The 69,747-nt window shown below is 54.6% G+C and overlaps 1 protein-coding gene across 2 annotated transcripts; it reads right to left on the reverse strand.

Annotated features, from left to right (window-relative positions):
• Positions 1-275: 275 nt before the first annotated feature.
• ITGA11 (integrin subunit alpha 11) lies at positions 276-53,200 on the reverse strand. 2 transcript variants are annotated; one of them, XM_075432044.1, is made up of 30 exons: positions 53,082-53,200; positions 44,520-44,631; positions 31,367-31,476; positions 28,835-28,926; positions 28,181-28,295; positions 26,559-26,686; positions 24,828-24,976; positions 24,032-24,176; positions 23,100-23,265; positions 21,980-22,050; positions 21,023-21,167; positions 19,147-19,295; positions 18,778-18,918; positions 17,634-17,837; positions 17,031-17,161; positions 16,209-16,375; positions 13,679-13,821; positions 12,473-12,583; positions 12,155-12,240; positions 10,377-10,584; positions 8,576-8,674; positions 6,844-6,920; positions 5,554-5,643; positions 4,190-4,280; positions 3,961-4,074; positions 3,331-3,417; positions 3,002-3,112; positions 2,498-2,593; positions 2,130-2,243; positions 276-1,239 (listed from the first exon to the last, which is right to left on the reverse strand). In XM_075432044.1, exons 1-30 carry the CDS (start codon positions 53,131-53,133, stop codon positions 1,168-1,170), a joined length of 3,576 nt encoding a protein of 1,191 aa, XP_075288159.1. In that variant the 5' UTR covers positions 53,134-53,200; the 3' UTR covers positions 276-1,167. The 2 variants fall into 2 exon arrangements, with proteins under 2 accessions (XP_075288159.1, XP_075288160.1); XM_075432045.1 differs by lacking the exons at positions 276-1,239; positions 2,130-2,243; positions 2,498-2,593; ... (2 more) ...; positions 3,961-4,074; positions 4,190-4,280 and adding an exon at positions 5,094-5,237.
• Positions 53,201-69,747: the final 16,547 nt, after the last annotated feature.

Below are 69,747 nucleotides of genomic sequence, written 5' to 3' on the forward strand. Positions count from 1 at the left end.
CAGCCCCCCCCAGGGGCTGCACCCCCAGCCGCTCATCCCACCAGAGAGCATCCCGTTAAAAACAGGCTGCAAAAACCTCGTGTCCCACCGTAAATAAGTGGAGGAAAAAGTCCGAGCCCCGTCCTCCTCCGCTGTGCCGCAGAGGGGTGGGAGCAGCCCCCGCCCGTGCCCAGCCGAGCGGGGAAGGGGGCTCGCACAGGATGGGAGGAGAGGCTGCTCATTTTTAAAATACTGTGTCTTTAATCCTTAAAAAATACTAGGACAGTATTTAACAAACTTCATTACACATCCGGCGGACATAACGCTTTCTTTTCGTCCATAAAATTAATATTAGCATAAATAATTCTGATATGCAAAAAGAAAGATTTTTGTCAAACAGCACCGACCGCCCGGTTTCGCGTGGCGCCAGGCACGTACAGTTCTCGTACGCGGGCGGCCCCTTGCTGGGCACAAGCTCTTCGCGGCCGCTCAGTTTGTTGAAAACGCCGCAAACTGGTTCTGGAGGGTTTTTTTTTTTTTAAAAAAAAAAAAAATCTTTTGAAATTTTTCTTTTCTCCTTTGCTTAAACAGGTAAATATTTCTAAAAGAAGTATGTACAGCTGGACGCTGGAGATCTGCATTAAGGTGCTTTGATTTGCTGTCGTTTGTATTCAGTGCATTAAGAAGGCAAATTAAAATCTCCACCCAATCGCTCCGGTTAACGAATTCAACGCCGTTGGAGACCCGCGGCCAGCAAAGCCCGGGGGGTTGCTACAGCTCAGCCACAGGAACGAGCAATCCTCATTTTTTTAAGGATATTCTCTTTTAAAAGATTGTTTTTTGCAGCCCCGTAGTTTGCCCCAGGTTACGGGGCGCGTTGCTTCGGTGGCCCCTCTGTCCCCGCGCCGCTGCCGCCTCCTTGCAAACCCAGTTTGAAGCTCCTCTCGCTGTGGCACGGGGCCACAAGTAGGGGTTGGGGATTTTGGGGACATGTACAGGTATATATATATATTTTTTTTTTGGCTTTCGGACCTGTTTAGGTGATTTCACGCAAAGGGGCGGACTCTCGTCTCGATGCAAGCCCGAGCTCAGCACCCACATCCCTCGGCGTCGAGGTGAACCTCTGCTCCGTGACCGGCGAGGGGCTGGCAGAGGGCACGAGGAGGGGGACCGCTGGCCCCGGCAGCATCACTCCAGCCCCGGGGTGCTCCCTTCCCGCTCCGCCGCTCGCCTGCGGCTCCCGCTTTTAAAAAATCCGAGCTGTGGGAATTAAAGAGAAGGAAAACCACGCCGTTACTTCAGCTGGTTGTTGGGAAGAGTCTTTCTTTTAACGGGATATTTCCAGGAGGTTTAGACCCCGAATATAAATAATATGGAAGTGGAAGGAGGGTAGAGGAGCTTTCTGTGCCGAGGGGTTTGTGGGGCTGCAGATGTGGAGCTGAGGGGCCAGGGGGTCTCTCCATGCATGGGGTTCACACAGACTCACAGAATGTTCGGGGTTGGCAGGGCCCTCTGTGGGTCACCCAGCCCAACCCCCTGCCCAAGCAGGGGCACCCACAGCAGGCTGCACAGCACCGCGGCCAGGCGGGGCTGGAATATCTCCAGAGAAGGAGACTCCACAGCCTCCCTGGGCAGCCTGGGCCAGGGCTCCGTCACCCTCAGAGGGAAGAAGTTCTTCCTCGGGTTCAGCTGGAGCTTCCTCTGCTTCAGTTTGTGCCCATTGCCCCTTGTCCTGTCGCTGGGCACCACTGAGAAGAGTCTGGCCCCGTCCTCCTGACCCCCACCCTGCAGATATTTAGAGGCATTTCTAAGGTCCCCTTGCAGCCTTCTCTTCTCCAGGCTGAACAAGCCCAGCTCCCTCAGCCTCTCCTCGTAGGAGAGATTTTCCAGTCCCCTCACCATCCTCGTAGCCCTCTGCTGGACTCTCTCCAGTAGCTCCTCATCTTTCTGGAACTGGGAAGCCCAGCACTGGACACAGCACTGCAGATGGGGCCTCCCCAGGGCAGAGCAGAGGGGGAGGAGAACCTCCCTCGCCCTGCTGGCCACGCTCCTCCTCATGCACCCCAGGATCCCATTTGCCTTCTTGGCACCCAGGGCACACTGCTGTTCTCCACCGAGCCCCCGACACGTACGCCTGAAGGGCTTCTCACCTTCCAGAGAGCGAGGACGAGCAGGGCCAGGAGCAGGAGACCTCCCAGCGTGCTCCCCAGGATGATCCAGATGGGGATCTGTGACTCCTCCGGCTTGGAGATTTCAAACGTTATCTGCGAGGAAAAAAAACATCAAAGTACCCTGCTGGGTGCCAGAGCTGGGTGGGGAGGGGATGGAGGGGATGGGGTGATGGTGGGGGTGCTGAGCATCCCCTCCCTTGGGACGATGGTGGTGATTTGGTGCAGGTTTTCCCTGGAAAATCCTGCGATGCCGGGACTGGAGCAGCCTGGCTCCGGCCATAGCGGGATGTTGAGCATCCCGGACGCTGCGGGGTCCGTGGGTGACCGCCCTGCCCGGGGGGACTCACCTGACGGCTGGGGTCCTCCTCGCGGAAGACAAAGGGGCTCCCGAAGCGTCGCTGGAGAGCGGCGTTCGTGGTGAGCTTCAGTGACTTGAACTTCAGCTGCGCAAAGAGATGCTGGGCGTGAGCACCGGCCACGGGAGAGGACCCATCGCCCCGGCTGGGTGCCCCCCACCGGCTTTGCTCCCCGACCCGACTCTGCATCCGCGCTGGGGATGCTGTGGGCTGCATCTGGGGGGGGGATGATGCAGGTCGAGTAGGGAGTGGGGCTAAATTGCACTGGTCAGGACTGAATTCCCCATGACACGGTGCTGGGTGGGGTGTTGGATGCAGATGCTGGCAGAACAAGTAGCATTCAAAAACAAAAATCACCCCACGCACGCCTGGGCTCCCTGGGAGGGAAGGAAGTTGCAGGAAGGGGGGCGTAAAATCCCCCACGTTTTAGTGGTGCGAGGGCTCCTTCGGGGGATTTCTCCTGAAAAGCCAAGTGCCTGCTTTGGGAGCGCTTACTGCTTTCAGAGACTTCATCCACAGATGGCCACGCAAGTGCAAGTTCATCTCCTCGTTGGGGGCTAATTTCACATCGCAGTCGATGGAAACGACGTCGGAGTTGCTGTGGTTCTGCAAGGGGAGAAGTTTGTGGCGTGGGAGCGTCGCTGCTGAGAAGGGGATAAATCCCCTCGTGGGCTTCTCCCCCGGCACAGACCGAGGTCCAAACCCCGGCAGAGGGGCCATGCAGCCGTCCTCCCCCCGTGGCCATGGGGCACCCCCATCCCGGGGGCTTGCTCCCTGGTTCGGTGGCTGCCCGGGGCCAGGATTGGGCCCAGGGAGGCTCGTACCAGGTGGGGGGTGCGGGAGAGGTCCTCCTCGGCCGGTGTCCTCCGGTAGTCGGTGGTGTTCCCCCAGATGCTGCAGGTCGTGTTCTCCTGCGGGAGAAGCCGATGGGCTCCGAGCATCAGGACCACACGTCCCCGCGTCCTGCCCCATGCTCAGCACCCATCCTGGTGGAAGCAGCAGACCCCAGAACCCCCCACCCCAGGGCCAAACCCAGCCCTTGACATGCCGACTCTCGCGCTGGGCTCTTCCCGTCGTGCATCCCGCACGGCTGCAGGGGCAGCGGGAGGTTCGGGATGCCCCGTGTCCGCTCCCAGCCCTCTCCTCACTTCACGGTCACTCACGCCTCCGGTTCGCCCCAGGCACAGCGAATGCGTTCAAGACCCTCAAGAATTCATTGCTTACTGGAGGGAGGTCCAGCTCGGAGAAATATTTGGATTAAATCCTTTGGCCGCTACCGTTTTCCATGTTTCCAGCCAAGAGAATGCAAAAAGGAGAAGCCAAGACCATCCGTGCAGGTGTGAGCATGGAGGGCTTCGTGAAACGCTGGGGTGACCCGCTGTGGGGTGTCTCCATCCCCACCCCGGCGCAGAAGGGACCCACGTGTGCTTGATGGGGATGAAACCCCCTCCTACCTGGTCCATCACGAACTCGGTCAGGAGCAGGAGGCGGTTGCCCGCCCGGGTGGCCACGGGGATGGTGAGCTTGATGGTCACCCCCTCCACGGGGAAGAAGCCCAGGTTCTGCAGCTGCGAGGGCAGAGGACGGGGATGGGGACGGGGGCGAGCAGGGTGACCGTGGCACATCCCACCTCCGGGATGGCACCTGAGGGGTCCCCAGCCTGTTTAGAACCCCCCTCCTTACCCTGAAGGTGCAATGGAAGGGGGGGCCGATGCTGTCATATCTCTCCAGGGAGCTGTTTGACCTGATTTCGTAGTAGTCCAGGCTCGATGCCCTGTCGTGAAGAAGGACAAGTCATGAGAGGAGCTCTGCAACGCGCTGCAGCCCCCAGCACCGGGCTGGGCAGCCCCAGCCCCTCCGCGGGCAGATTCCCCACGGAGAGGACTTTCGGTCTTCCTGGCCCCGTTTTGGATGGAAACCATCACCTGGCTCCAACCCATGCGGAAAAAGACGGGAGTTTTTCACGCTATTCTGCTCCTGCAGTGTTTTCCCTTTCTTTGTCGAATTTTTCTCGCCTTTTTAACACGACAGGGACATCCGAGGCCCTGATCGGCGGCTGCAGTGTCAGGTACAAGTCCGAGGAGGTGAAATCACAGCTCTGTTTCTCAGCTGGGGAGGAGGGGAAGGAGCCAGGAGCACGCGACGGGTGCTCGTGGGGGCCCGGCCGGGAGCGCCGGTGACGGGCTGCACGCTCGCCGGTGACACGACACAGGGGACGTGGCCCAAAGCCCCCTCAACTCTTTGAAATTGGTTTCCTCCTTTTTTCCCCCCTACCATACCCAAATCTGACTTTTTTTGTGCTTTTACTTTCCCTCCGAGTTCTCCCTTGTCCTGTAAGGGCGACTCTGACATTTGTTCTATTGAGAATCCTCCCTCTCCCCATAAATCATAAGTGTTAAAATGGTTTTATTTTCAGTGCTCCACTGCCTCTAGTGTAAAAAAAAAATGACTGAAGGTCTCAAAAATCTGCTAAGAATTACAGCAAGCAGCGCCAGGGAATGTGCTTCTGGGGTCCAAGTGTTTTATTTTCTTGTAATCAGGTTAATAAATTATCATCTGTGCCTTAGCTCCCCGCTCTCCTTGGACCAAGGATGCTCTCTGCTTTAGTTACCGTCGATGCCCAAACCCTTCCACGCACATCCCTCAGCTGAGCTGCTGGTGAGACGGTTTTTAGTGGGGATGGCTGCCGGCCCAGACGCTGGCTCGTAACACATGTTATGAACATTATTACCTACGAGAAGTATTTTTTCCCCTTCAAAAAAAAGTTTCCCTCGCACCTCTTTAATAACACTTTTTCATTTAAGCGTCATGAAAGCACAGCACCTCGTTGCTCCTTGATGTTGATTTTTATAAGGACCAGCTGAGCGGGATGCCCCTGATTTTATGGTTTCTTCAGCCCCTTTTCTAAACTAATTCCCCAAATTAAAGCTCAATTTGCACCGGGCTCTGCTTGAATGCAGCTCCCATGGGGCCAACATGAGTTTTCCCAAAGGACGCCCAGCAAGCCATGCCCCCCCAAAAGCTGTGTCTCCTTCCAGACCCCTCACCTGGTGAAGAGCAGGTCGGCTTCGTACTTCAGCTGAAAATTCAGGTGGGCAAAGTTGTCCTCCTTGGTGCTCTCCTTCTCCTCGCTGTCGCTGAAAGAGCAGCGGGGCAAGCGGGGGGTGAGGGGGGAGCCGGCTTCCCGCTGGTCTTTTTTTTTGGGGGGGGGGTCGTAGGAAGCAGGTGGGGGCAGGGCTGAACTTTTGCTTTTTGGCCAAAGTGTAAGAAGAAGCAATTTTATTCTGTCGCTTTTATTAGCCCAGTAGATCACGTGCAGAGAGGTTGCCCACCCAGCAGCCTTAAAGCGGCACAGCAGCCCCAGCAGCGCGGATCCTCGGCTGCTCTGATGGAGGAACCCTACCCAGATTTCACTCAGCTGCCTGAAAACTTCACCTGTGCAGGGGAAGGGAACGAGGAGAGCTCTGCAAAGCTGTTAGGAGATGTTTTTTGCTGGGAGTATTTGCGGTTGTGAAGATGGGTAAGGAAGCAGCAGAGGCTGAGACCCTCTCTGCTCAGCGCGGAGCCTGGCAGCGACTGCTCAGCCTCCGTATATACAGAAAAATGATGGATATAAAAATACAGGTCACAGAATCACAGAATCACAGAATAGTAGCGGTTGGAAGGGACCTCTGTGGGTCACCCAGCCCAACCCCCTGCCCAAGCAGGGTCACCCAGAGCAGGCTGCACAGCACCGCGGCCAGGCGGGGCTGGAATATCTCCAGAGAAGGAGACTCCATAGCCTCCCTGGGCAGCCTGGGCCAGGGCTCCGTCACCCTCAGAGGGAAGAAGTTCTTCCTCGGGTTCAGCTGGAGCTTCCTCTGCTTCAGTTTGTGCCCATTGCCCCTTGTCCTGTCGCTGGGCACCACTGAAAAGAGCTTGGCCCCATCCTCCTGACCCCCACCCTTCAGATATTTGTAGGCATTGATAAGGTCCCCTCGCAGCCTTCTCTTCTCCAGGCTGAACAAGCCCAGTTCCCTCAACCTCTCCTCGTAGGAGAGATGCTCCAGTCCCCTCACCATCCTTGTAGCCCTCCGCTGGACTCTCTCCAGTAGCTCTTCATCTTTCTTGAACTGGGGAGCCCAGAACAAGACACAGTAGATAAATAAAAATAGCCTAGTTTGTGAATACAGGGCTGCGCACTCTGTAATAAACCCTGGCAATCAGGTTTCATTGTGGTTATTCCCCGAGTAAGGCCTCCAGCATCACCTACGGCCATGGAAGAAGGAAGCCCAAGGCAAGCAGGCACCGTCCCATCGACCTCGCGAACGCGCGCCAGGGAGAAAGCGACCACTCACCTGCTGGTGACCAAGTAGATCTCCATGCTTTCGAGGAAAATCGACTTGCTGAATTCAAAATCCAGGCGAAAAGCTACCTGTGGAGGTTGGAAACAGGTTGGAGAAAACATCAGAGGGGGACAAAACCCCCCTGGGTGCTGGCCAGGAGCGATGCGGGGGCTCTGCGGGTGAGAGCATCCCCCTGATCCCACCAGGAGATGCTGCCGGGCTTTGGGCAGAGAAGAGGCCACGCCGGGGATTGGCAGGATTTGCCCTCAGCCCCGCACGCTGCATTTATTTTTTTTGCTCTGAGGTTGGAGAAGCAAGCAGCCCCCCTTCGGAAGAGAAACCCCCAGGGGGATCTGCAGCGAGAGGCCGCTCGCTCCCATCTGCGGCACGGGGTCGGCTGGCGGGGGAAGGCAGCCGGAGGGAGGCCAACAACAATAAAATGTGATAAATGTCACATCTGCAGGAGCTGTGGCAATGACCTCAAACTGTCTGGGACTGCACAGCTGAGTATAATATTAAAGCTCCCGCTGCTCTTGGGCCAAATTTCCATTTCCAGCTTGTCTTTGTTTTGGCAGGACCCGGACTACCTGATGCCACGCAGATGCATTCTCAGCCCCCATAGGTCATGGGGAGTCGGGGCTGCCGCGCTCTCGTGTGCGGCCACAGGCATCTGAGAGGGCTTTTTTGGGAGTTTTAAAGCCTAGCGAGGTGCCTGGAGCTCGTCTGTCATTATCAGGCTCCTGACAAGGAAAGGCTTCAGACGGATGTGGCAGCTGGAAAGGTTTTTCCCTTTGGATCCCGCTCGTCTTGGGCTGTTTTCCCACGGGGTGCAGGATGGGCAGGTGGGACTTCACGAGGTGGCTGCAGAGAGCGGCCTCGACGAGCGATGCCCATGGCACCTCCTCACTTTTCCTTCCCTACCTTAATGCTGCACGTAAAGGGTTTTAAGGCATTTAAAAAGTGGTGCTCGCTGGACCTGGGCTTATGCCCAGTGCTGGGAACTGCTGCAAGTGGCAGTCTGGAGGATGCCACCAGCCCAAAGGGGGCTTGGGTGGGCTTGAGGAGGGTCCAGAGAGACCCTGCGGGTTCAGAGTGAGGAAAACCTCTGAGGCAAGGAAGGGTGCCTCGTCTGTGAGGAAGGAGCTTGGTGAAGTTACCGTCAGTGGGTTGAAGACAACATTAAATTATTCCAAAGGACTGGAGTCAAATTCTTTGACTCAAAGGAGCTGGGTTTGATATTGGTGCTCTCCTAGCATCAAGGCAGGGTCCTAACCATCCCGGCTCCCCTAAGGCACCTTTCAAACACCAGCAACGGTCAGAGAAAGGGAATAGAATCACAGAACCATGAAGGTTGGAAAAGACCTCTAAGATCATCAAGTCCAGCCGTCACCCCAACACCCCCACGCCTGCTAAACCATGTCCTCAAGTGCCACATCCACACGGTGTTTGAACCCCTCCAAGGATGGGGACTCCCCCACTGCCCTGGGCAGCCTGGGCCAAGGCCTGACCACTCTTGCAGGAAAGATCAAGTCCAACCATCAACCCAACACCACTGTGCCTGCTAAACCATGTCCCGAAGTGAAATATCTACACGTTTTTTTGAACACCTTGGAAGAAACCAAGGGTTTGTCTTTAGAAATCCCATTCAAAGCTGCCCAGCCCGAAGATGGATGAAAGCGGCTCCGTGGCTGTGCTGGGGGCAGAGGGCTCCTGTCCTTGCTTGCGTGGGAGGGAATAGCTTTACCTTGGCCTTGGCTCGGAAGAACGGGTAGCTGACGTTGCACACTTTCTTGTTGGGGTGCTTGTCTTCGGTCATGCAGTCGATGTTGATGTCCGTGTCATCCTAAAACGGGACGCAGCATGTCCATTACAGCAGGCACGAGTCCCATGGCCTGGCTCTTTGTGACAGCACCAAACACATCCATGGGGCTCAAAAGGGGCTTTAGATTTTGGAAAAAGCACCCAACCAAACCAGCCAACCCACCCCGCTCGCTGCAGGCTGGGAATCCATCCCATGAGGCTGAACTTCTAGGGCCACTCCGGGAGGGGGCATTTCTAGCAACTCACTTCCAGCTTTCTGATTCAAACCCTCTTTAGAAATTTAATAACAAGCGGTGAATGAATGAACCCAATTATTCTTGGCACTATAGATGGGAAGAAGAATATTTTTCTGTCATGCAGAGTCACAGGGAAGCATCAAGAGATAACATGAGCTATTATTCTGCATGGCCTCCAGCAAAGGAGTAATATTTAATTTTCTTGTCTGAACAATTACATTCCTGCTGCTTGAACACCTTCCAGCTCACCAGCTGGGCTGCGGAAGCTCCTGCCCATCGCAAAGCCCAAGCACAGGCTGCGGAGGGATGGGACACCAACCCTGCTCTGCCTCCTCTGCTGCCAAGCTGTAGCAACTCTACGAGAGGTTGTAGCCTGGTTGTACGTAGGTGTCCAGCCCCACCATGAGACGATGAGCTATTCCAGTTTTTGGCCCTGTGTTAGACCCCACAAGGGTTTTGGTTCGAGGTACTGCCACTGGACAAGTCCTACCCAGGAGCTGAAACATCCTAGCACCGGCCATAGGCATAACACCTTGACAGCCATCAGCTACAGCCTGATGCTTTCTCCCACTCATCTGCTGAGAATATGGACTCTCTGAGGCCACAGCTACTTTTTATCCGGGTCTCTGTACAGCCTCTGACACAAATATCCACCCCCTTCGGTTGGCAATTTGCTGATTTCTAAGGAGCGGCAGCCAGGAACTCCTTAGCAGTGCTACTTCTATAACCAGCTACAAACATTTCCCACAACCACTGCTGCATGGTGCTTTCTGTTACCGAGCATGGTAGGGTTTTTCCCCTCACTTAATTTGGAGTAATCTCTCAGAAAATGCATTTTTTCTTATTTTGTGGGCAACGTGCCCCACAATTTTCACTTGGCATGGCTTACAGAAAAACAAACGCGGGCCATGGGATCTGCGGGTGGGTATGAAGTCATTGGGGGGATGAGGGAGGGCTCAGCAGCATCAGCATATTTCCCAAACCTCGCTGGGAAAAGGGAAGAGTCGTGCTGAGACCAAGCGAGGGGTGGGGGTTGAGGTGCTGGGGAGGGTGGGAGTGGATGGGGCATGACGGGCTCATCCAGGGCACAGTCATAGAGAAGTGGCATCACCCGGCTGGATGCTGAGCTGGGGCCACGTTCCCATTACCAGCCGGGAGTTCTGTCTTCCAGGAGTTATATCTCAGCTGCAAAAATTCATCCTTGACAGGAACTTGGCCACGTGCAGCAAGTATTTTTAAACTATTGGAGTAGAAAAATAAAGTGGGAAATAATTTCAGCTCCATTTGACCTTCTTTCAAGCTCTTAAAATTGAAACATTTTTGTATTTCCAAAATAAAGAGCTGAACGGGCTGTAAGTGCTTAGAAACTCAGCCCATAAAAATGTCTGATTTATGAGGGACGGAGACATTTTTGGGCTCTGGTTTGGTACGCGGCTTTCTCATCGGCCGGGATTCGAAGCGCTTCTGGAAAGCCCTGGGCAGCCTTACCTTGGGGATCAGGCTGGCAAACTGGAGGTTTCTGGAGAAGGAGATGTTGAGGACTGTGCTGTAGGCATTTTCACCCCGGTTCTCCAGCGCCGCCTCCACGGCCACCCTCCTCCTGCTGCTCTCGATGACGAAGACGGAGGCGTCGAAGGAGAGGCTGAAGGCCGAGCAGTCCGGCGGTGCCCTCCGCAGCGCCCGCCGGCAGAAATCCCTGCGGGAGGAAGGCAGCGGTGCCCGCGAGCTCTGCCTGCAGCACCCTGCCCAGACCCAGCCCCGGGATTTTTCTATGCACCCTGCGTATGAGAGTGCAAGCAAATCCCTGCTCGCTCTCTGTGGTGCTGCTACAGAAGGAAGGATCACAGATTCCTCCTGTGGACCCTCATTTTGCTTGTGATTTTTGGCTGACAGTGCCTAGCTTTCTCTAGGAGCTCCTCATACAGCTGGGACATAAGTGAAAAATAGATCCTGTACCGTTAGCACAGGGTAAAGCTGGCATTTAGTTTCATAGCATCATTAAGGTTGGAAAAGACCTCTAAGATCAACAGGTCCAGCCATCACCCCAGCCCCACCATGCCTGCTAAACCATGTCCCCAAGTGCCACATCCACACGGTGTTTGAACCCCTCCAGGGATGGGGACTGCCCCACTGCCCTGGGCAGCCTGGGCCAATGCCTGACCACTCTGCCAGTAAAGACATTTTCCCCAATATCCAACCTGAACCTCCCTTGACACAACTAAATCCTGGCTGAGATCTCCCTCCCAGCAAGCTGACCAGCACAGACTCTGCGATGGCAGCGTGTGCTTTTGCAGACTTCAAGGGTTTTTGGGCATTGATTTTCTTTACGCAAAATAAAAAAGGAAAGGAAAATGTAGGGTGGTGCCACCTTCAGAGCCACTTTCTGCCTCTAACGGCGGAGCAGCCAGGGCACTGGTTGAAAAAACAGCTCTATTCCAAGTCACCTCGAAAGTGGTTTTCTCAGCAGAAATCACCTCCATGCCAGTTGCTTTTGTAGGGCATGATCCAGTTCCCACTGATGCCATCAGGAAAGTTCCTCAGGCTTCAGGAGGAACAGGGTAAGAGAGCTGGCACCCTGGTAGACCACAGCGTCTGCCCGTGGTTATGTGCAGGACTCCAGCCACTGAGACCCATAAATAATCTCCTACCTACAGCTCTCTTCAACCTCCCGCAGCGCAGCCCAGGCAGGACTGGTCATGCCCTGGGTCGCAGCCTCAGGACCAGGAGCTTTACAGGAGACACAAAGCAATAAATGCTGAATTATGGGATATAAGTAATCCCCAGGTTGCTGGCCATGAGCTTGGTCCAGAGCCCACTGCCATTGATGGGAGGTGGAGGTTCAGCCTCCTGTGCTCCTAGATAACCTTTAAAAGCTCTCCAAGTGATCAGATGCAACGTATAATTATTTCTGCTGTGTGAGTCAAGCCTGTAGTGGCCAAGTGTGTAATGCCAGCCTTGCATTTATTGCCCCCTGTTATTTACTGATTTGTCTCCCTGGGGCTCATCACCATGGCATCAAATATTAGTTGCTTTGTGGGTTCCCTGAAAAACCACCCATTCCTTCCAGGCAGGGAGCAGGCAAAGGCTCAGAGAACCGCTGCGAGCAGAGGTGCTGAGAAGAACCTCATGGTGGTGTTGGATGAACCTCGTGGTGGTGTTGGATAAAGGACCAGCTGCGATGCCAACCGATGGGTTGGGGCTGGGTTTTGGAGCCCCTCCGCAGTTTTTGATACTGGTTGGGAGGATGCTCTGAGCGACCTACTCACATGGCACTGGGCACATCGCTTCTGGCCTCCAGGACCAGATCAGGGACGCAGTGCTCATCCTCATTGCAGCCGTTCCAGAAAGGGACCTGAGGGGGACAACAAGAGCAGCTCGGTGATGCTTTGAGCCCCACATTGGACTCCAAGGAACAGGGACACAGGTGGTGACCCCAGGCTGCAGCGAATGCAAACACACTGCTATCACAGGAGGGACCAGGGATTACTGCTCCAAGATAGAGACACAAATGTTATAACCAGGGATAAATCTGCTGGCCAAGTGCCCGGTAACAGGCACCCTGGGAGGTGGGTGCTGCTACCTACCGAGACCTTGAGCGAGGTGGGCCAGCCGTCGTCCAGCATGGGGCCGTTCTCAGGGTGCTCCAGCTCGTAGTCGATGGAGAAGGTCACCGGCTTCACGTAGTCAGCTGTGTCCTGCAGCGGACAGAAAGCATCGTTGGGAAGGACAAGGCTCCTGCTTGTGGCAGGGCAGTGTCAGAGAGCAAGAGAAGGCAGAACTGCAGGCGTTTTCTGAAACAAGAGCTCTGCAATCTAATATACTCCGTGTGTAATCACCCTGCCTCTCCAGCTAGCCCTTACCTAGGGACAGGGACAACCCCAGCTCAGTGGTGCACCCTCGAGATGCTGGCTTCAAAAGATGGATGCTCTAGGGGGGGTGACCCCAAGCCAGGCTCCTGGGGGGGACCGAGCTGTCCTGTAACCCTTACCTGGGGCTCATCTGGCTGGTAACAAAGCCGTGCCTTTTCTGCAGCTCTATGAGCCCTTCCCATGCATTGCCCCAGCCGTGCGGGGTGCAGGTAGATGCTCTGAAGCGAGGTCCTTCTTGGGCTAAATCACAAGCTCCATCTCGAGCTTCAGGCTCGAGTTTCCGAGAAGTTCATGGCAGTTCAGGCCAGGGCTTAGGGCTGGGCCAGTCTGGCAGCTCAGCCTTCCCTGGCCTCCGCAATATTCTCATCATTCACTGGGAATGCTCGATTTTGGCCAGGTTTGTGCATCAGCTGTTCCCTACGAGTGATGCAGAGGGTTTGCCAGCTCCTGCACCCGGGGAGGGGGACCCTGATGGTCAGAGGGGTGCGGAGGGTGACAGCACTGGGGACTGGCATGGAGGCATTTGGTTCCCCAATGGAAAAAGAAAAAAAAAAAAGAGTTTTCACCAATTTTGGAGCAGGAGGACCAGCCTGACCCAGGCGTCAGGAGTGCACGCCCTCCCTGAGGGCACGGCTAGCGGCTCGTGGAAAGGAGCGTGGTGCAAGCTGGGGCTGCGATGAAGTCAGCGCTCGGGGACCCAGCAGCTGCTGCGTGCCGGCAGCTCCGTCCCTGATCACATCAAACCCAGCCCGAAGAAATCCGGCGCAGGCACCGGGCTCGTTTCCCGGCCCACGATGCCATCGAGGCTCCTCTGACCGCATCCCAGTGCATCGCTGTTTTGCACCAGGTGGAGAGCATCTCCCCCCTCTCCCCAGGGCTGGCAGAGGAGGAGACCCCAGCCTTCTCCTCCTTCCCACTCACCAAGACGTGGAACTGGAGCCTGTCGCAGTGCTCCCGCCCGGCGAGCAGCGTCAGCCCCTTCTGCGTGTGCCGCTCTCCGCTCTCGTCCAGGTGAGCCCGCGGCGTGTACCTGCGCTCGTCGATGGTGGCATTGTACCGCAGCGCTGGAAGGAGAGCAGCGCCGTCAGGGCTTCTCCCTGGGGCTAAGCTGACTGTATGGCAACACTGGGTCAAAAATGGGCTGTTACACACCCAAACCTGCACCTGGGGAGGAACAACCCCGGGCACCAGTACAGGCTGGGGCTGACCTGCTGGAGAGCAGCTTTGCGGAGAGGGACCTGGGTGTGCTGGGGGACGACAGGGTGACCATGAGCCAGCAGTGTGCCCTGGCTGCCAAGAAGGCAAATGGGATCCTGGGGTGCATCACGAGGAGTGTGGGCAGCAGGGCGAGGGAGGTTCTCCTCCCCCTCTGCTCTGCCCTGGTGAGGCCCCATCTGCAGTGCTGTGTCCAGTGCTGGGCTCCCCAGTTCCAGAAAGATGAGGAGCTGCTGGAGAGAGTCCAGCGCAGGGCTGCGAGGATGAGGAGGGGACTGGAGCATCTCTCCTACAAGGAGAGGCTGAGGGAGCTGGGTTTGTTCAGCCTGGAGAAGAGAAGGCTGCGAGGGGACCTTCAAAATGCCTCTAAATATCTGCAGGGTGGGGGTCAGGAGGACGGGGCCAGACTCTTTCCAGTGGTGCCCAGCGACAGGACAAGGGGCAACGGGCACAAACTGAAGCCGACGAAGCTCCAGCTGAACCCGAGGAAGAACTTCTTCCCTCTGAGGGTGCCGGAGCCCTGGCCCAGGCTGCCCAGGGAGGCTGTGGAGTCTCCTTCTCTGGAGATATTCAAGCCCTGCCTGGACACGGTGCTGTGCAGCCTGCTGTGGGTGCCCCTGCTTGGGCAGGGGCTTGGGCTGGGTGACCCACAGAGGTCCCTTCCAACCCTGACCATGCTGTGATTCTGCCCCGTGGGGAGGAGCATGGCAGGGAGCACGCTAAGGGAAAACTGAGAAAATTGGGCAAATTGGTCTCTAGTTGTCACTGCCTGTTTCTAACAGACATTTCTTTTGGTCAAGGATCCACTCTCCAGGTCAAATGAGGAACTTTAAAAAAGTGTTACTACAAAACACCGAGTAATTCCTGTGCGGGACACATAACCACCAGCCTCATATATTCACGTGCTGGCAGGTGCCAGCTCTGGAGGTGTTGTACCCCAGAGCACTCTCCTAGATGCTTTACTGGGCATCATTTTTTCCCTGCAGCGTTGTCAAAAAGAAACCAAAGGTCCCCAGCCTGGTGCCAAGCAGGGGGGGATTTGCACCCACTGCACCCACACGATACAAAACGTGCGCAAGCAAAGAGCAACCGTCAGCCCTCAGCAGGCACCGTCCACGGGGTGGCTCTTCTGGGTAGAAATCAGTGTGAAATTAAATAAATAAAGGAAGCCCCACTCAGCATTTTTCCTGCAAGCTCTGCGATGACAGTGGTTAGGAGGAAAACACTGCATTTGACAGGAGAAATAAAAATTCTCGCTCTAGGGAATGGGATTTTTTGCTTTGGCTTTGCTTGGGACCTGATTTCCCTTCGAGAGCGTTTGCTGCCGGGTTGCAGGGGCCCGAGCTGCTCTCACTTCCCCCCGCTCCAGCTGAGTCATGGGCACCCGCCGGGTAGACTCGGGGTCACAGCAGCATGCGAGGGTTTAGTAGCAGAGCTGGCCAAGAACTTCACAGAGATTCCCCGGGACGTTAGGGAAACATGCACATATGGTCCGCAGATGTGTCCTGCTGCTGCAGTGGGGAGGATGGAGGAGCTCTGCAGGACAGGGTCCAGGCACGTCCTCTCCCGTCCCGCTGGCTGGTGGGGTGGTGGTGACATCCCCGTCACATGGACCATGGCAAGATTGGGGCGAAGCTCTTTTCAGTAGTGCCCAGTGACAGGACAAGGGGCAACGGGCACAAACTGAAGCAGAGGAAGCTCCAGCTGAACCCGAGGAAGAACTTCTTCCCTCTGAGGGTGACGGAGCACTGGAACAGGCTGCCCAGGGAGGTTGTGGAGTCTCCTTCTCTGGAGATATTCCAGACCCACCTGGACAAGGTCCTCTACAGCCTGCTGTAGGTGACCCTGCTTTGGCAGGAGGGTTGGACTAGATGACCCACAGAGGTCCCTTCCAACCCCTACCATTCTGTGATTCTGTGATTCTGTGAAGATGAGCCTCAGGAGAGCTTGGCCCCAGGGCGTAGGTGAGAGACGAGGTTAAACATGGATAAGGTTGTATCCCTGGAGTGTTTCTTGGCACTGCGTAATGGCAGAGCCACCGTCCCTGCTACAGCAGCCAGGATAGGGACAAATTTGTGGGTAAAAAGGGATGTGGCGGATGGCAATGTGCACTCCTCCAGACACACCAAGCTCCTGGATGGCCTCCCTTGGCAGATGCTGAGTGCTCCCTCAGGGCTGGAGACCTAAACAACGCATGAATTGGGGTTTTTGTCGCGCGAGCAGCCGCGCCGCTTACCCACGCTGGCCGTCTGGAAGTGAGCCGAGGGGAAGACGGCGGTGAAGCAGATGAAGGCCGACATGCAGGTGGCATCCTTCCCATTCCGCTTGCAGTCCTTGGTGAAGATGTTGATTTTGGAGGGCTCGAAGCGGATGCTGGCATTGATCTGGACCACGCTGCGGGACCTGCAGTGCGAGAAACGGTTGGGAGATGTTCTGGGGCACGGGATGCCCGCAGATATCTGCAGCAGCCTCCAAAAGCCTCCGGGTTCACCCTTTTCACCCATTTTCACCCTTTTTCCCCAACATCAAGAAGGTGCTGAGGAAGACCAAAGGCCACCACAGCTCATCTGAAGAACAATATCTCTCGTACATTTTTGCCTTCAGCTTGTGCTGGTGAAGTAGCTCAGCACCAAGAGCAAGATTTGGTCCCCTGTGTGCCCATAGCACTTTCAAAGGCAGACCCCAGGGTGACCCATCTCTGCTGGGCATGGCTACCCTCCATCCTAACAGCTTCAAGGGACTTTCCCAACGTTAATCAATATTTGCAAATATTAAATTGTTTGTATTAAAGAAGACCAGAGGGAGCCTGGGCAAATCACCACAAATGAATCAGCTGGTTTGAAACTCTTGGGGAACTAATGATGAAATTCAATGCAAAACCAGCTCTGAAGTCCTTCTAGGGCCCAGCTGCATTGAAATCCCACGGCCCTACCAGACAGGGGGTCGTTATTGTGGAAAGATGAGCCAGATTGTTGGGAGATCAGTTTTCCTGAGAAAAATGTCAGCTTATTGCAACGAGCTTCGGGCAGAGGGGAGTGCCAAGTGAGATACAGCTAACCACAACAGCACGGCGTTCCCCAGAGAGCCGACAGCCAAGTCTACGAGCCCGTCTTCGTTCAGGTCCAGCTGTCCATGGATGCTGCATCCGAAATACATCAGGCCTGGCGCGAGGTCCGCCGCTGCTATCCGCTGAAAAGCAAAGGGGAGAATCCGGGCTGGTTTCCAGAGGGAGCATCCCTGCCTGCGAAGGAGGGGTTGGCCAAGCCGACCTCCACCATGCTACTGAAGATGCCCCTTTCCAACCGACTGCACCGAAATTAATTTTCCAGGGAATGAGAGCGGTTTGTCTTCAGAGACACCATCCAGAGACTTCTGCTGAATTTACTCTGAGTAATTACAATTTCTCACAAGTGTGAGGAATGTTTTATCTATTGCAATCCATTGCACCGAGTGCTAAGCATTGCCCCTAATTTCAAGCAAGTTTTCCATCCCCTATGTTTGCTTTGTCCTGGACCCCTCACAAGAGAAAATATCCAGCAATAATGATTAACAACGCAGTCCTGCGCGTGAATTTATTGTGCTCTATCAGTCCTTAAAATGGGCACAAATGACATTTATTCTGATGAAGGACAAGGACAACTGAAGCACATGGGAGCTGTACCTGCTTGTACTTCTTCAGGACAGTCTCTTCAAAGCCAAGGAAGATGTATATTGCTCCTTGGTGCTCGTCCTCCAAAGGTGCCCCGACGACAAGGTCGTTGTAGGAGTCCTGGTTGAGGTCGGGCACAGCGGCGATGCAGGAGCCGAAGCGGGAGTTCTGGTAGCTCTGCAGATCGGTGAGGGCACCACTGGAAACGAAGCGGTTCTGTCGGGCCAGCCGAAGAGAAAAGGCAAAAAAAAACCCTCAAAAAACATCAGCAGCAAGCCTGGCAAGGGGTGAAAGCCCTCAAAGGCAAGAAAACGGTGCAGGGATGTGCAAGCAATTTAAGGAAAGAGGTGAGAGCCATCCTGGGGCTGTGGGACTTTCTGCTCAGCACATCCTTGGGGAAGGATGAGCCCCACACCAGCCCCATGCCTGCTTTGCCTGCCTTTTATAGCAACCTACATAAATAAATGCATAAAAAATTGTGCTTTAGATGTGGGGACTCCCGCTGCTCCAGGCAGGCTCTGCAGCCTTGGATACGGAGAGTGACGTGCTCGCTGCCCCGCACGCCCCCGGAGCCTGGTGGATTTGGCTCAGAAACTGCATTTTCATCCAGACTTGAGGGCGGCAGGAAAACTGGTCCTGCCCCGGAACGCTGCCAGGGAAGGGGACGGGGTTGGCACGTCCCGTCTGTGCCCTGAAGTGGTTGATGGTGGAGGGACCGACCTTGCTGCTCCCCATGACCCCGGGCAGGAGGGTGCCCTTGGTTTTGGGGAAAGCAAAGCGAAAGGGGACTGTTTCACCGGAGAGACACCCACGTTTCGAAGACCCCCACCTTGCACCCCGTGCATCGCCTCCTCGGGGCTGGGAAGCTCGCCCGGCCGGGAGCAGCGAAGCCTCGAGACGAGGCAGCTCGGCTCCGGCGCGGGCTGGACTCCCTTGGCTGGCAGCGAGCAAACCCCCCTGAGCTTGTTTATAAACAGGGAACACAGACAAACCCTCCTCGAGTCTCGCGGCAGCCGGGCTGCCGTGCCCCGTGATGTCTGAGGGAAGCTGGAGCCACCCCGGGGAGGTGACAGGAGGGGACACGGTTCCCATGCTAGCCCCCAAACGCCCCGGCCCTTGCGGGACCCCCCGCTCGCCCCGTGGTGCTGCCATGTACCTCTCTCAGGGTGTAGACGTAGACCTTCCCCCGCTCCCTGCCCTCGCTGAAGTACATGGGGGCTCCCACCAGCAAAACATCGGTGACGCCGTCGCCGTTGACGTCGAGGGAGTTGATCTCGCTGCCGTAGTAGGAGCCGATCTGGAGGAGGCAGAGGAGGGGATGGGAGCGATGCTCCTGGCGTGCAGGGCCACCTCCACTCTCCCCAACTGGGACCACGGGGACATTCCGAGCCCCATCCCCAGCTTCCCATGAACACGTTACGCTTCTGAGCCGTGTAAACGTAACAGTTTGCAAACTGGAAGGGGAAGGATCGATGGAGGAGCATCCCCTCAGACGGAAAAATCCATGCAGCATCCCCAGCGTTACCTGCTCTCCCTTCAGCGCCTGGTGGATGGTGAGGTTTCGGTTGTTGTGCATGCTGAAAATGATGACTTTCCCAGTGTGGTTGAACCTGGGCGCTCCCGCGACGTAAATCCGCTCGTGCTTGGTGGAGATGACGGAGGAGACGGTGTAACCTGGAAGCGGGGTGGGTGCGGGGTGAGCACAGCCCAGCAGCTCCCTGCCTGCTCCCAGCCGCTGCCTGGAGATCTGCTTCCCATTAGCCCCCAGCTGCTGACACAAGTCTGGCCACGTCCCAGATGGAGAAGCTGGAAACCCAGATTTCTTCAAAGATAAAGTCATTCAAATAAACCCCAGTGCTCTGACCTTGGGCTTTGAGCTGCCTGCTCAGGTCCTACCTGCACCGAGCAACTCAGCCGTGCTAAGAGTTTTGGCACCGCCGAACGCAGCCGTCAAACCCCGTGCGAAACCCTTCTCTCACCGCAGGCGAGTTGGTTCCCGGCCTGAGAAGCGTTTCACCTCGCGGCTCGCATCAAGCTAAGCAAACACGAGCGAGGTGCGTGCACGCCGGGAGGCTGGGCGCCCGCTGCGCGGCTCCTGCGAGACCCCGGCAACACCGCGTCCCAATCCGAGCGTGGAGGACTTTGCTGATGCTTGGTGTCAACATTCACAGTCTGATAAAAGCCATGAATCCATCAAGACCCTTGCTCACGAGTCCTTATGGAAATCACCCTGCATGAGCAAATGACCCCGAACAATCCCTCTTTCCTAGCCAGACGGGTGTTTTTCCACGCTGGGATCATCGACACCATGTTGCGCGCCAGGCTGTGGCACTTGCCTGCGGTTGCAGATGGGCTTATGTAGGAATAAAACGCTGGGCTTGCAAAATCCCATTTTTCAAACCCAGTTCCAGGTTCCTGCACTTTCACAGTCGATTTTAAATTGTGCTTAAATTACTAGAAACTCAAATCACAGCCATCAGTGAAGCTGGATCAGATCCCTCAGAGTCACATCCAGTCGAGTTTTGAGGATCTCCAGGGATTGTGAGGGCTTACAGACTGCTTTCCCAGGGTATTCACCTTACCTGGGGTCTCTGTCTCCCTAAATATTCCCCTCCTGGGGGGATATTCCTGAGCTGACCATCAGCCTTGAAACCCCCAGGTCCCGGTGCTGGGCGAGCCGGGCTGCCCTGCAGCAGGATGCACCAGCGTTTCCTTCATATTTCTGGATTTCTTACTCCAGGTGATGGGAAAGAGCCCAGCTGAGCTCCCACATACTGTCACGGGCACCCCTTGCACAGCCGCGGCCGTCCCCGCTCCAGGCACTTGCAGCCAAGCCCGGGGGACGCTCCGCTGTCCCCCCAAGAGATGAACCGTGTGTCCAGGGGCTGCTCGTGTCGCTGGCAGAGGGAAGAGCCCCGCAGCATCCCACCCCGCTCCCTGCCGCGGGGCAGCTCAGCCTGGCACGCACGTCTCCGGAGACAGGCTTCGTTTTGCAACCCAGGCTGATATTTTTACTCCGGGGCTTCAACGGCCACACATGGAATGGATTAACCCAGCAGGTATTTCCTCCCTGGGAGTGAAATTTCATCAGTGCTTTTCCAGTAAGCGCTGTAGATGACCCGGTGTCTGAGCTGCTTCTGCATTTACATCAGTTTTGTGCTGCAAGCCGTGGTCGATGCTGGACCCTTCCCAAGGGAGGATGCTCACGTACTCTGCATCCCTGAGCACGGGGCAACACACGTCTTGTGCCGACGGGAGCTCGCAAACAGCCGGCCATGGCACTGCCTATGCTGGGAGCGCTGGCTGCTGTTAGTCATTTGAAAAATATGTTATGCTTCCTATTATTAAGCGTAGAATCATGAATTCAGCCCTGACAGCAGAGCCTCCTTCAGCTTCCTCACCTAAATACGCTCCGTGATTTTTCAGCTCCTCCGGGAACTCCTGGAGATAGGATTCCCGCAGGGGAATGACCTTCCCGCTGCTGGTTTCCTTCAGGACGGCTCCGTTCCAGTCGTAGGCACCCACAGCTCCCAGCAAGATCCCGTCCTGCGGAGAGCAGGGGTGGTTTGAGGGTATTTCTTGCCAAGTGGAGACAATTCCCTACACGGGCAAAGTCAATTCATGCTGAGGCTGAGGTGGGCAAGGGGACCCGATGGGCTGGTTTTGCGTGAGAACACCTATGGGGGGTTCTCTAAAAGCCAAACTCCTAGACTATACAGTTATTGGAGGCTGCAGAGTGCAGAAGAGCAAGACCAGCAAACGGTCCCCGCCAGGAATCGCACATTTTACAGAAAAGGGGAGGAATCTCTCAAACGGAAAAGAAAAAAAATTAAAAAAGAAAAGAAGATAAAATAATCGAGCAAATCGTTCTCCAAAGCACACGTGGAAAAATGGAGATTTTTAAAGATTCTGGAGTGATGTTTCCACCCCATTCGTATCTTTCCAGCATGCTTTTCCTCCCCAGGAAAACCCCGAGCAGAAATCCCTGTTGGCTTTTCTCTCGGACCTGCCAACCCGCACCGCCCGTGGGCGGAAGGGGATTGACCACCCTCTGAGTCCCACCACCGGCGAGCACCTTCCCCCGTGGCACATCCCAGCACGCCCTCTCCGAGACGCCGTGGCATCGGGAGCAGCTGCTGCAGGCTGGTCCTAAGGAAGGCACAGGTCTCCCCGTGGGATGAACCAGCACCGACAGCATTTCCTTCCTTATGCTCTTGTTAGCAATTTAACTTCATGATTAATAACTTGCCCAAAACACCCATCTCCCCACCTCCAGCTGCTGGTGATGATAAAAAGCACCTTTAAAGAGGGCCTGCTTGCACAGGCAGGAGCAAAAAACCCCACATTTACTCTCTTACTTCCACAACATGCGATGAAAATCCAGTCTGGGACATTTCCAGCCCAAAGGAGATTTCATTCTTGTTAGTTCCTTAAAAAAAAAAAAAATAAGGAAAGGATTTTTGTATTTAATGAAAATCTTCACTTTCCAGGAGGGGCTGAGCAGAGCCTTGGTGGGTCAGGGTGGGATGAGCGTCCACCTCCACCCCACCTGGGCCACAAAGGACCTCAGTTGCCATTAATGTGCTTGTTTCTCCCCAAATCACTGCAATTACATCAAGTTGTGATGCTAACAGATACTGCGAGCTCTGCCACGGAGCGGTTCTCTCCTTTCCTGGCTAAGGAGATCACACAAAAATGTGGATTTAGAGGATTTTGCTTCATAATTGCAACTGGGTGAAGCTTCTCACCCAGGGAGGCTTTCTTCCACAGGGAAGCACTGGGCTGACTGGCCCGGGGTAACTGGCAAACCAGTGAGGGGTTTGTGAGCTGAGTTGACCAGAATTCCCCCAAACCCCGAGATGTTTAATTTCCAGTGAAAGCCCTCCATCTTCTGTTTCAAGTGTTCATCTCAGGATGCACTTTTCCTATAAAATTTAGACAAGTTTAATTTTGGAGACCGACAAACTTGTCACAAGGTGGACAGAAGCACCATCAATTAGAACAAAAATATTTCCCGATATTTAATTTCAGCCAGGGAACCATCAAAGTCCACATTATTCCCATAACCCCACAGTGTCTGCTACCCCAGGAAGACCCTGGCAGTTGGCGCGTGGTTGAATAGAGTTTGGTGGGCGAGAAAGACCCCGACACCCAGATGACCCCCACGCCAAATGTCAAATGTTTGCTATCAATGACAGAGCCACCTCAGCTCTGCAAATACCGGTGGCCAGAATGAGGGGTGACCTCTGGAGGAGAGAGAATCTGCGCTCCTGACGCTTGAGGGATGCAAACCACTCAAAATAAAGACATTTCTTTATACATGAGGATACTCAAAGTACAATTTTAGGTTCTGTATCAAATGGAGAGACCAATATCAGGGAAATTCCCAGTGTGGCCACTTCAAATTCAGCAAACCGAGGACTGACAGCGCGTCTGAAGCAACCCACTGCAGCCTGGCCAGCCAGGAGCATCACTCACCTTCCAAGCTAAATATCCTTTCCCCCAGCGCGTCCACAATGTCTTTGAGTGCTGCTTCATCTGTGACGTTAAAGAAATGCTTGTCATCCGGGTCGCTTGCTATAAATTTGATCTCGTTCAAAAAGGCTTCAGGATTAATTCCTCTTCTGTTATAATAACCCAACACCTAGGTTTGAAATAGAAATGCAAGACTCAGGGGCTAGATGATGACCTCTAAAGGTCCCTTCCAATGCAAAGCACGCTATGATTCTGTGATTCAGGGGTTCTCATGCGATGGACAGAGTCGTCCCAAAGCACCCGAGCGAGGGGTGTCCATATGGAAGGTGCCTGAAAGCCTTGGAGTTTGACACCCTGTTGTGGGAGTAAACCAGGGAGCGAGGATTTGCTGTAATTCCTGCAGGCAGCCCAGGCTGGGCACCCCGCATGCAACTGGGGGGCTGGCATGATGCAGGGTCCTGCCTGTCCCTGCCCACGCTGAATCCAGAGCCGGGCATCCCACTGCCTCCTGCAAAAGTAGGACCAACCACAGGGACCCCCGCAAACGAGCTGGGAGTAGTGGTGGTGGGCTGCACTGCCAGCCCCATTGCCTTGGGGTGCACGGGGCACCGCCGAGCTCGGCACAGCTTTACAGAGAATTATAGGTTGGACAAGACCTCTAAGATCATCCAGTCCCAACCATTAACCCAACACCCCCACGCCTGCTAAACCACGTCCCCAAGTGCCACATCCACATGGTTTTTGAACCCCTCCAGGGATGGGGACTCCCCCAGTGCCCTGGGCAGCCTGGTCCAATGCCTACCCACCCTTGCAAGAAAGACATTTTCCCTAATATCCAATCTAGACCTCCCCTGATGCAGCTTGAGGCCATTGCCTCTTGTCCTACGGCTAGTTTTGCAGCCGTTCGCTGCCGAGAGCATCTCCCCGCCGCTTACCGCCACCGCGTATCTGGTGACGTTGTCCTTCTCGCTGTCCTCAATCACCTTCTCCAGGTCTGGGCTGTCGTGCGACTCTCCATCTGTGATTACAATCATTACTCTCTTTGCCCCTTTCCGGCCACCTTTCTGAAACGCTTCCGAGCTGCAATTGAAGAGATGCCCTGGGCTGCTCAGCCTCGCCAGGCGGCTCCCGGCTCCCACCGAAGCGCGCCCGGATGCCCGCGCCGTGAAGCACCGAGCGGCGTTTGGCGGGCTGCGAGCCCCCGGGGAGGTGCGGTCGGGTGCAGGATGCTCGGGAGACATTTTAGGACTTCAGAATGGAATTTTTCCACCGATGGAGCTGGCTTCTTGCAAGAGAGGAGCCCTAAATCTGCAGCAGGAATACTGGTGGGGCAGAGGTGCAGGAGCAGGCGCTTGCCCCAGATAACGGAGGAGATGGAGCCGTGGGTCGGGTCGGTACTGAGCTCCCCGGGACCCGACGGGGGCTGAGCTATGGCAGCATGTGGGGGCCGAGAGCTCAGCTCTGGGCGCTTGCAGAAAGCGGACCCGTTTTCAGAGCCTGCCTCTGCGCTTTCCTGCTGGTCCGGCTGCAACCGAGGACTTGGGGGTTTTGCAAAGCATCATTTGTAAAGCATCAATTAAAGGCCGAGCGGTTTTGCAACAGCATTTTTAGCCTGGCGGTATCCCCTGCTTTCTAAGCAGCGAGGAAAAGTGAAGGGGGAGAGAGGGAAGAAAAACAAATGGCCGTTTTAAACTTGTTATCAGGAGAAACAGGAAGGTGAATGGTTTTTACCGAGCGAACTCTATCCCATAGGCAGTCCTGGTTTCTGTACCTCCTCTTTGCTCTATGTGACTGGCAGCCGCTACCACATCTTTTACAGACCTGTAGTCATTTAAATGAAACTCATGGACGACATCTTCTCCGTACTGGACAACTCCGACCTAGGGATTAAAGGAATGTCACAAAGGATGCCAACAAGGCGCAGCAAGGGCCTGCGACACAACGAACACGCTCTGTCAATCACATCAAATAACAGCCACCGTTAAAGATCAATCACTTTTTTTTTTAATTTGCTGCAGTTTGCCCTCTGTGAGACTGCTGGTAATGCTCAATTTTATTTCTATTCTCTGCCAGCTCTCACCCGTGCGCAGCCACCCTTGCCCTGCTGTGAAGTTTTGGGGTGATGCAGACATGCTGTGCGCGGACCCACAGCATCACTAGGTGGGACCATACGGGTGGGGTTATTTGTACAAATTATTGAGGTTATCCCTGCACAGATCCCTGCCCAAATCAGCCCACAGCTACTACCAGGAAGAGGATGGGGAGCTCTTCACACCTCCAACAAGCTGCCTCGGTGCGAGGCAATACTTCTGTATTTCCATACGATTTCATCTTCCCCGTGCCTGGTTGGGGTGTGGGGTGCTGCTCTCTCCATAGCTCACTTAGGGAAATGAATGTGAGCGTTATTTCCATGGGCTCAGCTTTAAAATCCATACATTGAAAGTTGATTTTGAAAAAACACCGTGCCAAATTGCGGCAAGTTTGCTGACGACACCAAACTGGGAGGTGTGGTAGATACACCAGCAGGTTGTGCTGCCATTCAGCGTGACCTGGATAGGCTGGAAAGCTGGGCAGAGAGGAACCTGATGAGGTTCAACAAGGGCAAGTGCAGGGTCCTGCACCTGGGGAGGAACAACCTCATGCACCAGTACAGGCTTGGGGTGGACCTGCTGGAGAGCAGCTCTGCGGAGAGGGACCTGGGTGTCCTGGTGGACGACAGGTTGACCATGAGCCAGCAGTGTGCCCTGGCTGCCAAGAAAGCCAATGGGATCCTGGGGTGCATCAAGAAGAGTGTGGCCAGCAGGACGAGGGAGGTTCTCCTTCCCCTCTGCACTGCCCTGGTGAGGCCCCATCTGCAGTGCTGTGTCCAGTTCTGGGCTCCCCAGTTCCAGAAAGATGAGGAGCTACTGGAGAGAGTCCAGCGGAGGGCTGCGAGGATGAGGAGGGGACTGGAGCATCTCTCCTACGAGGAGAGGTTGAGGGAACTGGGCTTGTTCAGCCTGAAGAAGAGAAGGCTGCGAGGGGACCTTAGAAATGCCTACAAATATCTGAAGGGTGGGTGTCAAGAGGATGGGGCCAAGCTCTTTTCAGTGGTGCCCAGTGACAGGACAAGGGGCAGTGGGCACAAACTGAGGCACAGGAAGTTCCGTCTGAACATGAGGAAGAACTTCTTCCCTCTGAGGGTGACGGAGCCCTGGCCCAGGCTGCCCAGGAAGGCTGTGGAGTCTCCTTCTCTGGAGATATTCAAGACCCACCTGGACAAGGTCCTGTGCAGCCTGCTGTAGGTGACCCTGCTTCGGCAGGGGGGTTGGACTAGATGACCCACAGAGGTCCCTTCCAACCCCTAGTATTCTGTGATATTCTGTGATATTGGCAGAAAAAGGACATCAAAAAGGGCACTGGGAGCACGGCCAGGGGACTCTGCACGACACGAGGGGATGCACAAGTCGCGCAGGGGCTTACTTGTATCTGGCCGGGGCCAATATAAAATTTTTTCAAGATGTTTATCAGGAAGTGCTGAACTTCAACCCAAGGATATATGCTGTTTGATCCATCCAGAACGATGATTATGTCCATGTACGTCTGGCATCCTGTGAAAAATACGCAGTGTGTTATTGAAAGACCTTGGCAACGCTTGCAAAGGGGAGATTTATGGCTTCATACCTCACAGTCAGGTACTTGCTTTTACGATTTGTTTGAAAAAAAAAAAAATCTTATTTCAATAATTCATAAAGACCTTTAGGCTTCAATAAGGTAGAGAGAAGCCACAAGCATCCTTTCTGCCGAGAAAAGACCGGATAACTTTCTAAGAATAACACTCAGCGGTATCTTTTCTAATTCAGAGCTGGACCTTTATCCGGTCTAATACAGTTGCATACTTCAAAGAGCGGCCGCTGCAGGCAGGATCCGGCCTCCGTTCCTCCCACAGAGCGATGCTTTACCCCTGAGTCACTCCTCAGCCCTGCCTGTACTTGCCATATAACACAAGCTGGGCATTTCCTCCCCTTCCCATTAAAACCCTCAGCAACGAGGCAGCCAAAATCCCCAGCAAGGACCCCGGGGTTCAGCTCTGCAGGATGAGCTGCGAAGGATTTAGGCAGCCGACTGGGGAAAAATGCTCTGTGCCAGCTATCTTGCTTATAACGTTATTTAGAAAAGTTGCAGAAAACCAGGAGATGCCGAATTTTCCAGTGACAGATCTCTCTTGGTTGCCCTTTTTGCCTGCTGTAGGTATTTATGGGTTAGGGCATCCACAGACTGGAGTCGTGCATGGGACACTCCACCACTGTGGTCCTCAGCTGCGTGCCGTGAGCTCCATCTCCTACGCACCCCGGGACCCAGGGAGAGGAGCCGACCCTCTGCGTCCCACTCACCAAATGACAACGCTCTGCTCATTAACCGCCTTCTCTCTAAAAATAACCCAATTACCCTTTGCAGTGAGGGCTAGAAGCATCTCCTGGCCATAACGAGGGAAGCGACACTGAGAATTTGGCGGGGGGGCTCTGCCTTTGCTGCCTCTGCCACCCAAAAGTCCTGTTTTCCCCTGCTCCGCTCTACACCACGAGAACCAACCAACACCAAACGGGTGATGGAGCTGGGGCAAGGAGCTTCTGGGAGCCCCGATAGCACAGGGCAGGCTTCTGTGATTTCTTACCACCTGCAGAAAAGCTTACTTCATACCTCAAAATAAAATCACATATCCGAATTTACAAATTTGGGCCAAAATATTTAGCTCTCCGTCAATGAGCTCTTTGTTCTGTGTGGCCAAGGTCTGAATTCTTTCCCTATTTTGCCTTCCTAGCTGTGCTGATAAAATTTTCTGGATACTTTTATTTCTGGTTTTGGAAGAATAAGTTATTATTTGTCTTCCCCGGGTGTCAGTCAAAAGGAAAATGTTTAGCAGATGTCTGTGTACGTAACCCCCTTTGAATCACTTCCCTGCAACCATTTCCTCTGCTCCCTCGCCTGCACTCGAACACTGACATCGCTTTGTTTTCTCAGTGGGACTGAAGCGATTAGAGAACAGAAATTCCCTCTGACTTCAAAGTTGGGGTTAGAGCTGCGGGGCAGATTGTTTCTCGTACTCTGCAGAGCCGGAGCCACCGTCTTGGAGAACCTGAAGTTGGAGTTGACCCGGGAGCACATGCCCGTGGTGTAGTAGGAGCTCCCGCACTCGTGGGACCAGAGAGGGCTGCAGGCCTGAGAGGAAAAAAAAAAAATCAGTCATCAGGGGTGGGTTTAAAACTGCCACTGTTTAATTGCTGCTTTGCGAGGCTGTCCTCTCCTTTGGCATCTTTTTCCCCATAGAAGCTGAGGGTGCGTGGGGTTTCTGAGCCCCGCAATGCATGCAGCACATATATAAATACCCAGAGAGGGGTATTTGCGTGCTTTTATGTGCTGATGTACATGAATCACAGAATCACAGAATGGTAGGGGTTGGAAGGGACCTCTGTGGGTCACCCAGTCCAACCCCCTGCCCAAGCAGGGTCACCCACAGCAGGCTGCACAGCACCGCGTCCAGGTGGGTCTGGAATATCTCCAGAGAAGGAGACTCCACAGCCTCCCTGGGCAGCCTGGGCCAGGGCTCCGTCACCCTCAGAGGGAAGAAGTTCTTCCTCATGTTCAGACAGAACTTCCTCTGCTTCCATTTGTGCCCGTTGCCCCTTGTCCGTGCACCCTGTGGAGACCCTCCCGCCCGGTGCGGGGAGGCCAGGCTGTGCCGGAGCCCCGTTCCTCACCAGAAAGCTGTTGTCCTTGGGGTTGGTAGCCAGGCTGAGGCCGAGGCGCATGTTGTCCTTCCGTTCGGAGACGTTGGAGAGCGTTACCCTTCCTTCGGAGAGAGGACGGGGTTAGGGACTGCCGGCGGGCAGCGATGGTGGGCACCCAGCCCTGGTCCCCGTGGTGCTCCCCAGCATCTCCGGAGCAAGTAGGAACCCAGCTGAACGCCGGAGGAGAGCTGGCTCTGCCTGCTTACGCCACTGACTTCTGCTTTTTTTTGGAAGCAGTTGTCAAGATAAGTTTTTTTCTTAAATGCCACTATCAAGAAAGAGAAAAGTCTTCAAGAGAATTAAGCTGTGAGTCAGAGATGGCATCGCTTACGTAGTTAATCTTTAGGAAGAAACCCCTCTGAGCAGCTCTAGTATCTCCTATTTTACTGCTGGGCCAGCAGGCATTTACTGGCCAATTTATCTTTGTGCATTGCTTTCGTTTCCCATGTCACAGCCCAGAACGTGGGAACAGCCCCCAGGGCAGCTCTGTCTTTCTGTTAAGGCCACTATCACTTAGCTGGGACACGAACGCTGCCTAAGCCAGCCATCCCCCCACTTCGGGGGCTCTGGACAATGCAGCCCCCCGCCACCCAGGGCTCCCACTTGGCTGTTTTGCCAGAGAAGCAAACTGAGAAGGAAATTGGGCAATTAATGGTAAAATTAAGGGGTTGCCTTCGTTGCCTGTGACCTTTGGGTGTTTCTTGCCGAGGCTGAAGTTGAGGGGAGGCTCAGAAACCGAGATCCGCAACGCGGAGCTGGAGGGAGCTCAGCCCGGCGCTGAGCAGCCTCCAGCGAGCCCTCGCTTCACCCCTGTGGACCAGCAGCCCCAGCTCTCACCCAGGCACCCAGAGCTCACCCCGATCCGCTGTCTGCACCCACACTGCACTAAAGCCAGAGATAAAGGGGCTTTAGCCCACGTTATAAACCCTCCAGGATGCCGGGTGCGGATGCTGGCAGCCCGCTGTCCTGAGCTGGTACCCCAGGATGCTCCCCGCCAGCCCCCGCATCCAGCGCCCACCCGGCGTGGGGAGGGCAGGGGCAGAGCCACGCTCCCGTGTCAGCTCGGGGGTCTCCACGCTACGGTCAGCTCTGCTGCACGCTGGCTGTCAGCTTGGCGTCCCCCGCCCCCGGGCAGCTCCGTGTCTGGTTTTGCTCAAATTGTGCAAACTAGACATGTTCATTGGGAAAAAAAAGAAAATAGGATGTGCCCATGGAACTGATCTGTTCATCTGAGACTTTTTTCCAATGGGAAAATCACAAAATCACAGAATAGTAGGGGTTGGAAGGGACCTCTGTGGGTCATCTAGTCCAACCCTCCTGCCCAAGCAGGGTCACGTACAGCAAGCTGCACAGGACCTTGTCCAGGCGGGTCTTGAATATCTCCAGAGAAGGAGACTCCACAACCTCCACAATCTAAAAATAGATTGCTTTTTAGCAAGATTCAAATTTACGCACACGAGAGATTTATTTCCTCGAAGAATCTCGATGTTCTCATAGTAAATAACAAAAAAAAAAAAAGGAAGAAAGAAAACAATGTTTAAAAAAAATTTTGGAGCCAATCAATCAAATATTGCCGATGATCCAAATTTCCTCCTCTCTTATCAGCTCTGGTAGAAACCCAGGATAGTTCAGATACATAATGATGAAAAATAAAGTGAGAACAGCTGCTTCAGTGTTAAAAAATCCCAGACCTTGCCCCCAAACCCCAGCAATGCTCCTCAGGACCATGAGAAAGTCCCCGGCTCTCACGTTCCCTACTGAGATGGGGATGTGCCTGTTGGGTTTCCCACTTTGGGCAACAAAGGGAACTTGTCCCCGCCGAGCCTTGCACCTCCCTGACCCGGGTAGGGCATGTCCTGATATCGCGATATTGTGCTATCGGCACGCTCGGTGCTGGACCAACCCAAGAAACCTCGAGAAAGGTCTCACCCTCTCCATCCATGGGATGGAACTGGGATGCCTGGTGGCCCGGAGCACCCTGGGGCTCCCTCCTCCTGCGACGGCAGTGACAGGGCCTGGGGGTGATGGGGCTGGGTGATAACCCCCCCAGATACCAACGCCGTGGGGGCAGGTTGGATGTTGGAGCAAAACCCGCCCGTGCCCAGGGAACCTGCTGCGGTGGGCACGTTGTCCGAGCATCCCCCAGAGAACCCAGACCCCACCACGTGCAGTCAAGTATTCCCCAGTGGGACCATCACCCACTGATAATTCTGTCCTGATCATTTAATAAATGAGTTTAAGCTATATTAAATACGCAGCTTTTCTGCTTGATCCCTATTTGCTCGATTTCACCCTGACTTTGCTTAAAGCTCCGCACCAGGAGTGACGTGATCACCTGAAATAATTCCTTATTTAAAAATCCTCCCGAAACATGCAGTCCTCATGCTTTTGGGGACAATCCGGGCAACGTGACAGGGTGGGTCTTTACAGACCAAAGCAATGATAAACAGCACCATATTAAAAACACCCAGCTGCCCTCGCTGCCCCGTGGGTGTGCGGTACCTAGGTTGAGCTTGGTGCAGTTGCTGTGCGTGTCGCTGGTCACCGGGCACTTGTAGACATCTCCCGTCTTCTGCTGGCCGTTGGTTTCATAGGGAGCTCCCACCACCAGCCTGTGGGACAGAGGGGTCCATCAGCGCCCAGACACTGGGCATGAGGTGTGGGAGCAAACCCATGGCCACCACCGGAGGGGAACAAAATGATTCCCAGCCCAGGCCCCCGGTACGCGGGTCAGAAGGTGTCAGGAGAGGGTCCCTCGCCAGGGGACACCATCGTTCCCCTGACCTGACCCCGTGCAAGCAGCAAAACCGCTATTTTGACTTCCCCTTCCCACGACAGCAGGCCAGGGACGATGACTCACTGCTGCTTGGAAGCAATGCCCATCAGATGCAACAACGGGGGTGAAAGAACTCCTGGCAGCGAGCGAGGGCTGCAAAACCATCCGACGGCACTGGGAGGAGTGGGGGACCCCCATCACCACCTCGGCTCACAGCTGGCACCGGCACCAAGACATTCAGCATCCATCTGAGGTCCCGTGGTAGGCACGGCTGGACCCGGGGAGCGGAGGACGGAGGTGTCCCTTCTCACCACTGCTCCAGGTAGGAACCTTCCCATGCCAGGAGTGTCTTCTGACACAGATGTGTAGGAAGGAATCCTGCCTAGCAGTACCCAAACGAATAGCAAGGAGCTGGTATAGCAGCGGTGGCAACCCACAGTGGGTTCCAGAGGGGATTTTCCCCATGAAAAAGCTGAAAAAATGAATTCCCTGGAGTTTTGCTCTGACCTGGGGTTGTTCACTTGGGAGCAGCCCGGAGTGGTACGTTAGGATCCCCAGCTCAGTGTCGTGTGAGGACGTTGGGCATCTATCTGCTCTTTAAAATAAGAGGAGCTGATGCAAACACACGCACCCACCAAGGGTGCAGGCCGCCAGTCAGGGTGTATCTGGGACACTGCAAGCATTTTTCTCACTTTTTCTTGGGGACTTGACCAGAATAGTCCAAAACCGAAGGAGGAATGGAGCAGGACCTGAGGAATTTGGCCATTCCTTCCAGGCTAGTTCAAAAATACCCCGAACCACGGGTTATTGGCATCTCCTGCTCCCAATGTGTTCGCCCCAAAATAAATCTGCCCCGTTGCTTTTTTTTGCTGTCAGAATCCTATCGGTGGATGCAGCCGTGCAAGTCCAGCTCGCCAGATAAACAGGATCTCTTTTGTTCCCCGCCGCCCTGCCCAGCAGCTGGCAAAGCCGCCGTCCCCGGCACAGCTGGTCCCTGTTAGACCAGAAATGGTCATTTTTTTTTTTTTTCAAACGCTGCTTCTACAAAGACACTAAACACTCATTCTTTTATTCCACCACTATAAAACTGAATTGCTCACCGAATGAAGACCTCCAAAATCTAAGCAGCACTTAAGGATTCTCATGAAAACGCTTCCTGTCTTACAGCTTCATTGCTAACGAGGGGATTAATTAGGGGAAAATATTAACCATCTGCAGCCATCCTCAATAGGATCCAGCAGCTCAGGAGAGCCTGGTACCTTCTCCCTGACCTCTACAAGGAGTTTGCTCATGGTCCGAGACAGGGGGGAGAGAAAACGACCAGAGGGGGAGAGAAAACAACCTTGGAGATTAAAAGAAATGAAGGTTGAGACACCTCAGAAGATGATGTTCTCATTTTTAAATTCTTCATTCCCATAGAAGATTTTAACATAAACAGGGTTTCAGATGAACTTCTTGGAGCAGATCCACCTTGATGTGCCCCCCCCCCAACCCCCGTTTACCCCCCACAGCAGGAAAATCCCTGTTGAGACTTCCCCATTAATGAATATTCACGTATTAATATTATCACACTACCCATTAAGGAATATTCCCGATCACCAGCTGTTTTCAGGTCGAAGCATCTCTCTAAATGCGAGATGATGACGAGGGCAAACCATCCGTTCCCCCAGTTCCCCCGCCTTGTGTCAGGGCTGGAAGCTCAAAGAAAGCCCAAATATTTACAGACTCTGCCATGAATGCAGAGGGGTTGTGAAGCTGAGGAACGCAGAATTTTTGTCTCCCAAAGACAATGGCATTGTTTTCCCTTTTCGGTTAAATTTAAGTGATTAATTAGCCGAAGCTGTCAGATGCTCATGGAAACTCGGCAGCTGGGGAAAGGCTTTTCCAGCTGTTTGAAAGGTGCCGGTTGCAGGGAGGCTGGAAGTGTTCCCCGAAGTCGGCTGTCGGAGACGCTGCTCAACGCACCCGCCCACATGTTGCTTACAAACCTCTTCCTTCACTCTGTGGTATGTAAACCCCTGCTCTAAATGCTAAAAATCCCATCTCAAAAAGCCTAAATCCAACCGGAGCATCGTGCCGCCGCAGGGAGCCATCCCCCGCTCCATCCCAGCGCTCCCTCTCCCCACGCACCCTTGGGTCACCCCAAATCCCCTTGGGTCACCCCAAATCCCCTTGGAGGGTTGCAATCCCCCCTCCCCAGCCATGGCCTGATGTTAAACAAGCAAAGCCCTCTGCAAAGAGCGAAGCAGCAGGCGCTTGCGTCACGGCTTGGCTCATAAACGAAGCTTTAAAAGAAAATAAGAACCAAACAAGCCCGCCCTCGCCTTCCTTTTCATGCGCTCCTTATGGGGACAACAAAAGCAAAAAAAAAAAAAAGGGGGATTCAATGTGAAAAGCGCAGACTGCTCGGAGCAACATGTCTGAGGACGTATTTTTAACTTTCATCCCGGGAAAAAAGCAAAAATCAAGAAAACCCAGGCTGCTGGTGGAAAGGCCTCTGCTCTGCCTGTGCGGCGAGGGGAGCGAGCACCCAATTCCTGCTCTGCCAGCAAAGCACCCGTGCTGGGTCCTGCGTCCCAGTGCCCTGCCCGGCTGCGTCCGTCGTTGTGGGCTGGGCAAGTCTCACAGCAAACATCAAAACGATGTGCCAAGCTCAACTGGCATTTTTTTTTTGCCCTGTTTTAAATGATATTGGTGCAGGTGAGCGGCGTGCGTGGTGCTTCTGGCACAACAGGGCAATATAAAACCCGAAATGTTGCCGCGCTTCGGTGTCTGAAACAATTAGAGTCACAGCTACTGAGCACTGATTGAATTATTGGGGAGTTTTATTTCCCTCAGTCAAAACACTCTCTGGCGAAACTCCCTGTGTCACAGAGATTAGTTCATGCCAATTATCTCAATACTGAACCCAATAAATGGTGTTTGGCTGGAGCGCATCTCCTGGCAAACCCTCCACCCCTGATCTGAAGGCATCAAGCGACGGAGAAGCCAGCATTTCCCTGGGAAATCTGTCAGAGTTCAGCGCTTAAAAATTCCCAGCCCTTCGGATGTGCCTTCAGGCTCCTGCGCTGAGCCGCAGGGATGTGCCCGTCCCCAGCATCCCTTCCCGGAGGAGCGTGCCACCGCCTTCAAACTGCCTCCGACACTCCCGGATCAGGGCCCGCTTCATCTCTTTAGTCCCTTTTTATCCTCATTTATTCATCTCTAGTGCTTAAATTTTTAATTTCTGCCGGTTGCCCCTCAAGTGCTGTTGGTTTTTACCTGCTCTTTCTCCTGCCAGGGCTGTATTAGCCTCTCTCTTTGCCCGGACATAGCTCAGCCCCTCGCCCCGTACACGCCATGATCCCACACCCTGGAGACCCCTCAGCCTTTTCGCATCCTGCAAATTCCCAGCTTTTCCAGGGAACAACCCCGCTGGCATGGCAGGCTCCCGGGGTGCATTGCGGAGAGGTTGCAAAGCTCATTTGGAACCTCAAGGTATTTTGATTAAATGGAAAGAAATCAGGAAAGGAAGGTATGTCTAGCTGGTGATCCGGGAACGCAGGGATTAGGGAGGAATGGAGAAGCAACTATGCTTTTCACAGGATTTTTCAATCAATGGGACACTTAATCTCCTGCAAGGCAAATTCACTCGCAGTTAATTTATTCAAGATGGAACTGGATGAAGAAGTGATTAAGGAGGTTCAGGAAAGGCAGAGTTCAGCTGTGGAAAACTTTAAATGGGAATGGGGCTCCTTGGAAGGAGCGTGACAGAGGAATGGACTTTGAAATGTTTTTCTCCACATTGGCAACGGTGGAAAAAAAATACCTGGTGGGAGTCCAAGGAGAGGCAGAAACGGTGGAGGAGTCAAAGAGATGGTGGCATGGGAGGATGCGGGACCTGAAATTGAGTCCTCAGTCTGACAGCAGCTTTCTCTGCAGCCTCTAGCAAATGATCTTATCGATCTGTGGTCATTTTTTGGTCTTTAACTACAAGACAGCTCCACTGAAGAGCACAGGCAATGCAGGACGGCTCTGCTGATGGTGATGACCCCATCACACTGCATGGGCAGCAATGGGCAGGCTGCTGTCCTGGCCAGCTCTGCTCGCCACGAGCAGATGAAACCTGTGTGTCGGTGACCGAGGGCCACCGCAAAAATCATGCCTGGGACAAACATCTGTGGCCGAGCACCGGGCAACCTCCGATAAGGTCTCATAGAGGGAGTTCGAGCTGATGGCGATTGCATGACTGAATCCAGATCCATCCCTTAGCACTGCCCAAAGCCCGGGGACGTGTGACAGAGATATCAGAAGATGACAAAATGATTTTTTTGGTCTCTCTGCGGAGCAGTCCCATGGGCCAGGGGCAGCCAGGGAGGGAGCTTGGGGCATCTGGGAGAGGAGCGCAGGCTGGCAGCGAGAAGAGGCGTTGGGTGTGGAAGCACCAACAAGCCGTCCCGATGTGCGCTGGGTTAGCAGCGTATTAACTAATATCAGTTGGGCACATTCAGCAAGGAGGTCTGAAGAAGCATGGTGAACAAATCCAGGAGGGATGCAAGCCTTTGCTTTCCCACCTGGCAGCAGCGAAAGGTTTCACCCAGCCCCAGAGCCAAGGCGTGCGGCAGGGGAGGAGGAGGAAGAGGATGGTTACAGCAGGGAAGTATTTACACTGCCTACATCAGGGCTCCATTACCCTTGGCGAGTGATTATGTCCCCAGACACTGCCACTGAGGAGAAGATGCTCCTCCCACCTCTGGCTATGTCACCCACATCCTTCTCTCCTGTGTGAAAAATCATCTCATCCCGATCATCTCCAGCCCTAGCACAGCTTCTGGGCTGATGGCCTTCACACAGCTCTGGAGAGGGTCTTCTCCAGCACCCAGCTTTGGGCTGGCTCGTGACCAACGAGCCATTCAGGCTCGTTATTTAGCGCTGGTTGCAGGGGAATGTTGCACCTTTTGCACGACTGTTTTGTCCATTGAATACCTGAGAAGTCATCCCTTGGCAGAAGCATTGCTCGTGGAGGCATTAGAGCCTCTTGCTCACTGCCAAGTCTCCTGGTGCTCCCCATATTACCTCAATTAACCGACAACCTACTAACGACAGAGCAGTTGCAGTACTCCATGCCCACGTTTGATGAGTTTTAAGGGATTTCTCTCCCATGACAAAGTGCATCCTTGCTTTGAGGTTTGGGTCCCACCAACCCCACAGTGCCCAGCGCAGACCACCGGGTCCAGACCCTGACCCACTCCTGGACATGAGCTTTGTCCCCATCCCTGTCCCCTCCAGCTCCTACATGGGGACTGCCTGAAGAAGGTCCATCTGCCACCGACACGCACAAGCACCCTTGGTTGTTTTTTTAAAGACTGATCAACGTTTTCTCTGCTTTACAACAAACCCTCTCCTTGCAAAACGAAACATAAACACGACTGTAATTTACCCAGCTGTTCCGCGCACCGGGTCAAGCCGGGAATGGATGCTCCTAATTACACAGCCCGTTCCCACAACACGTCTGCAAAACCCTCCCGTAGCCGGGCAGGACCCAACGGGCCATCTCGCCCCATGCCAAGCAGCCACGCCACGGGAACAGCCCTGGGGGGACCCAGAGCAGGGACACAGGACTGGAGATGGAGGCAAGCAGGGTCCGAGCCCCGCGTGCTGCTACGGCAGCAATTACGCACCCATCGCAGTAAGCAAAATTACCGGCGCTCGCCTTAAAATAGCAGATGACGGGCGTGTTGCAAAACATGTCCGAGGAACTCGCAGAATAGTGTGGTCAGCGGTAATGATACTTTCTTGTTTTTCCTGGTGTAATTTTTTCCTTTTACTTAGGGATATTGTAATCGAGGTGTTTGCAGGCGAGACCCATCAGTGCTTCTTGGCCCGACCACGGGTTTCCACTGCGGCACGTGGAGTCGCTGGTCGATGCTCTCTGTGGGCTGCACGTGTCCATCAGCACTCGTGCGATCTCTGGCTTTCTTCTGGAGGTTTCCAAAGCAAACGCTGATCTTCAGCTCTGGTTCTTGCCAAGTGCCTCTTACTTTCCCCAGTCACCCCTTATCACCAGCTAATGGCATCTGAGGGGGGTCCATATGGTTTCTGTGTTGGAGGCACTATGGGTTCACTGGCTCCAATGTCACAGCTCCATCCAGCTGCCCTTCGGTGCTCTCCGACCAGTGCACCAAGCCCCTGACCCTAAATAACGAAGAAGTGATTGCAAAGGCCTTTTTATGGGTGACTAATACGGGCTGGGAAGGAGCAAAAACCCTTTTCCTCTGTAGAGATCTTCATAAGTGAGGCTGTGGATATTTCGCAGCACACGTGTATTGTGGTGGCACAGGCAGGACTTGGTGTCCATTCCCCTCCAGGCTCCCCCGGTCTCACTGTGGGAGGGATGCTGGGGTCTTAGGACGCTGGATGCTAATGCTATAGTGCAACAAGAATACTTTAAAAAAAACACTGGGGAGCCAATTTTCCCTCTATGCACCAAGTGCCTGGCCGAGAAGCTCGTGCTCGGTGGGCTTCCTCCAGCTCTTCCTAAAACTCCCGATGCACCTCAGAGGGGGAAGCCCACATGCGCGTCACGGCAAGCAAAGGTGGGTTGGGGAGTGCTGCTTTTGCTGCGACGGTTTGGGAAGCCCCGGATAAACCCACGGGCAGGAGAAATTTTCAGTCACTCAAGGTGGGGAAAGCAAGACGGAGAGGCTGGGATGCCCAGGAGCCCAGAAGCCGTGGGGCAGCAGCTCTCCATCTGCCAGGTTTGTCGTGTAGCCCAAACCCCCCTTTCTGCACGTGCCTCCCATTGGGTCCCTTGCAGAAAAAAACACCACAGTGCAGTTTTGCTCTTTTGCTGGAGAGGGTGGCAGACCTTCTCTTTCCTCTTTCAGCCTTCTACCAGCCATGAAGAGCATCAACCGAGTGCTGCTGCTGCAGACTGGGGGAACGTCCCCTTGCAGACAAACCCACAAGCCCCTCTCTTCCCCAAGTCCTACAGCGAGTAACAGGAGACCACATCTACTTTTCTTATTAGACCAAATGCTTTCTAAAAAAAAAAAAAAAAAGAAGAAATGAAGGGCCTAACTGGCTGGTGCAAACCAACCCCAGAGTCTGTGACAACCGTGCTGCTTTATGCAAAGGAAGATCTGCCCCAGGGATGTCCCATGTCCTCCAAGGTGCCCCATGAAGGTGCCAGGCGGGGACAGACCAACCTGCGGAGCAGCCCCAAAGAGTGCAGTGATGCTAAGAACAGAGCCTATGGGATCTTCTGGAAAACAAGACCCCTGGTGTGCCAAGAAGGGGTGAACCCCTGAACACGAGAGATGGAGTGGGCTGCTACAGCGTCCCACACCCTGTGGCCAGTCCATGCCTGCAGCCCTGGCGCGGTGGGAGGGAGAGCCGGGAGCAGACATTATCCCGACGCCGGAGGAATGCTTTACAGTTATGTACCCTTTCACCAAAATAATCCGAGCGCTCGGGTACCGGCCAAACCACAGGAGAATTACAGCCAAGAAAGCCTCTCGCAGTAGTAGGGAAATAGCAAACCCTGTAACTATTTTTCCAGATCAGCACAATTATAGCTTTAAATCCACCGAGCAGATTTTCCTCTCTTCTCCCTCCTCCTTTTCCCTTTGGCTGCGCTCAGACTGGAAACGTCATGTCTGTGCCTGGAGCAGCCGCGGGGTTGGGGCTCGGGGCTGCCCCCCTCCAGGCACCCTCGGAAGCAGGGGTTAGCCCTGGGTGCTGGCAAGGATGAGCTCTTGCTGAGGGTGGTGGGGAGCTGTGCACGGGGGATTCAAACGGGCCAAACCCTGCTCTGAAGATTCACAGCACCCCTTTGCTGCAAAGTGGGGTTGGGACAGCACAAGACACAACTCGGGAGGGCGAGAGCAGCTAGAGAGCACCCAGCATCCCAAACGCTAGACCCTCAGCCCTCAAAGCCCATCTGGGACCCAGCCCCCAGCCATGCCACCTTGCCAGCAGCATCAGCAAAGCCCTGGCCTCAGCCAGCTTGGGAATGCTGTATTTATTATTTTTACGGCTTCTGAAGGCTAATGGATGTTTATTCCAAGGGCTTTCCTTCCACAGCCAGTTCTTCTCAAGCTTCATTTTTTGCATAGCTGGAAACTTTCAATCCACAGACACAAGCCGGCACAGGGCAGCAGTCCTGCCACTCGCCGCATGGAGCATCACAGCTGCTGCCGTCTGCTCCATGGGGCCACAACCCATCCCCTGGGCCCCTTTCCCTCTCCTGTTTCTGTACTGGGGCGTCTGGTGGCAACGGGAAGCTGAGGGTGGTGGTTGGCATGTCCTCCCATGCACATGTGGGAGGAGGGAACAGGTCCTCTTGCCCTTCCTTAGGGAATGACACAGCTCCTGCTCATGGAATGATGGGAAGCAATCAAGAAATGAGGAAGATGACATACGGAGGGAACTTCTGTCCTTTTTTTACCCGATTTTGGACCCCTAAGAATATTTTCTCCCCAAATTCAAGGTGATTCAAGTTTCTGTTCGCCACAAACATACATGTGCAACATGAGGAGAGTGCACATGGGGATGTGGGTCTTCCACGGCTGAGGGACACATTCCATGTGCGTTTGCGGAAACTCTTTACACGTTGGAGCACAAGTAATGTGCCCAAATAAATCCATCCACAGCAACAAATGTGCCTGAACTCATGAAATTCATACCTTAAACACCCCCAAAATAGTACGAACCAAAGTATGACTTGGGGCAGAGAAACAGCTCCAAGCTCCAATCACCCCTCCAGGTCAACACCATGATCATCTCTGCTCTTACAGTAACTCCTTCTCCTTCTACCAACACTCCTGCCAGGCCACTTCACCCCAGGCACAGTAGCACGGGGAGCTCCCTTTTCCCCCAGGTTTCACCCGAGATGCCCAGCCCTGGGGATGCTCGGACCTGGTAATGCCAGGTACCGCTTGCCCTGCCTGCACTGGGAGAGCTCCAGGGCAGGGCAGCCGCTGCCCAAAGCTACGTTGCACAGTAGGATGAGTTTCGGTAGCCTGCTGTCATTTTTTCCATTCATACACTTCAAGAAAGCACTCGGGTTGCACCTCCAGCTTAATGAAATAGGGAGAGAAAGTGTTGAGAGGGAGGTCTGAAAGCCACTCGCTGCTCTGGAAGACGGTGAGCAGAGAAAAGCCACCCCACGAATCAATGAGCTTCTCAAGCAGCACATAGCCCAAGCGTTTTTTCCCCTGGAGTTTAATAATCTGAATTCTTTCCTCCCAGACTTTCCACTATCGGGGTTGCAGTTGCAGCCCCCATGTGCAAGTGATCTGGCTCCCTCCCTGAAAGGTTAGAAAAAGGGAAATAGTCACAGCTAAAACTATACCTGGAGAATATTATATATAAGTTTGTATATACTTAAATATGCTGCTACACACAAACATACATATATTTATATAAAAGTTGCTTTGAAACCCTTCTAAAACCATCCTCGCTAGCCAAAAGCAGCATTAAAAGACTCAGACTGAAGGATAGGTGCCAAAGTCCTCGGATTCCACATTTGGTATTTGGCAGCTGGGCGGACGTTGTTATACCCATCGCTCCTATATGAGCCACGCTTCCGAGATAACCATTTAGCTTCCCTGAGCTCTTCTGCATTTTGGTGGACGTTGTCGAGCTCCTCTGAGATGGCACTGAAGGATGCTCGTCTTCTGCCTTACCAGGAACCGGGGTTTCATCTTAGCGTCTCCATTTCTTCTGCCAGCTCCTGGGGTTGGCCGAGGCTTGGTGCAATTATTATCCTGCTCTCTCTGTACGTCCTTGGTTTATCCTATAGATTTTTTTTTTGTTTAGTCATTTATCCTTTAACCAGAGTGAGTCATGGTGGCTTCATTTTTTAACTGTGTACACATATTTAATAGACATTTTCTACTACATAATTGCATACTCAAATACATGCTGTACTTATGTGTGTACACATCATTCTGTGCAGAGAACATCCAATTTTTTTCTTGCAGAGGAACCGATAGGGGAAGCATCAGGCAGGACACAGCTGTAGTTTCTATCAGGAGACATGCGAGAAGGACAAAAACGAGACAGTGCCCTGCTGGGAAAGGAGGCAAAATCCTCCCTTCACTGGTCCCCAGGGAAGCCAGCCCTTGGCCACCCCACCAGTGATGGTGGCAGCTCAAAGGCATGAAGAAAAAAGCATAAGACCCCCAAATCCAGTCCCTCTGCCAGGGCACAGCTGGAATCCTGCCTAAAACAGCATCTATAGCTACAACTGGGCTGAAAATATTTTAAAAAATAGGTGGTTTTCCACCAATCTCCACATGGCCTGTCCCTCAGAACGAGCACTCTGTGCAGCAGTCCTTACAGAGCAGCAAAACCAGCCCAACGGCTTCGCTCCTGCTGCTGTTCCCACCTGGCAGGGAAACCAGACCCTACAAGGCAAGGGGGAACTGCACAGGATCCCTCACAAACCCCTCAGCCAGGACCTCTGCAAGATGGACCGAGGGATGGGGCAGGCTCGGCCGCACCCATGCCCAGCATCCCCTGCCCAGGGGTGGGAGAGGACGGTCCCTCCTCAGGAGCAAGGCTGAGCTGTGGTCCCAGAAGGGTTTCCCACCACCCATATCCATAGATGTCTTTCTTTTGAGGAGCGCAGTGGCACATGAATATCCAGGAGCAAGGTGCCTGCTTGTCATCAGCATCCAGTGACGCTGCTCTCCTCCAAGGGGAGACTATAGGCATGTTTATGATGAAATGAAATATGGAAAAGGGATATTCCCCAGAAGCAGCGGCAGGGAGGAACCTGATGGCAGAGACACTCAGTTCCTGCTCCGTATCTGCTTCAGAGAACCACGATCTCGGAACAGCCTTTCCTAGGCTTAGCCCTGACCTGGCAGACACCTCTGTGGAGCCAGAGTAAATACCACCGAATTTTTGGGGTTTTGGATCCATTCCTGACAGAAAAATATTTCACAGCAGAGGTCTGTGCAAACGAAGAGCTCGCATGATCTGAAGCATCAGATCAGCCAGCCTGGAGAGCAGGGTCCCCATCCCACCATCTCGCAGCAGTGCCTGGGCCCTGCCTGGGAACAGGGAAGGGATGGAGAGACCAGCCTGGGTTGAGATTCCCTGAGAAATTAAGCTCATGGTACCCCCCAGATGAGCTCCAGTGTCACCTGGAAGGAGTTGAGGATGGGAGACTTCATGCTGAGCGGAGCATCATCACCCGTTAACTTCAGCCATCCCCACCCAGGTCTCAAGCAGGGGACATCGCAGGAATTTCCTTTATTTACTGGAACTACTCGATAGCCACGTTTATGCTGTGCTCCAGTGGCTTTGGCCATGAGCAGTTGTGCTGTCAGACTGCCCAAAATTATTCAGCCCTCCCCAGAAAAGCATTTCTTTGGGTAAATATCCACATTCAAGCAAAGAAAGGGTGGAGGGCTGAGTCCCATGCCAGATGTTTCCGGCTTCTGGCTTGTTAAGTGTAAAAGATGGCTGGGTGGGAAATGGTCCCATAGCACAGGTTCATGGACAGTGAGGATGAAAAGGATCCCAAGAGACCACCCGGTCCCGGACAAGGCCCCAGGCAGGGTCAGCTCTAAGAGAAAGCTCCCCGACTGCTGCATGCAGACCTGCTCACAGACAGCAGGGATATTCTCCTGTGAGGATGCTCCAGTACCTGGCATGGTCATGCTTCTGGGGACACTCAGCCCGACCACAAGCAGCCCTGTGCTCGGTCTTGAGATGAAGCAGCGGAAAAAACTCATCACCGCCACACAGATTCAGGTCTCTGAACTTCAGAGAGGATACTGGGTGCTAAAATACCTGCTCAGGACCCATCTCTGCATTGGGCAGAGGCAGTTTCATGAGCTGCACCCCACACAGCCCCCTCCCTTCCCAGCCCATCCCAGAGCACACGCTCCCAGTGGAAAACTGAACCTTATCCCAACATTCAAAGCTTTATGAATATTAACTCTGGTCTCTGCTAGACGGCGGAAGGAAACAGTGAACCGGAGTGCAAACATCAGCATGGACTTAATCACAAACACCTCCCCGGGAGGCAGCTGGGAGCACGGGAGGTCCAGCCTCGTGCCCCCCACCAGCACCAGCAAAGATCACACACGGGCAGCACAGGTCTGGTTTTTGAATTTCAGGGGTATTTATCTGCATTAATTACATATTTTTTTACTGCCTTAAGCCTGGCTGTTGTCCGCCCATGGGGCAGATCCTTCAGCTCCACAGCAATCAAGCTGCAGGGAATTTAATGGGCTTTTGAGCTTCCTTCGCTGCTCCAGCATCCAGATGTGCTCCTGGAGAGCACCAAGTGTCTCCGCCAACATCTGTGCAGGATTACCCCAGTGGGGATCAGCCCTGGCGAGGAACATAACCTGCCGCAAAAGCCGAAAGCCAAGCTAAGCCCATCCGAGTCTCATCTTGCACTGCTCACAGATGCAGGCAGGTCTGAGCGCTTCTGCAGACCACGGTGGAAACTGTATAAAATGAGGTGGCCTCAACCCAAAACCCAGATGGGTTTCCAACAAGCGTTGGAGGCCAAGGGGCCCCAAGAACCATGAACCTGCCTGGAGCAAAGCCCCACGCACGGCACCTGCCATGGAGAGGCAGCTGAGCAGGACCTGGAGCACGGCACCCTCCATACACATAAGTCTATCAAATACAAAATATACTGTTACCCTCCACATAAAACTCCTCTTTTTGAGAGGAAGAGAGTTTCTGTTCTCTACTTTTCCCAGGCTGGCTTGGCACCAGCATCACCAAGGCAAACCCCAGTTTCCCATGGAGCTGCAGCTCTGCCCACCCCAAACTGGTGGTCAGAAGGAGCAGGAGGAGCTACTCCGTGCGTTGGGCAGGTTGCTTTAGACCCCCTCCCCTTCAGAGCCCAGCGCAGAGCTCTCTTACCATTTCTTCCCCCCGATGTCATGCTGCTGCACCGTGTAGCCAAAATACGCTTCCTTGGAGCCAGCTATGATTTTGGGCCTCTTGGTGTCAACGTTGAAGGTGTCAGTGAACCCTGGGGAAAGAAAACAAGGATCCCATTAGCCAAGGTGCTGAGGTGGCAGGAGAAAAGACTTTTTTACTGTGATTGGAGACAGATAAGGTCACCCCAAGAGCCTGTGCAGTCTCCACTCATGGAGATATTCAGACCCCAGCTGAACACAGCCCTGGACAACCTGCTCCAGCTGACCCTGCTTGAGCAGGGCTTGGACTAGATAATCTTCAGAGGTGCCTCCAAGCTCAGCCATCCTGGGAATGCTACTCCCCCAAAACGTACAGCATGTCTCTGGAGGGTCCTGAGCAGGGGTTGTTTTACCCCATCACAGCAGCTCTGTACACAGCATCCCCACAGCCAGCCATGACAGAGCAGAGGCTGTGAGACCCAAAGCACACCAGCCCCACCTCACCTGCAGCCACCCAGCACTCCTCTCCAGCACTGGGTCCCCAGGGAGCAGCCAGCCCTGAGGCTGCAGCTTTAAGCGGGTTCATTTAGGGTTTAGAGGCCACACCTGCACAAGCCCCTTCCCCAGCCCAGCTGCAAAGGGGCTTCACCCTGGCAGGCACTGACGTGCTCCTCAGAGCTGCTGAGCTGGCACCCACCACTGCTACCAAAGCAACAGCCTATTTCTGGTTTATAATAAAGAAAATGTATTTTTCCTCTAGGCTGCTGTAAAAGTGGATCAGCTGAAGCCCAGGCTGCCAGGATGGACACAAGGAGGGGAGAGGAGAGCATCGTCCTCCCCTCTGACACCTTCTCAAGCCTCTTGCGACAGGCAATGCTGCTCTGCAGCTCTTTGCTCTGTCAGTAGTGGAGCAGCAGCTGCTCATAGTGGAGATGGTCAACACCATGTCCCCACGCACCCCAGCCGGGACCATGGGCTGGTGGTACAGAGAAAATGTGTGGCCATGCCATAGGTGCCTGGTCTGGAGCCCATCACCCATCCCAGCTGTCCCCACGGGCCACCTCCTGCCATCCCCGAGGGTTTTGTGGTACAAAAGGCTCAAAGCTGGGATTCACCATTCCCACACGAGCAAAAGTCAGTGCCCCTGGGTGGGTTTGCTAGGGAGAGGTGGCTCCGGAGGGGGATGTCCCCAAGGGTGGATGCTCAAACCTGGATGGGCTGATTTTCAGGCTTAGTCCTTTCCCCTTCCTGTAGGAGAGCCGGAGCAGGGTCCCTGGCCACAGCACCCCAGCTCCGGGAAGCCTGGTGCTCACAGCCTGCTCGGGTCAACCTTCAAGAGCAATTTGCTTGCCAGGGAGCAAATCTGGGGGGGATCAGTCTGGCAGCTCCTCCCTCTGCCAGGAGCCGGACCCAGCAGCAGAGTGTGCAGGTGGAGGGTTCAAGTGGGTCTTCCCAGGACTGGGGTGTTTTGGGGCTGCTGGAGATGCCTCTTGGCCTGTCCATGGGTGCAGGAACTGCCCCAAATTGTGCCCACAGACCCCCTGGGTGCATTCGATGGAGAAATTGGCTGGGGGCAAAGACCACCCCCTGGGCACTATCCATGCCAAGGGGCTTGTGCACTGAGTTGCCTCTATTACTGGTAGCTGGAAAATGCTGCAGCCACCCCTGTCCCACGTCCCATGGTCCATGTCTGCAGCCACCCCTGTCCCACGTCCCGTGGTCCGTGTCCCACAGCCAGCAGGTATCAGCCCACAGCATCCCGGTCAGAGACACATAACACTTTGGCTCAGGCCAGCATCACGTTCAAACCCTCCATGGCTGCAAAGGCTGCGCAGCTTCTACGAGGGAGGTGTTTTAATTTACAATATTATTTTCTATGCTCAAGCATAGAGGGGCATGGTCCAAGTCCCAGCAAGGAGCAGCTGCATGGGAGATGGTGCTGCAGGGAAGGGTACAGGATAACCAGGATATCCTGGCTCTTCACAGAATCACAGAATCACAGAATAGTAGGGGCTGGAAGGGACCTCTGTGGGTCATCTAGTCCAACCCTTCTGCCCAAGCAGGGTCACCTACAGCAGGCTGCACAGGACCTTGTCCAGGCAGGTCTTGAATATCTCCAGAGAAGGAAACTCCACAACCTCCCTGGGCAGCCTGGGCCAGGGCTCCATCACCCTCAGAGGGAAGAAGTTCTTCCTCATGTTCAGACGGACCTTCCTGTGCCTCGGTTTGTGCCCATTGCCCCTTGTCCTGTCACTGGGCACCACTGAAAAGAGCTTGGTCCCATCCTCCTGACACCCACCCTGCAGATATTTAGAGGCATTTCTAAGGTCCCCTCTCAGCCTTCTCTTCTTCAGGCTGAACAAGCCCAGCTCTCTCAGCCTTTCCTCGTAGGAGAGATGCTCCAGTCCCCTCACCATCCTTGTAGCCCTCCGCTGGACGCTCTCCAGTAGCTCCTCATCTTTCTTGAACTGGGGAGCCCAGAACTGGACAGAGTACTCCAGATGGGGCCTCACCAGGGCAGTGTAGAGGGGAAGGAGAACCTCCCTCGTCCTGCTGGCCACACTCTTCTTGATGCACCCCAGGATTCCATTGGCTTTCTTGGCAGCCAGGGCACACTGCTGGCTCATGGTCACCCTGTCGTCCACCAGGACACCCAGGTCCCTCTCCGCAGAGCTGCTCTCCAGCAGGTCCACCCCAAGCCTGTACTGGTGCATGAGGTTGTTCCTCCCCAGGTGCAGGACCCTGCATTTGCCTTTGTTGAACCTCATCAGGTTCCTTCGCCTCCGGGCAGAAAAGTAGCGGCGGTTGCAAATCAAAGATCTTGGCGTCACCCGTAAGGACAGCTTTAAAAGCGGCAGAAGGATCACGCTTGGTATTTATAGGGGTATAAAGGGGATGTCAACAGGAGAGGCTGGGAACGCCGCTTCACAGACAGAACAGTTCAGGGTGGAAAATGTTTTTTATAGGTAGGAATGTTAGGGGTGAACCTGATTTTTTTGCAGTCGTAGGAACAAATCTGCAACACTGGCTCTGTAAACAGAGAAACGCGGAGTCTCGCCAAGGAGAGCTGAGGTAAGGAGCTTTACAATCCTACAAAAAGAAATTCTAGAAAGCAGGGGGAAAGAAAAGGAGGCGGGGGGGGAGGAGAGCCAGCATATTTTGTGGTAGATTGACCTTATTTAACATTACAAAACAAATTAAAACCTATGCTGAGTTAACCATTACCCCATGGAGAAACGGAAGCCGGGACCAGCCACCAAGTGAGGTGATGGGCAAGGGCAGCGGGGAGGTGGTGGGGAGCTGGGAGCACCCCGGGGTGTCACATCGCTGCCACCAGCGAGACGGGGTGACAGCCTGGACCTGGCTGGAAGAGGGGGGTCTTTAGGGAGGGGAGGTCTGCAGTGTTTCAGGCAAGGTTCCATTCCAGGTAACGCAGACGCATCTGCGTCGCTTGGGTGCAGAGCAAACATCAGAGAGGGTGTCACGGGGTTTTCTTCTGATTTTTTTGCCTTCTGCAGAGTTTCTCTGATTTTCCACTGCAGAGCCCCAGGCAGAGAGGTTTTCTGGGAGCAGGAACACTGGGATAAATTGGGGAGCCCCAACCCATGGCTGCTCACTTTAGGACCCCGTGGTGCAGCTGTAGTGTCCCTTGGCAGCACAAAGGCAGCCTGGTCACGAAAAACAACAAAAAACCCCCAAATAAATAGCAGGAACGCTTCGTTAAATGCGAAGATCTCTGGATCAGGAGAGGTGCCTCAAGGTGCTTGTGCTGCTCACCGTGCCGGAGCATCCCGCTCGCAGCAGGTAGTGGGGACCTGGGGACGGGACGGGGCTGGAAAAACAAAATTATCTGGAGGAAAGTTTCCAGGCAATGGATGGCAGAGGGGAGGAATTTCAGAAAGCTGACAGATGTGGGTGCATTCGAGGCAGCAAGAATAAAAAAAAAATAATCGGAGAATATTTAAACTGGCTTCAACTAATGGGAGATTTTTGAGAGGTTGTCAAGGAGATTTAGCAATCCAAAGAACTGAGTCTCATTTTCTTGTCAGGAGTGACATCACTGTCATAAATAAGTGACCAAAAGCCACATGTTTCGCTTGCGATGCTGCCAAGGCAGGAAGCCTCAAATACCTCCTTTCCGAACTGGAGCTTCTGTCGAGTCCAAACTTTTGATTCTTGTCAGGTCAAATATTGAGAAGACAAAAAAAGAAAACACATTTGGGAAACAACACTGGGAATAAAAGCCACCTTTCCTGCCAAAAAGAATAAAAACAAGTCCTCGCTGTAAGGGAAACCTCTGGGAGGGAGATGCTCTCGGGGCCCCAGCACCATCCTCCTGCCCCTTGCTCTGCCCTCGCCTCCTCCCTGCATCCTACAGGATTCACCGCCGGCACGATGGGATTTCCCGGGACGCCGGGATGGTGCGGTGACACAGCCCGGCAGTGCTTGCTGTGATGCCCCAAGGCTGCTCCTGCCTCCACGAGAGGTTTGGGGCTGTAGCTCACTGCCTTTTCTCCAAACCTTGACGATTCCAGGGGATGAGAGCTGAGCCGTGGAGCTGCCGGAAGAATTGCCTTATTTTTTTTTTGACTGCGGGGAAAACACAGTCAATTTTTCTGACTGCACAGAGGAAATCCAGCCTGTTTGTCTGGCCTCCAGCATTTTCACAGCTTGGGACAGAGTTTCTGGAGAGGGGCCGAGCCAACACGGGGCAGCAACACAGGGTGGAGAAAGGTCTTGAAGGCTGCGGCTGTGTCCAGCCCATGGGAACCCACATCTGGGTCCGCACGGGCTCTTCTGCCGAATTCCCCAGGGCAAAGGCAGTTGCTGTGGGTCCCCAGGGGTGGCACAGGACGAGGTATGCGGTTTGGGGGCACTACAGGTGACCTAAGAAAAAGGGTATGAACGGGACACGAGAAGAGCGCATGCAGTGCTGGGCTCTTGCTTTCTTGCGGGGATGAGCGAGCTGCTCGCTGGAGGAGCCCGGGAGCACGTGGCAGGGGGAAAGCTCACATCTGCCAAAAACCTGGAGCGTGCCGGGGTCAAGCAGCTCGGTCTGGCACTGTGAAACTCGCCCTGCTGTTCTCGCTCCTGCTTCCTCTCTCGTCGCTCAAGCCCACGCAGGAGAGGTGACCTCTTCTGGGGTCTTGGGGCCAGACTCTTTCCAGTGGTGCCCAGCGACAGGACAAGGGGCAACGGGCACAAACTGAAGCAGAGGAAGCTCCAGCTGAACCCGAGGAAGAACTTCTTCCCTCTGAGGGTGACGGAGCCCTGGCCCAGGCTGCCCAGGGAGGCTGTGGAGTCTCCTTCTCTGGAGATATTCAAGCCCCACCTGGCCACGGTGCTGTGCAGCCTGCTCTGGGTGCCCCTGCTTGGGCAGGGGGTTGGGCTGGGTGACCCACAGAGGTCCCTGCCAACCCCCATCATTCTGTGATTCTGTGACCCCTGTGATGGGGCAGCGGGTCCATGGACCACTGCATCCTCAGCATCCCTGGGGATGCCGCTGGTCACCCAGCGCTGGGCTGGGCTCCTCTGACCCCATCCCACCACCTCATGGGCCTCAGTGGCATTGGATGCTCCTCTGCAACCCATCTGCCATGCACATTACTTTTCTTAGGATTGAAATATTTGGCTTATCTAGAAAATATTTAAGCTTGATATAGGGTATTTAGGCAGAAGCTAGCAGGCCCCGAGAAGGACTAAGGAGGGGCATGTGTCCCTGTGCTTCCCTCCAGCTTTAATTGCTATCGAGCGCTCTTTGCCAAACGAGATGCTGAAAGCACCAAATTCCTCTCCAGGTCGCTATCTCAAAGCCAGCGTTTGTCATCAGCTGTCAGGAAACAGCCCGGGGTTCGGTGGCTGCTGCAGTGGTGGATGGGGAGCCGGGGCATACTGCGGATGAACAGAGGATCAGTCATCGCCGGCTCGTGTCTTGCAACATTCCTGGTTACCCACAAAATCTCTGAGAAACAGCCCCGGGGCGTTAGCTACACAAGTACCTTGTGCTTCCATAATTCCAGCATTCTGGCCCCCCAAAAGCCGGGGAGGAGCTGTTTGATGGCCGCGTTTTGCAGCCCTAAGGAACGTGTTGATTAATCATTTGCGGTGCGTCTATCAGCGATAACACGAACGGCATCAGGAATAAACAGTGGCGGGTCTCTGCCCACCCCTTTCCAAGGGATACATGAGGAACACAACAGGTTGTGGGGACCATGGCATTGTTGGCGTCTCAGAGCCCCACGCACCTCAGGGAGGTGCTTATTGGACCTTCCCTGACCAAGCCTTGGCCAGTGGAGGGACAACTGGTAGGCAGGGAGGTGGGGTCCCACTCAGCCCCACTGTTGGGGCTGTGCAGCCTCTCAAAATTAAGTCCCCACCATCAAAGCCTGGACTGGAGCATCCCTTGGGGAACCCTCCTGGACAAACCTAGATTTGCCCCATGGCAAGCATGATGGTTTTACCACTTGGTGACCCTTTAGAGACAGAAGGAGCCCACTACCTTCTCTGGACAACCAACCCAGTGAAGGAAAACAGAAGGATGGTCTGACAAAAGGGAAGTTCTCACTTCTTGGTGCATCCTCCCTGGATCCTTCTGGAAGTCGAAGTTTCCCTGCCAGCACATGGTGTCAGCCAGCAACGGGGCAACCCACGGCCACCAAACACCTTTATTTCAACAATATGGCTCAGCACCCCTTGGCCAAGCTCTCCCACTTTCAGCCCAGGACTGCACCCTGCTTGCACCGAAGCCTCGCGGAAAAGTTGCTGGCCCGATCCAAAGTTTAGGGACACCTCGGGTTGTCCCCAGGACGAGCTGTGCACAGAGGCATGGCGTTGGGGTCCCTGGCCCTGCAAGGTGCCAGGTGGAAGGGGACCGGCTGCCGGGCACCGGCATCGCCTGCCTCCTCCCTCAGATCTGTTGCTGATGACCAAGGAAGCGCTGGGGACACCGCAATGCCGTGGGGACTCCCAGCCTGCGGGATGATGCCAGAAAGGGGACAGAGCCCGAGCGCTGGAGGTTCCCCCTGGAGAGAGCCAGGAGGGGGGTTTCCCTTGGGCGAAGCACCCGAGGGTTGGTGCTGGGACCGGCAGTGCTACCCGCAGGGTGAAGGGACCGTCCCCAAGGATGCACATCCCAACCCGGCACCCTCAGCTCAGCCCAGGGCCCCGGCGATCCCGCACAGCGCGGAAGCTTGCGTGGAGTCTGGATGGCAAAACCCCAGCATTCGTCCTCCGTGAAATACAGCGACCGGCAGCCACCACACATCCCGGACCGGAGACCACCACGGAGCGCTGGAAGCACGAACTCTTCCCGCTGGGACGCGGCTCACGTTCGCTGCAGCAGCGCTGCCGTCGCCGGCCACGCCACGCACGGGCAGAAAAACACCCGTGGGGAGAAACTCCCGCGGGCAGGAGCGCTCGCGTGGAGGATTTCTGCTCAGCCCAAGGCGGAGTCGCCGATCTGCCACATCCCCCAGCTCCACGCCGCAATAATCGCGATAGATCCACGGGCAGCATCTCCTTAAGTGGAGTTGGCCCCACGGAACCCGGTCGCCCACGTAAGCACGGCCGGGGCTGCGTCGCCGTCTCGGTGCCGGAGCCGTCGGCCGCGGCCGCTCCACGCAGGCAGCCCCGCGCCCCGCCACGCTCGCCGCCATGCAGGGAGCTCACACATGGTCCCCATTAAGCAAAGAAAGGCAGCTCCGCTGCGGCTTGCTTTAAAGGTTCAAGCAACAGTGCAATTAGGAAGGGGAAAAAACAAACTAAGAGAAGTAAAAAAACCAAACCAACCACCCTAGCGTGCTTTTCCATCGGGATGTTTAGAAACGTTTGCAGGGGCAGGAGCGCTGCGGGCTGGCGGGGAGGCGTGAGCCGGTGGCAGGGCTGCTGGTGGCGGGGAAAAGCTCTTTTTTTCCCCCTCCTTTGCAGCACCGAGCGGTCCCAGCCTGGCTGCGTGCGGGAGGATGCCAGATGGAATTGCAGCAAAAAATGACCGCTGCCGGGGAAGTTTCTTTCTGCGAGAAGCAAGCCTGAGGGTGCCGGCGAGGGGTCAGCAAGAAGCAGAACCCCCTCTCTCCCTCCCCAGCCCCGGCAGGGCTTGTCCCACACCCACGGAGAGGAATGGGGGAAGCTGCAGGCTCCTGAAACCAACCGCTCGCCTAAAACCCCTCGTAGCTTCTTTAACCCCAAGCCATTTTTCTTTTGCCCAGTGCTCTGATGTGCAATGGGACAAGCCACCTGTGGGTCACCAAAGTTAAAAGGGTCTGGCTTTCTTCTGGAGGGGGCTTTCTTAACCCCCGCCATCCGATGCTCGCTAACCCCGCTCCGGCGGCAGCCCAGGCAAGGCAGGGGCCGGGGGGACGCTGCCTGCCCGCTCGCTCCTGGGGAGCCCATCCAAGCTCCCCATCCCTCCCAACTCCCCTTCTCCCACCTCGCTCCCTCCCTCCTGCTCCAGGGAGGACTTTTCCAACAGCCTCCTTAACCCTGGGCTTTCTCCAGCACCTTTCCCAACTAAGCAAAAGCCATTCCCGGTTGCTTTGCCTGAGGAATCGGGGTGGGTTCTTACCGGGCAGGAGGCAGAGGGAGCAGGCGAGGAGCATCCCGCTGGGGAGGTCCATGGGAGCGCCGGCTGCCCTGCTCCCCGGCCCCGAGCATCAGCGGGAGGCAGCCAGCCAGACTGGTAGCCTCGCTCGAAGAGCCCTTTCCTTATCCCCAGCCTTTCCCGGCTCCCTGACAGCAGGCGAGCATTGGGAGGGAGTGGGAGGGACGAGCGAAACTGGTAGGAGGTACAGCAGGAGAGGACGGGAGAGGGGACAGCCTTCGCACGGCCGCGGCACCCTTTAGGGATCGGCCTCCCAGTAGGGCCGTGATGGATGGGAGCTTCAGCCCCACGGCAGCAGCGGGGGCTTCTCCCTGCAGCACCCTGCTGGGGTCCCCCAGGAGCCCTCGCTCCGATGGGGGCTTGGTGATGGAAGGTCTGCACGGGGTCACTGCTGGTTGTGGGGTGCCACTTCTGCTGGGTACCATCTCCATTCAGGTGCCACCTCCGTTCAGATGCCACCTCTGCTTGGGTGTCACCTCCATTCAGATGCCAACTCTGCTTGGGTGCCACCTCCAGCCACCTCTACTTGGTGCCACAGCCATTCAGGTGCCACCTCTGCTTGGGCGCCACCTCCAGCCACCTCTACTTGGTGCCACATCCATTCAGGTGCCACCTCTGTTCAGATGCCACCTCTGCTTGGGTGTCACCTCCATTCAGGTGCCACCTCTGCTTGGGCGCCACCTCCAGCCACCTCTACTTGGTGCCACCTCCGTTCAGATGCCACCTCTGCTTGGGTGCCACCTCCATTCAGGTGCCACCTCTGCTTGGGTGCCACCTCCATTCAGGTGCCACCTCTGCTTGGGTGCCACCTCCAGCCACCTCTGCTTGGTGCCACATCCATTCAGGTGCCACCTCCGTTCAGATGCCACCTCTGCTTGGGTGTCACCTCCATTCAGGTGCCACCTCTGCTTGGGCGCCGCCTCCAGCCACCTCTACTTGGTGCCACATCCATTCAGGTGCCACCTCTGCTTGGGCGCCACCTCCAGCCACCTCTGCTGGGTGCCACATCCATTCAGGTGCCACCTCTGTTCAGATGCCACCTCTGCTTGGGTGCCACCTCCATTCAGGTGCCACCTCTGCTTGGGTGCCACCTCTGCTTGGGTGCCACCTCCAGCCACCTCTACTTGGTGCCATCTCCATTCAGGTGCCACCTCAGCTTGAGTGCCATCTCCGTCCAGGTGCCACCTCTGCTTGGTGCCACCTCCATTCAGATGCCACCTCTGCTTGGATGCCCCCTCTGCTGGCTGCCACCTCTGCTCAGGAGCTACCACCACCCAGCTACCACCTCTGCTCAGGTGCCACCTCTGCTTGGATCCTACACCTGCTCAGATGCCACTTCCCACTGGGTCCCACCTCTGCACAGATGCCACCGCCACGGTGGAAGAGAGTGGGGCAGCGTGCCCACAGCAGCGAGGAGGCTGCTGCGATGCCGCAGGACATCACGCAGTGCCGGGGCACCCGGTCACACCGTTTGGTTTCCCCAGCACCTACCCAGACGCGAGAACATCGCCGCTGGCACGGGCGCCCGGGAGAGCCCTGCTGGGAAGCAAACAGCAAAGGACCAGGGGGAAAACTGCTAATGAGCATTTCCTTCCTCGCTGCCAGGTCTGTCCCTGGGCATGATGGGGTACTCCTGTGGCACTCAGCTCTTGGACCAGTACCCCCAATACCCCCCCAGTGCCCCCCGCTGTCATTTAGGGCCCTGTCACCTATGCAGCCCAAAACACCCGAAGCACAGCAGGTTACCCAGGATGGGAATTTCTCCTTCCATCCTCTTCCTCCCCAGGCTGGGGATACCCTTTGGAGGAGGCCCCTGGGAGGCAGCTTCAGCAGGAGCTCAGCTCTGACCGCGGTGAGGCTTTGGGGCTAGGACACAGCCCCGAGCGCCCGCAGACCAGACCACACAGCCCAGCTGGGGCGGCTCTGCTGGGGAGGTAGGACCAGCCACCGCCTTGCTTCCACTTTTCCAAACGGAAGAGAGAAATCCAGTCTACGATTTGTTTTCAGACAGCAGATGCGACTCTGGAAGTCCTTCCCTACCCACCCTCCAGCCCCAGCCCTGTTGGCCAACAGGAGCATCTCCATGAGCAGTTGCTACCTGCAACGATCAAGCTCCATGAGATCGACCTCGCAGCCAGAAGAAAAGCAAAGCCAGAGCGTTCTGCCCGCTGCAGCCACCGCTGTGGTGCCAGCTCTCCTCCCCTAGAAGCAAAACCTCCCCATCCAGGAACCTCGAAGCAAAGGTCCACTGCCGTGGTGCCAGCTATCCTCCCTTAGAGGGAGAACCTCCCCATCCATGAACCTCAAAGTGAAGGTCCACCACCGTGGTGCCAGCTCTCCTCCCCTAGAAGCAGAACTTCCCCACCCAGGAACCTTAAAGCGAAGGTCCACCACCGTGGTGCCAGCTCTCCTCCCTTAGAAGCAGAACCTCCCCATCCAGGAACCTCGAAGCGAAGGTCCTGGAAGGGGTTTTTGTCCCTCTTCCCACCCAGCCGAGAGCAAAGATCTTTTGAGATGGGTCCAAACGCCGATGTCTGTCTACCAAGTGTCTGTCAGAGTGTGGGGTCTGCGAGAGGGAGATAAGCTCCGCTGTAGACACTCTTGGATGAAACAGAGTGTCTGGGAGATCCAGTTTCTTTTCATTCTCCCCTCTTCCCTCCTCAAAACAGACGCTTGGGGTCTGCAGGCAGGAGAGGACATGTGTCTGGAATGGAGATCAAAGCAGCAGTAGGATCCAGAACGGCGCAGAGACGTGGCTGCTCTTTAGCTTGTCTGCACAGTGCTCCTTCCACCAGCAAAACGCTGCGTGGCAGAGATCTGCAGTTCTTACCCACGGCTCCCGGATGGTTTTCCCCTACCTAACTCCGGAGGACAAAGCAGAATTTCAGGGGACAGCAACAGCTGAAAGGGAATGAAACGCATTTCTGGTTTTGGTGAAAGCTAAAAAGGAGTTTTTAGGGAATAAAAGGCAACATTAAAAAGCTTGGGCAGGAAGCACAGCTGAGATTTCACCAGAGCACAGAGGGAGGGATCCCTGAGAAGTGGATGCTCCCAGCAGAAGTCGCAGCTTTGCTGCTCCTGCTCCCAGCCCCGGGCTGCAGATGGGGCATGCGAGGGGAAATCCCTTGCTGGGAACTAAACTCTCCCATGCAGCTGGAAGCCAAGCCAGTCGCTCGTGAAAAAAAAAAAACTACAAAAGGCCTATATAATCTTGAAATTCACATCTTGGTTCGGTTTTCAGAGAGGTTGCTTGGAAGCAGAGCACTGGAACCAGCCAGCTTGAAGGGTTACGGAGAAAACGTGGGGAAAATAACAGCAGAGGAAGGGTCCTGGGCCTCATGTTCTCCCTCCCTCCCCAAACAGAGCACATAAGGTCTCGAGCATGACATTTCAGAAGTTAAAAATCTCCATGGAAAACCGAGCAGCAGCAGCTGCCTCCTGCTTTGAGCTCCCCAACCTGGAAACCAGCGGAGAGTTGGATTTACAGGGACCCACTTTTCCACTCCTGCCACAGGACTGGCCTCGAGAGGTTTCTCTGCACCGGCCGTGGGCCCTGAGCAGCAAAGCACAAGGAGAAACCCTGGGAGCTGCTTTGGGTTCATGGGCGACGTCCATCAGACCCCTTCTGCTTCATCTCCCTTTGCTGGCTGTCTGCAAGAAGCTTCCAGGTCACTGGGGGTTTCTCTTTAGGCTAAACTGGACCTGACTGGGATGGCAGGGGAGCAGGGTCTGACTCCACTATCTCCTGCAAAACTGGTTTAAACTGTAGAGTCACTCGCGTGGCTGCAGCGCTCTGCAGACCCCTCCTCTGCCTCTGTGTGCCCTGGCTGCCAAGAAAGCCAATGGGATCCTGGGGTGCATGAAGAAGAGTGTGGCCAGCAGGACGAGGGAGGTTCTCCTTCCCCTCTACACTGCCCTGGTGAGGCCTCATCTGGAGTACTGTGTCCAGTTCTGGGCTCCCCAGTTCAAGAAAGATGAAGAGCTACTGGAGAGAGTCCAGCGGAGGGCTACAAGGATGGTGAGGGGACTGGAGCATCTCCCCTACGAGGAGAGGTTGAGGGAACTGGGCTTGTTCAGCCTGAAGAAGAGAAGGCTGCGAGGGGACCTTATAAATGCCTACAAATATCTGCAGGGTGGGGGTCAGGAGGATGGGGCCAAGCTCTTTTCAGTGGTGCCCAGTGACAGGACAAGGGGCAATGGGCACAAACCGAGGCACAGGAAGTTCCATCTGAACATGAGGAAGAACTTCTTCCCTCTGAGGGTGACGGAGCACTGGAACAGGCTGCCCAGGGAGGTTGTGGAATCTCCTTCTCTGGAGATATTCAAGACCCGCCTGGACAAGGTCCTGTGCAGCCTGCTCTGGGTGACCCTGCTTCGGCAGGGGGGTTGGACTAGATGACCCACAGAGGTCCCTTCCAACCCCTACTATTCTGTGATTCTGAGTTATCGGCGCTCGCCCTCGGCCGTCGGGATGCGACCGAGCCCCTTCGCAACACCAAGAAATGCCGGGAGTTGAAAGGAGAAGAGCTGTGCTGTGAGGACAGTGAGGTCACACTTCCAGAATGTAAACAGCTGTCAGGGGAAGCGATAGACGGGGAAACAAAAAACAAGGAAATCGTAGTATTTCAACCCCTCGCAAAAAGTTCTTACGGGGCCATCCCGTGAATTCCAGCCGAAAACTCAGCAGCAGGGCTCCTTTATGTCTAAAAACCCTACAGCAGAGAATTTGCACGTATTCCTCACATGATATTAATCCCGTAAAAATAAAAAAGCTGGACGCATATTAAAAGCTGCCTTCCCACTTCGTCTCTGGATCCCGCTCCAGTTTCAGCGCTGCTTCATCCAGCCCAGGCAGCGCTTTCCAAAAAAGCCCTGCTTGCAGCAGCATGGAGCCGGGGAGACCCACGCGTGCTGCCACGGGGCGAGACGCAACCTCAGGCAGCTGCAGGAAGGTTGGTTTCTGATTTTTGACATTTTTTTCCCCCCCATCTCCCAGCTGTTGACTGCGATGAACACCGCAGCAAGGGGAGAGGCTTCGCACACGAGCGTCACGGGGAAGGAGGACCGGGCGGCCGCGCTGCTTCCTCGTGGGACCAACCCACACCGACCATCTCCAATAGAGACCGGTGCTGCCGCAAACAAACAGCCGGTCCCCGCGCCGGCGCTTGGAAGGGCGGTAGGAAAAGATTCGCCCTGAGCTCTGCCTGGCTCTCAGCGAGCCCTCGGGATGGTTTGCTTGATGTTGGGTTTTGCTGGAGGACGGGGAGGCAGGGGGGTGCTCAGGGTCAGGATGCTGTGATCTGCAGGTGCTTGCAGGATTTGTGCCCCTTGGTTAATCAGGCACCCCACCATGCTGCCAAACCAACCCAACAAGGGCAGCATTGGGCCCTTGGGGCCCTCCAGCAGCCAGGAATAAACTGGTGGAGAAAGTGAGAAACAAACAATTTTCCTCTGAAAACGGAGCAAAGCAACAGCATTTGGTGGGGAAAGGCAGCCCTCAGCTTCCGACCCTGAAAAACTCTGGCTCATGAAAAAAGTTTCTGCTGGTGGCTCAGATGTCAGAAGTTTGTGACCAACAAACCCTCATGTTTTCTCTGCAAGCTTGACAGCTTTGAAGAAAAGTCAAGATGCAAACTAAAGGTTATGCACATTGGAGATCATCCACGCTCCGTGGCCAAACACCACTGGGCTTAAACCACCCCGTCCCTTCAGCAGAAGCAAAACCTCGGAGCTCAACTCTGCACTCAAGCCTTGGGCAAGGTTTTCACCTTCCCAACCATCAGTGCTTTCTGCAAATGCCAACGCAAGTCAGTAAAAAGCAAGGAGAAAGCAGGCAGGGATGGTGTCAACCCAGGCAGCGAGTCCATCTGGCTGCAGATCTGGTCAGGGAATTACACAAGCCATTCCCGAGCCGCTCCCAAAGGGAAGATCTCGTGTCTTCCCCAAATTAACATCCTTGGATGAGCTTCTTATAAAATCTGGAGAAGGAGAACACTGCCCCGGCTGCGCCCTTGCCGCTTGCACGAGGATGAACCCAAGCTGCACGGCTGAATCAGCCAAGGCTTCCTGGACCTCTTAATTAGAAAAGCCTACAAGTAACAAACTTTAACTTCCATCCACGCACCCAAGTCCCAGCAGAAGCTCTCACCTGAACACCCCCAAGCCCTACATGAACTCATGCTACCGCCTGACCTTCCTCCCTTGGTTTTGAGCAGTTCACCGTAGGTTTTCCACATGCGTGGTCATTTTTTCCAGACTCCAGCCTTTCCCCACGGCAGATGCCTCCGTGCACCTGACCTTATGCAGGGTGTCATGTATTGGATGCTATCGCTTCTGCAGCTTCGGAAGAATTCAGCTAGGATACAAGGAATGTAAACTGAGGCCAGGAATGAAAACAAGATCTCTGCTTCACCAGTATAAACAGAGGGAAGGCTGATGGTATCGTGCTGGGATTTAACGGTGAGCAGCCCCGGGGTGATGGAGCTGGGGAGGGTCTGGGATGCTCCCAGGGGTGCTTCTCCCTCAGCATCAGGGGAAGGATGGGTGCAGGCTGGGTGCTCAGGTTACACAGATCCTGCAGCTCAGGAGCACCAGACGCTGCTCAGCACCTGGGGCTGGGGTCAGGATTACAGCCGTACGCAGCTCTGGTGTGGCAGGGAGGGGAAAGGCAGCACGAAGCCAGACCACGAGCGGCTCCCTGGGGGTCTCGGCACGCTCAGACCTCTGCAGGCAGCGTTGAGTGGGTTTGCCACAGATTTCTCACCCTTGGGTGACAGGGAGCAGCTCCAAGCCGCCTGCTGAGGGCGAGCGGAGCACGTGATGCTGTGACTCCGCAGCGCTGAGCTCAGAGCTCTGGAGAGTTGGTTGTCCAAAACAAAAGCTGATGTAAACACAAAGCCAGCCTCTCCCAGAGCCCGTCAGCTTCGTGCTAAGCCAGGAAATGTTACGTCTCCACAGAGCACAAGACCAGGAAGGCGAGAGCCTCCCCTGCCCCGCCAGCACAGCGCCTGGGGCAGCGACCTGGAGGTTCCCCACTTGGGGATGCTCCAGGGTTATTCCTGCACCCTGGGTTCTCCCTGTCACTCACGCTACCCCAAGGACAAGAGCATGTCCCAGGTGGGATCACTCTGGGTACAGCCTGGTCCAGCAGACCAGAGCCTAGGAAAGGAGTGGAAGATGCTAAGCCAGGATCCAGGGCACCCACAGAGGTGGTGCCCGTGGTAGAAGGAAAAGCCTGAGTTATGCTACAAGACCAATGTTCAACATCTACCTCCTTGCCAGCTCAGATTGGGGTTCCTGCTCTCAGCATCCCACATCAGCTGGGGGGTCCTTCCACCCGCGCTCACAGACCCCCATCCACCCAGTTCTCTGGGGAAAGAGAGACAGCCACGAGCAACACCCAGCTCCAGAACCAACATCGAGGGATAAAACACACACTAACCCAAGAGAAACTCCTCCACTGCAGTGGTGCTGCAGAGACTCATTGGCTTTTTTTTTTTTTTTTTTAAAAAAGAGGAAAGTAATTTAACCTCCGGAAAGCAGAGACTTGGCACCCCCACCGTGTTTGGAAGAACTTTGGCCCTTAGCTCCCAGCACTCAATTAGCATAAGCTGTATTTATCAGCCCTTGCCAAAATGCTTCTCTCCTTCCATGCCACCGAGCTCATGCTGGGGCCAGAGGCTTTTGTAGCTGGGCCAGGGGCTCGTGGGGGCTCGGGGGTGCTGGGCTGAGGTAGGCAGCAGAGCCCTGGCCAAAGATGTGTTTGCAAAAGCATACACAAAGTTCCACAACCGAGACTTTCCTTGTTGAGTGTTTCTTGCTATCTTGGCTATCAGCACCCAGCTGTAAACACCCACCTCCAGACAGATGACTTTACACTCCGAAAGCTGCTTTCTGCAGCACGCTCAAACCCCTCTAAAAGGGTCTCTGGATCCCCAGGTCCCGATGGCGGGGAGCTGGGAGAGCCGCAGCCTCCCCGGGGGGAACCGTGGGGTGCAAGGAAGCAGCCATGGGGATGGGGTCCCCCCCAATATCCGAGATCACTCCTCTCCCAGCTGGACCCCAGGTGTGAGGCTCCCCAGGTGCCTGGTGCTGCCGCGGTGACTTCACCATCCAAGCAGCTTTCCCAGTGCCGTATTTACAGACCACTAACGGTAAAAGAAGCCTTCGCTACCAAGGAATTTCTTTGTTTACTTAGCCAGCATTATTTTTTTCTATTTATTTAGTCTCTCCCTGCGTATTTCCTACTTTGAATGAGCAAACATCCACCCTGCCTGGATAATGAATTATTAGGATGAATCCCCTGGGGCAGAGCTCATTCTGAGTAACCAAGGTCTGAATTCCTCACCTGACCCAAGGCACATGCTGTCTAGACAAGTTCCCAGGTACCACAGCTCGGACCCTGCTCACATCTCTTCCACGCTTCCAGCACAGAAGATGAGCACATGGTTGGGGCTTTTTTTCCCCCCCTGTAAGGCAGGCTGCAGTGTGGAGCGTTGGCCGGATCCCTGCGCACCCGCAGAGCATCACCCCAGAGAGGCCCTGGGAGAGCCCTCGCATCCCAGGCACTTCACCCCCCCTTAAACCAAGAAAAAGAATTTAAATCCCTCCCCCACCAAAACAGAATCTTTACCCTGGGAAATTTTCCACTGCAGGAAAAACACCCCTCTGAAGTAATTCTTCTGAACTCTATCATTAATATGATTTTCTCTCCTGCCCCACAGCAGGGCTGTTCACAGCCGCAGGTTTCTGCCATCTCCATTTGCCCGCACGCAGCAGTTCACCCCTGGCTGGAGGCAGTTGCTGTGCAGTACCAGTTCTGGTTGGGTTTTTTTCCCCCCAGTTTAATTCTACCAAAGTCACACACGCAGCTAAGCCCTAAATACAAATGGTAAAGCCATTTCAACCTTGATTTGTCAGAGAAGATGCCAAACTGGCTGTGTGCAGTTGGCAGTCCCTAAAAATCACAGCATCAGAGGAGAGCTTGATTAATACGCTGCTGAATCTCCTGGGGGGGAAAATATGCAACAGTAAAAGTAACTCTGGGCACAAAATCATTTGCAAAGGAGGAAAAATAAAAAAAAGTGCTTTTCCAAGCTGCTTTCCTCCTGGTTGTGGGGAAAGGGTGCTGCATCCATCTCCCCTGCACCATCGCTTTCCCCTGCACCAGCCACTCGGGCCCTCCACCATCCCCCCAGGGATTAAACAAGGGGCATCGCTTGCACCCACACAGCTCTGGGCTTCACTGGCCCTATCAAAGGGGAAATGGTGTTAAAGCAGACAAGGTGGGGAAAAAACCCACCCAGCTGATGGGTTCTGGGTGGGGAGTGTGCCCTGGCTCCTGCAGAGCTCCATGGTTTTGCTGAACCAACATTAAGGAAAGGGATGTGAATTTTTACACTGAGAGCAAAAACGTGGTGTTGATTTCTTCTTAAAAGGAAAGCAACGTAACAGCCTCTCTCAGCTCAAGCTTTGAAGGATTCAAAAGCTTCAGAAAAGGGAAATACAAATTTGACCTGAAATCTGGTGGAGGCTTAAGGTCCTCATGACACAAGTCCCACCAGCTCCTCCTCGCTGCTCGCCTCCACACTGGCTTCCAACTCCCCCTCCAGAACAGCGATGTCAAATCACAGAATCACAGAGTCACAGGTTGGAAAAGACCTCTAAGATCATCAGGTCCAACTGTCACCCCAACACCCCCATGCCTGCTAAACCGTGTCCCCAAGTGCCACATCCACACGGTGTCTGAACCCCTCCAGGGATGGGGACTCCCCCACTGCCCTGGGCAGCGTGGGCCAACACCTGACCACTCTCTCAGGAAAGAAGTTTTTCCCCAATATTCAATCTAAACCTCCCCTGGTGCAACTTGAGGCCATGAAAGGGTGACCCCAGCCCTCACATTACTTGCTTTTACTGGGAACTCTTGCTCCTCTGGATGCAGATTAGGAATTCAATATTTTTGGTCATTTCTCCAGAACAGACCACTGCAGAAAATAAGCACGCTACCCACTCCAAGATGCAACTGGGTTACTATAACAAGCTTTCTTACTTTCACAAAACACTTCCTCCAAGCAGCTCGGATGCCTTTCCAAACCAGAAACACCAGCACGCAGCAAAATCGGATCCCAGCTTGCCATTCACCTGACTCCAAGGGCACTCGGTGCTGGCATTTTCTAGACAGCCCTCTCTAAAAAAAAGGGGAGGATGAGCTGTTTTTAGATTCTGGAGACAGATTTAACACATGCCAGGTCTGAGAAGCGCTCTGCTTTGCTGTCCATGCTCTGGTAAGGCCATTACTGGCCAAGTGCTCCTGTGGAGGGTGAGTACCACAGTCCCTTGCCAACTCTGATGCCCAGCAGCCAGGAACATCCCCGTGCCGAGGTGGGACCCCAGGATATCTGTAAATGCTATGTCAGAGGCAATCTGTGACAGATCCCCTCTGCCCTGGGATCTGTCACCTGCATCAAGTTCAGCATCCTCTGACAGAGGGTTCGCTCCCAGGGGGTGGCTGGCAGCCACAGAGCAAGCGGAGAGGGCTTTGCTGCTTGCAGGAGCACGCCGGCGTGCTTCGTGTCCCCGGCCTTTGCTCTCCCAGAAGGCAAATTGCTCTGCTCTTCCCTCCCTGGCACTAGTGCTGCAGAGCAAGTGCCTTCACACACGGTCCTTCGGGGCTTTTAAGGTGTCCCCTCTTTGCTTTCCATTTGTGAATCTGCTTGCAGGCGACTTTATACCTCTTTGGTTTGTCTCAAGGTCAAAAGCTTTGCTACCTCCCTGAGTCTGAAGCACGCAGGTGGGAGCTCAGCTGCATTTAGTGGCCCTTTGGCCAGCATCTCTGAAGCCAATGAACTTTGCTGGGAACAGCACAGAGCCTCCAATTTCGAAGACGCTCTCTTGCATGATACAAATTGTGCCCATGCATCCAGAAAGCAGCTGTTAAACAGCAATTAGCTCAAATAAAAAAAGAGCCAAGCCTCCCTGGCTGCAGCTCCTGCGAGAGCGGAGGGGAGGCACGTTGACCTTGGACATGACAGCCTGGCCATGGCCATTCTATGCAGAGCTGCACCCGGTCAGGTGCTGGGGACAGCAGGGACACAGCCCATGAGCAAGGCGGAGAAACCCGCATCGCCCTCAGGGCAGCGTCTCTCCATCCGCAGCGCTTTAGGCTTGATCCCAGTTATGGCAGAAGCAAGTTTGCTGATGACACCAAACTGGGAGGTGTGGTAGATACACCGGCAGGCTGTGCTGCCATTCAGCGTGACCTGGACAGGCTGGAAAGCTGGGCAGAGAGGAACCTGATGAGGTTCAACAAAGGCAAATACAGGGTCCTGCACCTGGGGGGGAACAACCTCATGCACCAGTACAGGCTTGGGACAGACCTGCTGGAGAGCAGCTCTGTGGAGAGGGGCCTGGGCGTCCTGGTGGACGACAGGTTAACCATGAGCCAGCAGTGTGCCCTGGCTGCCAAGAAAGCCAATGGGATCCCAGGGTGCATCAAGAAGAGTGTGGCCAGCAGGTCGAGGTAGGTTCTCCTTCCCCTCTACACTGCCCTAGTGAGGCCTCATCTGGAGTGCTGTGTCCAGTGCTGGGCTCCCCAGTTCCAGAAAGATGAGGAGCTACTGGAGAGAGTCCAGCGGAGGGCTGCGAGGATGAGGAGGGGACTGGAGCATCTCTCCTACGAGGAGAGGCTGAGGGAGCTGGGCTTGTTCAGCCTGAAGAAGAGAAGGCTGAGAGGGGACCTTATAAATGCTTATAAATATCTGAAGGGTGGGTGTTAGGAGGACAGGGCCAGACTCTTTCCAGGGGTGCCCAGCGACAGGACAAGGGGCAATGGGCACAAACTGGAGCCGGGGAAGCTCCAGCTGAACCCGAGGAAGAACTTCTTCCCTCTGAGGGTGACGGAGCCCTGGCCCAGGCTGCCCAGGGAGGCTGTGGAGTCTCCTTCTCTGGAGATATTCCAGCCCCGCCTGGCCACGGTGCTGTGCAGCCTGCTGTAGGTGACCCTGCTTGGGCAGGAGGGTTGGACTAGATGACCCACAGAGGGCCCTGCCAACCCCTACTATTCTTTGATTCTGTGACTCTGCACAAGAGGAATTTGAAAGTTGGATTTTTAAGTAAAGCTCAGCCAAAGGAAGGTGCTTTCTTTGTTAATGAACTCCGAGGGTTTGCTCCGAAGCTGAATGCCAGCACATTCTCACATTATTTTTTTTTTCCTGGAACAAAGAAAAAGGTTGAAGACACCGTAAAGCGAGCCAGTTCTTTATGGAGAAGGCTGACCCGGCTGCACACCATCCCCTGGCTGCCTGCGCTGGCCGGAGCAGCGGCGGCTCTGCCATGCAGCACTGTCTGCAGAGCAGGAAACGCCATCCCAAGGCGTCCAGCTAAAGGGACCGAGAAAAATGGTAAAGAAAAAAGGGAAAATGTGAAAGCATTTAACAGTGTAGCCATCAGATTGGCTCTCACCAAAACAGTTGCCACAGCTAAACAAATGCCTCGTGGATTCTGGAGATCCACACGAGAAATATTTCAGGCTAGGGAATGTATTACCTCACCTCGAGCAGGTGGCTGCTTTTCCTCCCTGCAGTCCATAAAACCAGCCCAGGGACACCCCGGGGACAAGACTGCTCTGAACCCACACCAGCATCAAGGCTGCTCCCTCCTGCCTGTCTGGGAATTCACCGAGAGTTTGACTCCTCCACTCGCTTAAAATCAGAAGACGGTATTGCTAAGTTTTTCCTTTGTCCGTGGCTTGGATTTTGGCTCCCTCCATGGCTTTTGCCATGAAGTGAAAGGGAGGAAGAGCCACCCCTTCGCTCCAGCAGCTGCAGGGGAGAAACACCCAGCCACTGGCCTCTGGACTCACACTCCCTTTTTTTCCTTGCCTAGTTCTAGCTCCCAAGCTACAGTTTCCTCTGGCTTCTCCCACCTCTTCCCACACGTTATTTTAGCATTATTATTTTCCAAGTTGCATTATTAGTATTATTTTCCGAGTTGCACTATTATTATTTTCCAAGCTGGGGCACGTGCAGCAGCCCTACCTGCAATGGCTAGTGGGGCTTGCAAAGCCCCCACTGCCCACCGGTCCTGTACCCGCTCTCTGCTGCCCGTTTTGGGGATCACAGCCCCAGAATTGTCCCCAGCCAGGGCTCCTGTGGCTGGGCAGGAGCGGGGCCAGGCGAGGTGAAGCGACTGTATTTCAGCAAGCAGGGATGAGTCAGTGTCACAGAAATGCCAGCTCACGGGGAAGGATGCAGCATCAGCAAGAAACCTGCCCTTGCTTGTAACAGGAAAAAGATGTTTCGCTGCCCAAACCAGCCCAGGGCCTGGGACAGATTAGGGACAGAGAAAACTCCCTGCCAGCACGCACCAGGGACATGCCAGCGGCTGCAGCGGGCTGGCACCCGCTCAGAGGGACAGGGCAGGGATTAGTCAATCCCCAGGGCTGCCCACCTTCCTGGCAGCTTGCTTGCTTTAAACCAGACTCCAGCCTCTCCTCTGGCAGACGCTGCTGGATGTCACCACCTCTCCCTGCAGCCGGGTCTTGCTGCTGGTCCCTTGCAAGCTTGTCCCAAAGCTGGGGACACCCCCGACCCAGCCCAGGATGCTGCAGGGGAGCCTGGCCTCGGAGCAGCCCTGGCACCCGTAACGCTGTTTGCCACTGAGAAAATCCTGTCCTAAAGGGGTTCATGCATCAGAATAAAAGTAAAGAAAACAGGCTGTTTACTTCATATTTGCAGAGTTATGACAAATGAAAAATGATTCCATTCACAACAATATTTATACAGAATGCAGCACTGTAATAAATGAGCATCTTTATAAGTTGAATGAAACTGTCAGGAAGCAGGTTTGAAGATCTTTGTTTTGGTAGACATATAGATTTTTCTATGCCATCTGCATGCCATATTTGTGACAGAATCAAGTATTACATAGAACAGGCACCTCTTCCGAGGTCAGGATGCTGTTGGGATGGAATAAAGCCTGGTGTGAAGCACAGCCGAGTGCAACGCAGCTCGTCCCATGAGGGCTGACTTTGCTGCCTACTATGAAAAACAACTTGGGTTTCAGATCAAAAAAAACGGATGCTGTATAATTTAACAGCAGCTTCAGCAAATCTCATTTTGCAGAGCCCTCAGAAACCCAAGGAATCAGTGCCCACGTCCACTGCTGTCAACACTCCCGGCGCGAAGCGGCACCGACTGCTTACAGCACATCCCGACTTTCTCTGCCTTCCGTTTCAGCTCCTTGTCAGGAAGAAGCAGCCTTTTTTTTATAAATCTCTCAACATCTTTTGGCGGTTACAGATTTAAAAGGCTTGAAATAATTTTGTAAACCCAGAGTTTTAATTCTTTGCTTCTAAAGCCAGCCTGTTCCAGCGCAACGGGCTGACACACACCAGGGAGGGCTCCGCAGGAGGGACCCTCGACTCAGCAGCCAAGCCCGGCAGAACATGAGAATTCACAAGTATCCCTTTTGCTTCCTTTTTAATAAAGCATGTGATAAGGAAAGTCAGCCTTCATCACCCTGCAAGCACTACCCTTATTAAAGCAGACTTTCTACTTCTTCTTGCTCTTCCATGGCTGCTGCCAGTGTTGCAGCACATCTACCCCGCTCCCTCCTACCCCCGAGCTGGCAGAAGCGGTCCCGCTCCCGACTCGAGGAGGCTATATTTAGCACTTTAGGGAAAATATAAATACAGTTTTGAAACTGTAACTAGAAGAATATGTCATTTTGCAGACCTTTTCCTCCAGGCCAGACTGCTGGGAAAACCTGTGTTTCATTAGATGCAGCGAGTCGGGCAGGTGGTCGTGGCAAGGGAAGCCAGCCCCATGGCGAACGTGCTTGCTTAATTTTTGGGGAAAGGAAAAAAGCCTCAAATGATAGCAGGAAACCTCTGGACACTGCACTCCCCCTGCTCTAAAATTGAGGGGGGACTTGAAGCACCTTTGAAGGTGCTTTTTGCCCCCAAGACCATCAGAACTGTGTTGGAGCTACACAAATAGTGGCTGGAGACTGCGGGGAGTCGGGGTGGGCGCAAGCTTACCCTGACTTTATAAATCCCTGCTGGCACAGGACACTGGCAGCCCCGAGGGAGCAGGGCTTCACATGTAAAGCTCTGCCTCAGACACAGCAAGAGCTGGTTCCTGCACCAAAGGCTGAGCAGCCTTCACCCTGGTCCCACCTCACCCCCACGACAGAGGGAGCCAAGGCAGCACCCAGCCCTTGGTGCAGTCCTGCAGCTCCTGCATGGGGGCAAGCTGGAGAGGGTTACAGCCAGGGACCCTTCCTCCAGCAGCCGCCTTTCACTGGGACCAGAATCACAGAATAGTAGGGGCTGGAAGGGACCTCTGTGGGTCATCTAGTCCAACCCTCCTGCTGAAGCAGGGTCACCTACAGCAGGCTGCACAGGACCTTGTCCAGGCAGGTCTTGAATATCTCCAGAGAAGGAGACTCCACAGCCTCCCTGGGCAGCCTGGGCCAGGGCTCCGTCACCCTCAGAGGGAAGAAGTTCTTCCTCATGTTCAGACGGAACTTCCTGTGCCTCAGTTTGTGCCCATTGCCCCTTGTCCTGTCACTGGGCACCACTGAAAAGAGCTTGGCCCCATCCTCCTGACACCCACCCTGCAGATATTTGTAAGCATTTCTAAGGTCCCCTCGCAGCCTTCTCTTCTCCAGGCTGAACAAGCCCAGCTCCCTCAACCTCTCCTCGTAGCAGAGATGCTCCAGTCCCCTCCTCATCCTCGTAACCCTCCGCTGGACTCTCTCCAGTAGCTCTTCATCTTCATCTCCTTGCTGAAGACGGCGCACCCACCAGCTCCAAGCCCAGTAAGACCTCAGGGATGGAGGGTGCCCAGGCAGGGGTGACATTTCACCCTGCTCTGCGGTGATCCCAGCGCAGGACAGCCCAGCAGCACCCAGACCACGCTCAAACAGCATAACCCGCATCTGTCAGATGCTGCTGACACCCCAGATCCAGACCCAGCCTGGATCTCTCCAGTCCAGAAACCCTGCTATAACCATCACCACAGCACCTCTCAGCTGTAAAATTACTTCTTCAACTTTTTTTCCATACACCTATCAGGTAAAAAAAAATGTTGGTTTGTGTAGCCAAGTTTCTGCTACTCCTAAGTATGATGTATTGTCAATGCATTTATGGAAGCTAAGCCATTCCTTTCATTTAGTGTTACAGCCCGTGTTATGCTACCTACTCACACCTGAAAAGCATTTAGGGGAGCTCTAAATTACTGCTCTGCTGCTGTGCTCGCCCAGGTCTGTTAGAAAAATCAAAGCAGAGCAGGGAGACTGGTTTCTCCTCTGCAGCACTTGGCAGCCTGTCTCAGGACCCTGTTTCAGCTGCAGGGATTTATACAAGAGGAATCTTTTACAGTATTTTTCACTCCCCACACATGCACACAGCCCCTTTTCATCACCTTTTGAAGCATTAATCCAGCCCAGACCAAATGCAAACGCCTTTGATCCAGCCTCGCAGTCACCCAAGCTGTTCTGCAGCCCAGTCCCCCCCATCCACCCCCAGGCTGGGCAGAAGAAAGATAAAGCAAAGCTGGAACACCCTAAAAAGAAAATCTGCCAATGTTTCTGGCATTTGGGGGACTGCTCTGGACTCGCCAACACCACA

Source organism: Opisthocomus hoazin, chromosome 10 (assembly GCF_030867145.1).
Source record: "Opisthocomus hoazin isolate bOpiHoa1 chromosome 10, bOpiHoa1.hap1, whole genome shotgun sequence".
In the NCBI taxonomy this organism is placed as follows: Eukaryota; Metazoa; Chordata; class Aves; order Opisthocomiformes; family Opisthocomidae; genus Opisthocomus; species Opisthocomus hoazin.

Bases quoted from the DNA above. Each gene is read 5' to 3' on its own strand.
- ITGA11 (XM_075432044.1), bottom strand. From the start codon at position 53,133: ATGGACCTCCCCAGCGGGATGCTCCTCGCCTGCTCCCTCTGCCTCCTG. The intron at 26,687-28,180 runs GTACGAGAAACA...TATTTTTCACAG, and splicing joins GGTGGCTCCGGCTCTGCAGA to GATGCCAGACGTACATGGAC. The intron at 18,919-19,146 runs GTAACGCTGGGG...TGCCTCCTCCAG, and splicing joins AGGCGCTGAAGGGAGAGCAG to ATCGGCTCCTACTACGGCAG.